The sequence below is a fragment of the Lactuca saligna genome, chromosome 2 (genome assembly GCF_052625555.1).
Source record: "Lactuca saligna cultivar CGN05327 chromosome 2, ASM5262555v1, whole genome shotgun sequence".
Taxonomy (NCBI): Eukaryota; Viridiplantae; Streptophyta; class Magnoliopsida; order Asterales; family Asteraceae; genus Lactuca; species Lactuca saligna.
Genome location: NC_136418.1, coordinates 148777401 through 148849489, shown reverse-complemented (window position 1 = coordinate 148849489; position 72089 = coordinate 148777401). Strand labels below are relative to the sequence as shown.

Genomic DNA, 72089 nt, shown 5'->3' with positions numbered 1-72089 from the left:
AAACCCTATTTTCACTAACGGAATGCGTCACTATATGTTATTTCTCGGTATTGTCTGGGTCGTCAATAAACAAATATCTAGTTAATTACATGTTCCGGTATTATCATAAGTAATTATAACTTGTAAATGTTAACACCGTTTAACTAAATAGAGTTATATTACTTTTCGACCATTTCACCCGGGTAAAAAGTTTTAACACCGTTGAACTTTAGCATCGGGTAGCCGTGTATCGGGTGCAATACCCGAGACATATAAAAACGATTGAACACTACAATTGAACTCTTTTACCACACTTTCACCTCTCTCTCACTACTTTCTCTCTCTAGACCCGAAATCGACCCCAAATCCGTGAATTTCCGACTTCCAAACGTAAGGATTCATTCCCTATCTTAATCTAAACATACTTTACTGCATTTAGAGTCCAAAATCATAGAAAACAAGGAACAAAATGGATTTTACGGCCTAAGAAGCCCCTTAGGCCGTAAACCCCCAAAATCATGCCAAAGACCTTGTTTTTCCTTCCTTTAAGCTTATGGACTAATTGAGGTATAAACCTTGGAGACTTTGGACACTAAAACACAAAGAATTGGAGCTTAAAAAGGAGTTTACGGCCCAAGCTTGTGCTTAGGCCGTAAACACCTCAAACACCCCAAAAACCCTTGTTTAAAGTCCCAAAAACTCATCTAGGGTGTTTGGTAAATTAGACTTGACAACAAGGAAGGCTTAAATGCATCAAACAACATCATTTGATGGCAAAAAGAGGATTTTACGGCCAAGGCTAAGCTTGGGCCGTAAACACCCATGTTTTTGTGTCAAACAAGTCCCAAAACCCCCAAATGCATGTAAGGAATTTAGCTAAGGCCTTTGGATGTGTGTTGTACCATTAAACTTCCCATTTTGAGGCAAAATGAAGAGTTTACGGCCAAGGATATTCTTGGGCCATAAACTCCCCAAATTTCATGCCAAATTGTCCCAAAACTCATTATAAGGCCTTCTAGGATTTACCTAAGGTGAATGAGAACATGCTGTACCATTTAAACATCCATCTTGAAGGATTTAATGGAGTTTACGGCCCAAGAACAAGTCTTGGCTATAAACTCCCCAAAATGTCACAAAACAAGAGTTTAATCCATCCATATTGGTCCAAGACACATACCATTAAAGTAAGGAAGTGAAATAAGGCCTTAAACAAGCAATTTGGAAGACCACATGAGCTTACGGCCAAACCTAGGGGGCTTACGGCCGTAAACTCCCAAGGAGTGGCCTTTAGGCCGTAAACTCCAAGGGAGTGAGCTCATGGACCCTTCCGTAAACCCTGCTTAGCCTTAAACCACTCCCGGGAACCCCTTCTAGGCCCTAAAACCCCGAATTGATGCTAGAATGCCTCAATACTTAAACGGAAAGCATAAAATGATTAATTTATTGTAAAACACATATTTTCATATGACATTAGGGTCCTAAAGGTGTACAAGTCATTATTTGGAACAAAACGCTCAACCGACATTTTTACCCGATTCACCCGATTTACGCGATTTCAGGTGAGTTCATACCCCTTTAATGAACCTTTCAAATGTTTTATATGTTTTAGGGGGGAGATACAAGTTGAATATACATGTTTATGGAAAGTTATACAAGACAATTTTTCAGATTACAGAATTAATCACATGTGATTCACAACCTGTAGTTCAAATCACATGTGATTTATCACTATGCTTTATAAATAAATCAATGGTTTTCAAAACTATCTTGGATAAACAAACAAGTTTTAAATGTTTCTTTCGTACAACACTTTTGTTTAATAAAACTCCTTATAAGAATGTAACCATACTAATATATTTATATAAGTAAGACTTGAAGGACTTAGGACCGATAGCTCGCCTTATTTCCTGTTTCTTGTTTGATTGTGGGCTTAGGGTAGTGGTTATCCGTCCGACTGTCATTGACTTCTTAGTTATATATCTCGTACATTAGTACGGGTTACGAGTACTTCTTATTTCATTAGATGCCTAAGTCACTAACCTAACTAGAACCATACACACTAATTTAACTATAATAGGTATAGTTAAGGACTCTATCCCTTGTTTTAACTACTACTCTACACTACTATAATTCTCTCTATTATGAAGCAATACACTAATAAGAGAATACAATACAAGTTATACAAAAGACTACTACACTATAATACAAGAGAATGTACTAATTATGAGAAAATTTATTAATCCACTACGGGATACTTCATACGCTACACACTACGCCCGGAGTTTTCCGGTAGGAAGACGACACTATATGTATAGATCTATACGGGGCAGACGCTATTACATCCCGACTGATAACTTCAGTCCGAGCCGCTCAGGTCCAGGGATGCCTTTACTCTACTACACTATGCATGACAGGGAAGGTCATGGTGGTCTGCTATTACTCACACTATTGGTAACATACAAGAAAGACACTATAACCGCACTAAAATACTAAAAGAAAGATGAAGTAATATCCCGAAGTAAATAAGTATCTAATACTAAAGGATGCTGCAACACCATTTTGTACTCCAAGAATAACTCACTATATTGCTCTACTTAATGGTGAGTCACTATTACACTTCTACGATAAATGGCTTTCAAAGATAGAATCAATATACTTCTTAAAGATTTTTATTTACTATACAGTTCTGGAAAATATAGGATTTTCTAGGTTTTATCACTGCTTATGACTTCAAACTTCAGTTTTCATACTAATAGTTCTAATGCTTTTTATACAAGTACTCACACTAGACTCGTATGAACTCACCAGCTTTATGCTGATATTCTTTTCAAAATAACTTGTATCTTCAGGTCAAAGATAGACAGGTACAGCTGCAGGATTTTTGGAGAAGATGGAGTATGCAAGACCCATCTCTTATTTTTGTTTACTTTTGGTGTTTGTCAAACATTACAAAACACACTTGTAAATACACTTACTATGTAAATGAAATGGTTGCATGTTTCTTGTTTTTACTATTATACAATTGTGATGATACTGTACACTACGTCATCCACCCCGAAACGTATTCCGCCGTTATCGGTTTTGGGGTGTGATAGTTTAACAGGTATTGCTCAATTTGTTCGGGTATTGAGGATCCTATGAGGACTTTAGCTTCAGGATCCTCGCTGTTCCTTCACATTTGCTCCTTCGTTTCTAGAACATGTCGTGCCCCTACCTTAATTGTTATGCTTGTTGGGGTATCGTCGTAGGCTTTATAGAGGTTTTATAACATTCCTTTGACTCTTTTTGATCTCCCATGATCTTCACTGTTCCCCACGGAGTAGGCGTCTTTACATACTGATGATATGTTGATGGAACCGATTTCATCTCGTGGATCCATGGTCTACCTAATATCATATTATAAGAAGATAAGGTGTCAATAGCACATAAATATTGTATAGAGTTTACCCCCTCTATGTATATTATTAGCTTTATCTCCCCGATGGTGTGTTTCATTTCTCCACTAAATCCTATGAGGATCAAGGATCTTTTGATTATCTCCGATTCTGGGATGTTCATCCTCTTCAGTGCATCCAAGAGTATGATATTGACCAAGGATCCTCCGTTAACAAGGATCCTTCTGACGAAGTGGTTGGCAATGTACAATGTTATCACGAGTTCGTCATGGTAAGGATCTTGGATCTCTTCCTTGTCCGTCTCGTCAAACGTGATTTCCTTTTCATTTCTAACCGAGGTATTCTTCCATGGTCTATCCTCCTTTTCTGTTTTAGAGACCTTGGCGTGTCTTTTAGCCTGAGAATAAGAAGTACCACAAATGTTAGATCCGCTTGAGATAACGTTAATTATCTTGGCGTTTGGGGTAGAGATCTTGGTTTCTCTGGGATCTTGTGACCATCCTGGCTGTTCTCTTTGGAATTTTCTTTCTTTATTTCAAGGATCTCTTTAAGATCCCCATTGCTAAGGAGGTAGTTGATCTCCTTTCTTAGGGCTATGCGATCCTCCGTCATGTGACCGAAATCTCTGTGGTAAACACACCATTTGGACTTGTCTTTCCAACTGATGGACTTGTTATCCTTATTTGGCCACTTTGCTTTGTCTCCGAGATCCTGCATAGCATAGATTAAACCTGAAACATCCACAGAAAAACAATAGTCATTGATTTTAGGAGGTTCCTCTTTCTCTCCTTCATCTTCAAGGGAATTAACCCTATAATGATCTGGTTTGGAATAGGGCTTCGATTTGTAGGATCTTGGAGCCGAGGATTCGGCCTTCCTATTGGGATTCTCGTATTGACTTGAATGGTTGCTCCTCTTCTGGACTTCTTTGTCCTCTTCAAGCCTTATGAACCTTAATGCTCGGCACCTAACTTCGTCTAATCTCTTGCATGGAGTCATCACGAGATCTTCATATAAGGGTGAATCCTTCCTTAGACCCATCTTGAAGGCCTCCACAGAAGTCGCCAAGTCAATATTTGGGATGCTCAGAGCTTCCCAGCCAAACCTGTTAACAAAATCCCTAAGTCGTTCCCTAGGATCTTGAACCACCCGATAGAGATCACTAGTGATCTTCTCGAAGGTTCTGCTACAAGAAAAATGGTTATTGAAAATATTGACTAAATGTGCAAATGAAGTAATAAAATAGGAAGGAACGTTTAGCAGCCATTTAAGAGTTGATACCATGAGGGTTGAACTAAAGCCTTTGCATAGGCAAGCTTCCTTCAAGTGTACTAGGATGTGAATGATCTCCATCCTTTCTCAATATTATGCTACATGCTCTACAGGATCCGTAGTTCCATCGTAAGGCTTCATGCTAGGAGTCTAGAAGCGCTTAGGAACTTCGGAATTGGCTATCGTAGGAGCAAATCTCGAGATCTTGTGACTTTTTGGAGATGCTTCTGGTATGGATTGAACTACCCCGTGTACGCTTGAGATCATCTGTCTCAACTGCTAAAGTTCCCTATCCATGTTTGGACTTATTCATGAATCAACATTCATAGAGTTAGTATTCATACTATTATTGTTTAAGAAGTTACTAGAATCAAGGCTTCTAGGAGTATTGAAAGGCTCACCGAGATCACTGATCATAGATGCTTTGATTATTCATAGTCGTCCCCCAGGGTGATGCACTATGTTCCCCTGTTGATTTCCTAAGGATCTTGCATTGTTAAAGTTCAGGATCCTTGGTTGTACAACTGTCGGCATCGTTTCTTGGGATCTTTAAAATTCCGTCTTCATCATCTCCACTTCTCCAAGTAGTGTTTAATTGTCGTCTTGTTGCTGAGTTATATGCTGCGTCATTTTCCTCATCATAGCAAATAGTTCACTAGTAATGACCGGAGCAGTCGAATCCTTGAGTTCTGAAGATCCCAAACTTCCTTGGTTAGTGACCGGACGGGTGTTTCTCTTGGAAGTATCACACGCTTTCCTTTAACCAGGGGTCCTCTCGGAGGACGTGGTAGGTTTTTGGTTGGAATGGAAAGAGTGGAGGAGGAAGAAAGGATCCATTGTGTAGACATGATATTTCGAGGATTTTGAACACCACGACCCCACAGTGGGTGCCGAATTGTTTTGTTCAAAAATTACACAAGTAAAATTCAACCAAATTGAATGGGAGGTTGTGATGTTCGAATTGTGCAATAGAGAAAGATAAATAGAATGACATGATTGTTTACAAGGAAAGCCCTTGATCCTTGCTAGGATCTCTGGCACAAAACAATGAGAGGTGATAATAATCACCTGCCTTGATGATTTTATTAATATAAAATGATGATTACAGAGAGTATTTCAGTAAGAACAAGTGAAAAAGTTCGTAGATTAAATTAAGAGTAGGTAGAGTGTGTCGTGTGCGAGATACATTTATCAATTTATAGTCTAAACTACCTAACAAGATGTCCGATATTATCCGGATCCTATATGACCAACTTTGTGAACGTTTTTTGACTTGGTATTCCGGGTCTTTAGCATATTTGAAACGACTCTTTGTTGAAAATAAGTTTTCTCTTTACTATTTCTGCACATATGTTAATTAAGAACAAAATATAACCATTATAAATGTTAGTAAATAATAATAACGACAATAATCGGGATTTTGAGATAATTGAGAATCCTGAATATTTGATGAGGTTTGAGGATCCTGACCCTAACACGTAGTTCATACTATTTTTTGAGTTCCTACTATATATATATATATATATATATATATATATATATATATATATATATATATATATATATATATATATATATATATATATATATATATATATATATAATTTCAACAATAACATCTTTTTTCTTTTAATCATGTTTCTTTTGTTAAAGGTGGTAAACTTATGCCGTAAAATGCATGAAATGGAAATTTTTGACAGTATCACACTACAAACCAATATAATTATATAATTCGACACCACAACAATAACAAAAGCTACAAAGTCGGATTATATGCATCCCTTTAAAACAATAACCAGTATATAAATACCTAAGACCTATTTTCATCATTAAAAAGCAAATACATTATATATATATATATATATATATATATATATATATATATATATATATATATATATATATATATATATATATATATATATATATTCCCAAATAAAAAGAGATGTATTGTTTTTTTTTTTTTTTAAATACGATGATGTAAACAAGAAAGAATAGTCAAAATAAATGACATATGCCATTGCTTTCATACAAAAAAGAACAAATTAATATTTCTGGCTGCGATTATTTAACCTAACAAGAAAATTATCATAGTTTTCCATCATATAATTTATTTCTAAATGGTCAACAGCTCATATTCATACCAATACTACGATTAATATCTAGAGGATAATGTGTATGTTTGCCTTACGATCTTTCCATAAAATGATAGAATAAAAAAATCAAATACCTTTCTATCTTTTTTCCTACTAATCACCTTAGTTAGTAGATTATAAGACAAGTGTCAATAAATGAGCTTAAGAAAGAAAATTGGTGGATTTCTTAAAGTTATTGTTTTATAGGAGTAGAAAGATAAATAAAAACAAAAAATAGATGAATATTTAATTTTTTTTTTTTTTTTTTTTTAAAATGGGGTTGTTCAATGACACACGATTAGAAGTTTATTTAAAATATATCTTTGAAGTTTATTCACTGAATTTCATATTTGGTTTCATAATTTTTTTTTATCAGCATATGTATTCTACTCTTAAACTATTCTTCTAAATCCATCTATGTAACTAATAGGACTTGAACCTTCGATCTTAAGGAAGAAGGACAACACCAAATATTGTTAGATCAGAAGCCTTTCGGTGTAAATTTACTTATCAATATGCATTTCTTGTCATTATTTTATTGAGAGATTCAAATATCTAAACATATTATTTATAGAACTAAGCCATCCTTTATGAGATCTAAAATGATAAAAAACATTCCTCTTAATTTCTCATTTCTACCTAAATAAGTAATTACAAAAACAGATTAACTTTATCTAATTAACTACCACAAAACATTGTCATACTTCAACAACTATGATTTTGATGGCAATGAATATGATATTCCCTCTACTTCATTGAAAACTAGCTAAAGTTTGAGGTGAACTTACAAGTGACATGAAATTCGTGTCAATCATAATATTATGAACTTACAATTGACGTGAGATTTGTTAGCATCTATATATAAGGACCATTATTCTTCCAATTCAATAAATGTATTCAAGTTTAGGAACAATCAAATTTTTTCAAAATTTTAAGCACCAATGTCAATCGGGATCTAGTTTTTTCTAATCATCAAATATTATAGAACGATATATAATACAACACTTTTAATAAGAACATTTGGGATGCCAATTATATTTATCATTATATATGTATAATGTGTGAGAATAAAATTACGTAGTAATATTGACAGATGTATTTTGTTAAACACAAATAAGTTGTTGTAATAAGATGTTATTGACATGTTGATTATGGATACAATCATATAAATCATATAAATATATTTATATATTTAAAACATATTTCCTGATATGACTCGGTTAGCAATCGAATCAAAAGCAATTTATAAAGGTCAATCATGACATAAGTTGAATGTAGTTATTCAAAGTATAAAACTCGTGATATTATAAAACTGATATTTGTCTAATATTTTTAAATATTATTAAAAGAGAACCCTTAATTCACCAATAAAACAATTAGGATCCTTGATTGCATTTCAATCTATGTATTCTACCATTAGATTAGATTATTAACATCATTTTCTTCAAATAAAATTCAAATGCAATTACATTTAATTATAGAATTTTTAAATTTAATAATTATATTATCAATTACACCATATCATTCTATTTATATACGAGATATTAGTTTTTATAATTAATATTGTTCCTAATTTAACTCCATTATTTATAGTTTTTGGCTTCAAAATTCAAACCCGTTAAGTTTTATTTAATTTTTTCAAAAAAAAAATCATTAAATAAGCATATCAATAATTTGGTCATTAACCTATAAAATCTAATATAATCCTATTAGATTAGCAAAATATTTAAGAGTAAAAAAAAATCAATATTATTTATAATTTATCTCCCGGTATATCCCACGTAAAATAAATCAATTTGAAATAATAGTTTTGAATTTAAAACTCATTAATTAAGTAAGTCAATTAATTTGAAATTTTGATTCAATATAAATGATATCATTTTTTTCCAGATAAATAACCGAAATCTCCAAGATAATATTTTAGAATCCAATTTTTTTGGAAGATAATGATTTCCTTATTGAAAAACAACATATATATATATATATATATATATATATATATATATATATATATATATATATATATATGAGAAAAGTGAATATACCCTTAAGGGTATATAAGCTTAGGTACCCAAACTCACCATAATACGTCATTTTGTTTGATATATTTATTATAATGTTCTTTAACTTCAATCCTTAACTTGATTTACTTTCAAGATTTTCAAATTTTCATTATTATTTTCCTTTTACATCATATCTTTTTGACGCCCATCAATTAGGCTATATATATTATAGTTGAAAATGAAAATTATGTAAGAGGAAAATAAATGTGAAATTTATAAAAATCTTTGAATGAAATCAAGTTAGAAGTTGAATTATAAGAACATTAAACAATTACAATGTATATATATATATGATACAAAACGACATACTATAGTGAGTTTAGGTACCTAAGCTTATATACCCTTAAGGGTATATTTACTTTCCCCTATATATATATATATATATATATATATATATATATATATATATATATATATATATATATATATATATATATATATATATATATATATATAGACACACACACGATTACATTGAAGTTGTAATTCTAACGATTTTGGATTGAGTCGTATGATTTACAGTGTTCTTCTTCAACGATCTTATTGTATAATTCTTTTTTCTAGGTTTTTTCTTAACCATGTTGTCATTCTTCTACAATTTCTTGTATTTACTTTCTTGTTATTCCTATTCTCCTTTTTCTTCTTCCACCTATTAATGCAATATGTATTTAATTTATGTTCATCGTGTTTAACGTGGGTCGTTATCTAGTTCACTAATATTTCACTAATTGTAATTTAAAGTTTGAATTTTCTTATGACTTACTCATCCAACATATTTGTTTTTTGGTAAATAGCTAAACGGTATTGGTGGCAAGATTTGTCCATCTTCCTTTTTATATGTAAACTTTTTTTTTTTTTTTTACTTCTATCTCCCTTTCAACTCCTTCTCAATATGGCATATTTGAAAACCCCAAGTTTCAAAAATAATTCATCCCATGTCGCATCATCTGGAAACAAATCCAATAGCTATTCTCTATAAATTCAAGAGAACCTTCTTCACATGTTAAAAAAAAAAAAATCAATGGCTTTCTTCCTTATGTTTGACTACAATTAGGAAAGATATTCAGTATCTCTTCTTTATAAATGCAAGGGTCGAAGTGGAACTCTGCAAAACAAATTATGCTTGATTTAAAGAACATGGTTATTTTTGTCTTTATGCAAGTTGGTGTGTACTTGTTGAACAATATGAAGTATGTGTTGAAAATTTGGTGCGAACCAATTTATAAAAAAAAAAATGGTTTTTTTCCCATTTTTTAACACATCTAAAATGGATTTATATGAATGACAAAATAATCCTTAAAGTAACGGTGTTTGAAGAAATAAATAAAAGAGTTTAATGGTTGGGAGAATTAAAGAAAAGTTTAGGTACCTTTCTTACAATTTTTTTTCCTTTGTAACTGAAATTGTAATTAATATTACAATTTAATTACATATTAACACATATTAATTTTGTGATTAGTATAGGTGTTTAAATGGGAGGTTATAGAATGTGTAGTATAAATACTAATACTATACAACCATTTGAGGACACCAATAAGAATACAAAAACTCTTTTCTTCTCCATTTCATTTTCTTAGTTTTCTAATTTTCTTATTGTATTAAAGGTAAAATCTAGGCCAAATGAGGGTCCGGGTGGTCTAGAAGAACCACTTCTAGTTATTGTATCCTGGGAAACAAACACCCGATAGCGAGCGAAATTGTTTTAAGGATAATATGTTAAACACATGCCTAAACTTTTTCCTATTTCTTGTTTGTTTTCGTATATTACCGGGATATTATTCCTACAATCTTAAAACAAATTCGTTTGTATGAAACGAACTACAAATTGGAAACAATTTTACTTGCATTTTTTTTTGTATTGTACGATTTTCATAAGGATAAAAAGAGGATTGTTTTGTGATTTTGAAGCACATTTGGTCATTAAGTCATTAAGGCGTTTATTTGTAATTAATTATCTAATTTATTGAGTACTTAATGAGTTAAGAAGCTAGCTTAACTCAATAACACAATTTACGTGTTGTTGTGAAATGCTCTAATCTGTTCTAATTTTTGAAAAATCATAACTTTGTCATGGATACTCATTTTTTGTTGAAACAAATTCTCAAAGTTTTGTATATGAGTCTACTTCATTTCATTACTTTTGGCCGAAAGCTGGAAACAAATCTAACTATGGTGAAAAATACGATTTTCACTGACTGGTTAAATTTTAACAGCTATGATACACAATTTTGTAAATTTCATAATAAATTGTAGAAAAATCGTATGAACTTATGAAAGTAATCACTGGAAAGCTAAGAGATAGTACTATTGGATTATGAACTTAGATTTCACTTTTGAGAAGTTTAAGTGGGGATAAAGCAGTCTTGAACAGACTGCATTGTTTTGTTAAAAACTAAAAGGCTTTGTTTAGTCAAAAACGACTTCAATTTTATATAAAACAGCTTTGGAAATCAGAAACAACTTGGTTTTACTTAAAAAATAACATTTTAAATAGTTATGTTGAAAGAAAACATCAGATTTTCTAATATCATAATTTAGGCATCAGTTTTTTACATGAGAAATCAAATTTTAGAATTTTTGCATTAGAAGTCAAGTTTCATATTTGTTCAAATATAAATCATTAATTATGTTGAGTTTTGTCCAAGCAAGAGGAAAACATATTTTCTGAAAATTAGAATTCTAAACATTTATATTTAGGGTATAAATGATTTAAGAAATGTCACAATCCAAAGTGGAACGATCATCGAAGTAAACTCTATGGATGCTAACTCCATTGTGTGATGGATTGATATGGGTGTTACACGCCATGTGTGCTCAAAGAGGGAGTGACTCAAGAATTATAAGGTTGTCCAAGTTGAGGAAAAAAATATTCTTGAAATTGTGGTTCTAAACACTTAAATTTGGTGTTTAAAACATTCCAGAAATGGTATAACATAGAAAAGAGCTAACACTTAATGATGTGTTGTATGTTCCATAGAAGAACTTAGTGTTTGGATGGTTTTTGAACAAACATGAATTTTTTTCATGTTTGAGTCCGATAAGTTTGTACTAACCTAAAAAAAGTATGTTTGTAGGCAAGCTCAAGAGGATGATGGAATGTTTAAATTCCATATATTGGCTAATGATCCTAATATTAATGAGTTGGATAACTTTTCCGCTTACTTGCTTAAATTTCTAATGTGTGACATGCTAGATTTGGACATGTTAATATTGACACGTTAAGAAGGTTAATCAAACTTGAACCCATACCTCATTTTCGTATAAGTCAAAATATAGATGCAACACTTGTGTTGAGTTATAGTTCAAGTTCGTTGAAAGGACAACTAAACCCCTTGGATTAATTCACACGAGTGTGTGTGATATGAAGTCGAATCCATATAATGGTGATATAAGTACTTTATCACTTTTATTAACGTTTGCATTAAACTTTGTTAAGTTAATTTACTTAAAAGTAAAGATGTACAAGTTTAAATTGTTCAAAAGTGAGGTTGAGAATCATCTCAACAAAAAGAGTAAATGTGGAGGTGAATATGCATCACCATTTGAGGAAGTTTTTGCAAGTCATGGTATTAAACATGAGCTTAAGGCACCTTATTCACCATAACAAATGGAATCACCGAATGGAAACATCATATCTTAAATGAAATGATGAATGTCATGTTGTTGCTTATGTTTGGGTTGCCACACTCAATGTGGGGGAAGTTATGTTGTCAACTAATTACCTTTTAAATAAGGTACTCTAAAAGAAAATGGGAAAAATACCATCTAAGTTAGGTTCAGGTATACAATCTTCTTACAGATACATTTGAATGTGGGGGTGTAAAGGGTGTGATACCTAACCCAAGGGTTGTAAGGATTGTACACTAGATTGTTGTGTAACGCCCGTAGATCCGGACTAGTCAATTTAGAGATAATAGGGGTCGAAAATGACTTTTCGACAAAAGATTACTTAGAATAAATAATCTTAACCAAGTTGTAGAATATGTCTCAAGGGTTCCGTACATATAAAGAGCGCCAAAATCCGAGTTATAACGAAGAAGTTATGACCCGTCGAAGTTTATCGACGGAACCGGCACGGCACCGCGAAGACGTAAATAGTGAATTTATGATAGAGCTTCTTTTAGCCTTATTAGTTTAAATGAAAGTCATAGAATATGTTAACCTAAGAGCTTCCATAAAAAGAACGCCCAAATCTGACTTCTTATGAGGAAGTTATGATTTTTCGAAGTTCCGGCTTAGCGGTGTACAGCCCGAATTTCGAGTATTAGATCGAGCGGTTTTTAGCCGACACAACCTAAATGAGAATCAAAGATATCATTATTAGTAGCATAACGATAAAAAGACAGACTATAATGGACATCGGATGAAGAAGTTATGAGATTTTAACGGACTAATCCTATCCTGGTCTGTTAAAAATATAACTTTAAAAATAAAGTGAAAATTAGCCGACGGAGTCTAAACGAAATTTGTAGAGTACGTCTCCACCTACGCGTGGATATAAAGAATGTAAAAAACGGAGTTCGTATGAACGAGTTACAAATTATAATAGCATATTTACGTATTAAAATAAAGTATAAATCATATATACGTACACACACACACACACATATATATATATATACACACACACACACATATGTATATATCATTAGAAAGCTATCGACGATGCGGTCATTATAAGACTAATGTTGAGTTCTTTCGACATTAGTTTAGTAAAAATATCATTAAATCCATTTAAAATAGTATTATAGAGGGGTGTTTAGTTGTTTATATAACTAAAATGTCATTAAGTAATTATGGATGGTAGTTTTTGAAAATTCAATTAGTATAAATAAGAGCATTGGGCTCTCATATTTCTTGCACCATTTTATTGATTCAAGAGTCTTTCTCTCCTTATCCCCCGAGCATTTCGGTCCCTCGTGATTCGACTTCTCTTTCTGTATTTTTTAGTATAGTAAGGTGAGCGCTGAAGCGTTGCACGAATATTTTTTAGAAAGATTCAACGACGAAGTTCTGCCCCTGCAGAGCCGAATCCTAGTTAAAATCCCTTTGTAAGTAAGTTATGCTTACCCTATTTTAATATAGCTTATATTTAAAATTAATATTGTTATTATGAACTTATAATAAATATTTGAGCTATTATTATGACTTATATAAGTGTCGCTATAATATCTTTTTAACTACTCGCGGTACGGGGAATCTAGTTTAAAGGGCCGCATAGGGTTGTTGAATTTCAGAAGTGCTATACCCCAAAATGGTCATGCCCTCCGGTGGTTTATGTCTGACCCCTGTCTGTACATAATGGTTGGAAAGTATTGTTTAAACGCTTATATAATAATAATAATAATAATAATAATAATAATAATAATAATAATAATAATAAGACTAATAATTATTCACGGTAAATATTAGACTAAAATCTAATGGTAATAATACTTGGTTTCGTCAAAGGAAATTATTTTAAAGTAAACGAAGCGTTGTTCGAGTACCGAGTCACCACCTTCTCGGGTAAGTACATAGTTACTTTCACCTTACACATAGATATGAAGTATATAATATAAATTATGTGTTGTGAGTGCATAGTTACTTTCATCTTACACATAGATAATGTTGGGGTAAAACATGGATAGATGTAATATATGGAATAAGAGTTTGATGATGAGTAGAGAGGTGTTATAGACCACGAGGTGAGGGTGAGAGGTGGAAAATGTGAGAAGCCTTTTCCCAAACAATGGCCCCTTCATTCAGCAGAGTATGGATGACAACCATGGACTATTCTAGACAGTCCAGTGGAACACTGGCAGGCTCGCAACCTGTTGGTGTTGTGAACGATGCGTTCGCCCGGTGTACTCTAAACCTTGGCGACCATGCAGACTTGGTGTCTAAACCTTGGCAATCATGCAGACTTGATGCCTAAACCTTGGCGACTATGTAGACTTAGTTCCCGTTGTGTAAACCTTGGCGATCATGCAGACTTGATGCCTAACCCCTGGCGACTATGCAGACTTAGTGTCTGTTGTGTAAACCGTGGCAACGATGGACTTCGTGTCGATTCCTTAGGAATAAATGAACGAGGAATAGCTGATTCTTAGGGTAGATCCTTAAGAATAAAGAAGATAATGTGGATAGATAATTGGGTTGATTGCTTAATTGTTTAAACATAATAATTATATTATTGTGGGTTGAAAACCCTATGTACTCACCAGGTTTCCCAACCTGATCCACTCAGTTTATTTATATCACAGGTGTTGTTATGAAGTCGCATTACACTGAGAGATTAAGGAGATATAAATCACTAGTGATAATGAATGTAAGTTTTGTTTATGCTTATGTTTCCGTATTGACGATGACATCCCAAATGTTTTAAAATGAAAAAAAATACTTTTCTTCGGAAATGCTTTGATAATGTATTTATCATGTTTTACTGGGAACAAATTCCGCAACATTTTTATTAAAAGAGGTACTCTGATTTTCATAAAGCATAAACAAAATCGGTCTTTTCTAGCCGTGAAAATGGCGATGTCACATGTTGATTGCATCTTTATTGGTTATACACAAAACAATAGTATTTAGTGTTTTCTTGTACACTAATGGAATCAAAAAATGCATCATACTTTGAAAAGTGTTTCCATGTCTTGATAAATAAAAGACAAGTGCTCCAAAACAATGGGGCACAATGAATCCTCTCATGAAGAAGAAATGGAGGAATAAATAGATCATAATGGAGTAAAAGGGGACAAGTGAGAAATCATTTGGAGATGATTTAAGTATGTATATGGTCAAAAGAGAGCCTCAAACTTTCAAAAAGGAATTCACTTCCTTTGACATATCTCAATGAAAGGAAACAATTAAGAGTAAAATGGGTTCTATCTTGCCAAATCACACATGAGAGCTTGTGGATATACCTCTAGTATGTAAACCACTAGGAAGAAAATGAAAGCAGATATATCCAAAGAATATGAGAATTGGTTATAATGGTATATGATTTCAATAGAAATATGTACTGATGACTTGTTTGGAATTTTAGAATCAAATGTTACTCGAAGAAGATATTTCCATTAAATCGACTAATATTGGTTGGAATTCATCAAAACAAGATAAAGGTTTTGGTGAATATTAAAATATTCAATATGAAGTTGAAAGGACTATGAATGGAAATATAAGTATTCAAAATTTAGAATTATATGATCGTTTCTTAGAAGATCATATTGGATTAAGTTGTAAAAACTATTAGTGGTTCTACCGTTTGAACTATTGAGTTTGAGAAATCACTGTGGTTTAGTGGGTTTCCAAATGGGAAATAAGACCACATGACATATATGTTTGGATTACAAACATAAGAATGTCTTGATTAATTTCATTTGTATGCTCTTATAATTATATGTGGTTGTAACTTCTCGAAATTTGGAAGTATATCATTCTGATATGAATCTAAAACTTGTAAACATAGTTTTAGAAGTATAAATCAACATGGAACAGCCAAGCAGTTCTGTTACCCGAGTGAAAGCAACAAAATGTGTGAGTAGTAAAGTCATTATATGACTTAAAGCTAGTTTTGGAACAATAGTATCAAAATTTTGACTATGTTATTTCAACCTTAATGAATGTGTTGAAATCGATCCATTTAAATGACACTTCAAAATGTTGTTCCATTTTGTGACATATCCAGGATCCTTGAGATAGGATGCCTTAAGAATTTTACATTTAGATGGTTAAAGCAAGAAATTGCATTGAAAAATACGATATTTTCAAGGAGACTCATGTATGGTATATTCATAATTACATCTGGCCAATGTTATTGTGAATTCAAATATACATATAGTACATATGCTTATCGTATTATGTTGACACAATTATGCATATTCAATTGTAGTAACTATGGTGTATTAATAATCATATTGATAATGGTCAACATTTGTTGGAAAATATAGGAAAAAAAGGTTTGCAAGTTTATCCAAGGTTAGACAATAAACTAAAGGTCTTTGTAAGTTCTTGGGAAACGTCTCATCATAAGCCTATCTCCTATATGTGTACATAGTGAGTCTAGACATATTTTTCAAAGACATAACAGCTAGGGGTGAGCATTTGGACCGGTGGACCAAATCGGACCGGTGAACCGGACCGGACTGTTTTTTTGGACCCCCGGACCGGTTCTCGGTTCTAAGATTTCTCGCCGGTCCGGTCCGGTTTTTTTCCCGGTCCGGTCCAGTTTTTACCGGGTTTAGAACCGGTTGGACATGATTAAGATTTTTGTGACGTTTTTTAAACACACATAACTCATTCGTTTTAAGTCGGATTGACCTGCGGTTTTTTCCAACATTTAGTTTACAGTTTATAGATGAATTTAGATTATAAATTTGTTTATTTTGGTATTATATTTACCGTGTTACAATCCTTCAAAGTAGAGCTATCAAAGCTGAAAAAATTCAGCTTTTCAGCAACATTTTGTAAGTTGTGACGTTTTTAAACACCCATAACTCATTCGTTTTAAGTCGGATTGACCTCCTATTTTTTCCAACATTTAGTTTACAGTTTGTAGACGAGTTTAGACTATAATTTTGTTTATTTTGGTATTATATTCACTGAGTTACAATCCTTCAAAGTAGAGCTATCAAAGTTGAAAAAATTCAGCTTTTTAGCAAGATTTTATTATACTATGACGTTTTTTAAACACCCATAACTCATTCGTTTTAAGTCGGATTGACCTACGGTTTTTCCAACATTTAGTTTACAATTTGTAGATGAATTTAGAATATAATTTTGTTTATTTTGGTATTATATTCATTGAGTTACAATCCTTCAATGTAGAGCTATCAAAGCTAAAATATTTCAGCTTTTTAGTATTATTTTATACTATAATTCCGAGTCCGCGTTTAGCACTTGTGGTAGAGTTGTAAGTGAGTATCATACTAGTTTATCAACATTGATAGTTGAAGCTTTGTTATGTACCCAAGATTGGGTGATAATGTTAACAAATCTGATAGTTGACAACGTTGATGACATCTTGAACGATGATGATATAGCTTTGGGTAAAAAAAATTACAATCTTTATTCTTTTTTTATACAATTATTCCTTTTTATTAAATACTAACAACATTTTCATTTGTGTTTATGTAGAGATTGCACAAGCTTTAAATATGTTACATATGGATGACAATGATATGGGGAAGAGGCCAACGGAAGATTAGATTATGGGTTTATAAAATTTGTTAGTTTGATTATTTTAAAGTTTAAACTATGATTTTTGTTGTTACGGTAATACTTTTGTATGTTTGTCTTAAAATTGTTTAACTTTTGTTGGTGAACTTGATTTATATGTTAGTTGCTTTTATTTGGAAAATTAATTTTTGCAAATTGCAAGTTATAATATTATACATCAATGTAGATTAGTTAGGCGTGAAACGGAAACATATTAATTTTGCAAGTTATAATATTATACATCAATGTAGATTACTTATTATACTCTAAGCAATTAAAGTTGTACCGGTCCAAACGGGTCCAAAAACCGGAAAACCCGGACCTGGACCCGGACACGGACACGACTCATCCGGTCCGGTCCATGGTCCACAAAGTTCTCCATAACCGGTCCGGTCTAAGAGCCGGTTCGGTCCGGGCCGATCCAAATGCTCACCCCTAATAACAGCATCCAACAATGACTCTCAAGATTAATTATCTTTAATGACTACATAAAGTCAAAATAAGATTGCCGATCCATTTACGAAATGCTTGGAATGAGAGGTCGTTATGAGGAATGGGACTAAAACCCATAGATCCAACCTAGTTGACTGGAGATCCCCAAGATCTAGGTTCAATGGGACAACCTACTTGCATATAAGATTTGTGAATCACTGTGGGGGTTAACCCCAACCTATTCCTAAAAAAATAGTGATGCAGATTAAGCTTATAGCCGAAGATGATAAGTTGCAAATCATCGTGCATTAGCTTTGAATGATTATGATGGAATCACCTATGTGAGAGAGAAGTGGGGTCGCTTCAAATGGAATTGTATGGACACATTCCTAAGAGCTCTTACAGAACCAGACAAGTGTCCATGACCATAACGGACACATCAATGAGAACCAAACTAGGTTAGGAAGAATCATGTGAGATACATATAGATTATTTACACAAACGGCAGAAAATTTCAAGGACATCGAGTCTACTGGTTCGCTAGTAAAATAAATATGTATCTTAAGGGAAGGTTCAAAGGATAACACCTACCTATCCTATGCATGATTGAACTGTTGGATTTTATCTCGGTAGCTTGAAAATGTTTGATCAATTTTCATTCATGTGGGGGATTGTTGGAAAATTGGTGCTAACCAATTTATAAAAAATGGAGTTTTCCTATTTTTTAACACATCCAAAATAGATTTATATGAATGAGAAATGAATCCTTAAAGTAAGGGTGTTTGAAGAAGTAGATAAAAGAGTTTAATGGTTGGGAGAAACAAAAGAAAAGTTCAGGGACCTTTCTTCCAAATATTTCTTTCCTTTGTAACTGAAATTGTAATTAATATTACAATTTAATTACATATTAACACACATTAATTTTGTGATTAATAGAGGTGTTTAAATGGGAGGCTATAGAATGTGTAGTATAAATAGTAATACTATACAACCATTTAAGGACACCAATAAAAATACAAAAACTCTTTTCTTCTCCTTTTCATTTTATTAGTTTTCTTGTTGAATTAAAGGTAAAATCTAGGCCTAATGAGGGTTCGGGTGGTTTAGAAGAACCACTCTAGTTGTTGTATCCTAGGAAACAAACACCCGATAGCTGATGAATTTGTTTTAAGGACAATGTATTAAACACATACCTCAACTTTTTCCTATTTCTTGTTTGTTTTCGTACATTACCGGGATATTATTCCTACAGTATGTTCATGTTGGTATTTTTTTTAAGAAACTACCAGGTGTATTGCGTTTGGTTTGTTGGTATTTTGATTTGCAAAACTAGTGATGATATCTTTTTTTTTGTTAAAAATTTAATAAAATAACCTCTATTTGCAATGTTATTCATTTTGATATGTATTTGATATTAGTATTGTAAAAAAAGGGTAAAGTGCATGAGTGGCTCATATGAACTCGTACCATGGCCTAATTGGAAGAAAACTAACAATATTTTAAAACTGTCAGGCTTTGGACACTGGATTTGTAGTGTGGAATTCCACTCTTCAAACCACTAATCATTATATTTGGAAAACCTATATGTTAATTTCATGGAACTACTTAAACCTTTTGTTTGAACTTGTAAATAATACACAAAGAACATAAAATATTGTGAATCTTGATAATTCATTTTATTTATAAAAAAAAAAAAAAGTATAGACAACTACAAATTGACTGTTACATAAACATACATGTCATCTTTGCTATCAAAAACTTAAAAGGAAAATAGAATCCCAACAAAAATCATTCAATTAGACCAATATTATATAGCCCCCGGTAGAACTACCATTAATTTCAATCTAATGACAAAAGTAAAAAATAAAACGCAATTTACTATAAGAACAATTTCAAAAAAAAAAAAAAAAAACAACAACTTCAACTTTCTAGCTTGACATTTGTTTTGCTCCATTAGTGCTTTCATGGGTTGTTAATTGCTTTTCAATAAACTAGTATGATGTCCATGTAACTAGCACACACAAACATATCAACTCATCCTATAATCAAAAGGTCTTAGACTTAGCGGTAAGGAGTGACTCTTTCAAATGAGAGGTCATGGGTTCAAATTTCATTAAGAGACATAGGTAGTGTTTAGGATTAGATTAGGACTAAGATGGTTTGTCGTTCAAAAAAAAAAAAAAAACTCATCCTATAAAGTGACACATTGAGTCCATCAAATGGAAGAACCATGGTTAGGTTCAGAATAAGAAGAAGATGTGCATAATCTATAGAATAAACTGAAATGACCTTAAATGGACAGGAAAAGAAGTGTCTACTTATATTGTGTGAGGTCCCTAATGTACATACTACTACTAATATTCCATATAAGCACAAGGCCATTATTAGGTCTTCAGATGGGTTGAAGAGTAAGACATTATCATTATCAAAGGCGGCAAAGTTAGAGATAATAATAATAATAATAATAATAATAATAATAATAATAATAATAATAATAATAATAAAACAAGGTTGTTAATATAAAGTAGGAGAGAGATGATAACAGAAAAAAACAAATTTCACCTCATGTGAACCATAATTGTAAGGATGTTTTTTTGCAAAAAAAGAAATGTTAAAATACTCTTTTTTTGCTCATTAGATAGGATACATGTATTAGATGCAGATGCGTTAGTTTAATCACACCACTCAAAATTGAATCATGATCCGAAACTGAATTGACTTCTAAATTGATCTGCCGGTTAGGCAGAAACAGGTTTGTAAAACCGGTTTGAATCGTTTTTTTCAGGAATAAAAACTAGTAGTTTTTTTTGGAGGTTGGTGGCTTAAAAATGGTTATATCGTCATTTTTTCATTAAAATACACTTTTGTTGCTCATTGTATATACATGTATTAGATGTGTTGGTTTGATCACATAACTCAAACATGCTCTTCAAACTCAAAAAATGTTCTCAAGCAATGATATCGAAATGTGGACAATCACAATGTTCCACTGGTGTTGGAAATTCATCAAGTAATATTACAGTCGTTGCAATCAAATCGACAAAAAGAAATCCAACAATTTGGGATAGTTATGATTTGTGTGTACTGTCGTCAAACGGTCAAATGAAAGCGTAATGCAAGAAATGTGAGCTTTTTGTAAGGAAGACGGAAATACAGCTTCGAAAAATCATTCAAATTTGTATTACAAAGCAGTGAAATTTAATGTACGGCATGATCAAGCAACAATGGTAAATGATACTATTTTATTGCATTACGATGCAAATTTGGTTTGGGAAAGGATTGTGAAGTTCAATATTTGAGAAAGTTTGTTTTTTGATCACTTCGAAAATCTACAATTTACAAAACTCATTTAAAAAGATCTTCAACCGTGTTATTATCATATAAATCGTTTGACTCTTAGCTACAATTGTATAAGTATGAGAAAATGGCAAAAAAGAAAATGATTTTAAGATTTCAAAAGCTAGTAACATGTATAAATTTTACTTGTAATGTTTGGATGGGCTCCAAAAGTTCACCATATTTGTTCCTTATTGAGCAGGTTTGAATTGTTTGGACATCTACCTACCACATATAATTTATATAAAATGTATGTGATCAAAACTTATAAGCCAAAAGACAAGTTTATTATGTATCATCAAGCATTAAATAATAGTGCCACGGTTGGACAATTAAAATTAAATATAAACTGAGTTGCAATGGCGTTTTTCCCATAATCGATGTGTTGAACACATCATTAACTTTGTTGTGCAAGATCGATTAAAATATATTGACTGTATAAATGAAATTTTTAAAGAAATGGTACGTGATATTTATAGTTATGGTAATGGTTAGTATCATAAACATATGAAGTTTTGTGTTGATGCAAATGATATTTTGTTCGATAATTGAGATGCACCTACTCAATGTAATTTGACTTTGTAATATGTTTAAAAGCGCTTTACAAAAAAAAAATAAAAAAAAAAATAAATAAATAAATAAAACTTTACAAATGTTTTATGATCACCTTAGTGAATGTAATAGGGTTACACGAGTTGATTAACTATCAAACTTATAACCAAAATGCTTGAAGTTTTCTTTTCTAAAGAAACTATTTTTTTATCCAAAGTTTATTACCCTACAAGTGGTTTTGTTTTAAACTAATACTTTTTAATGTTTTCAAATTTAAATAAGATTAAAGTGATAGACAAAATGGTTGAACAATGATAAGGCCATCAAATCTAAATTTATAAAATATTTTAATGGATAATGAGGAAACTATTGAAATTTCAAATTTGTTTAAAAAAACATCATTCAAGTATTATATGTTCAAAATTAAAAACATTATCAAACTAAGATATATGTTCAAAAAACACCAACGAAATATATATTTTGTTTAAAAAACATTATCTATATGGTTTTGGGTAACTTACATGTTTAGCCCCTAACTTTTTTTCTTAACTCGGACAGTCCCTAACGTTTATATTTATTTTGCCTTCAGACCATGATCGAGCTAAAAGACTAATATTTTCTTATCAGTCTTCTTTAACGTTTATTTTTATTACTTGTTAATTATTTATACAATTGATATATTTATAATAATTAATAACATTGATTATATAAATAATTAATAAATAATAAAAATAATGTTAAATGAAAGTAGTAGGTGTATATTAGTCTTTTAACTCGATCTGAGTCCAAAGTCGAAGCAAATTTAAATTAAAGGGACCGTCCGAGTTAAGAAAAAAAGTTAGGGACTAAATATGTAAATTACCCCAAACTATAGAGATGATGTTTTTTGAACAGAACATATACTTTGTTTGTGTTTTTTTGAACATATGTCTTAGTTTGATAGTGTTTTTTAAACATGTAATACTTTAATGATTTTTTTGAACGAATTTGAAACTTCGATAGTCTCTTAAGTCATTTTCCCATATTTTAACCCATCTCTAAATTTTGGTGGGGATGAAACATTACTTCCAAATATTTCTTACAATTTAGGTTTATTAGACGGGGAAATAGATTTTGCAACAAAATAAATAGGTAGAATTAACAATGTTCTCACAAGTATGTTTCAAGTTTATTTAACAAAATATGAATTAACAAACATTCATGTCATGATATGAATTGTGGAGGTAGCTGGATCGAATTACGACAATAATAACGAAACAATCAACTATATAATACTTTTAGAAATGAAAATATCAAACGAACTTGGACTAGCATGCCTAATAGTGAGCTCATAAGGTACATTGGATTCGGTGTTTTAGAACATATAAGTTTACAAGAGTTTTAAAGTTTGGATATTTTGGCTTGGTGGAAAGAAAAAGAATCTCAATTTTTTATGTAGCCGCAATGTTCTGTGAATCCGTGTTCTAATAATCGTCCAAGCATCTATGATAACATTGAAATCCGCTTTTTTGTTACTGGCAGAGATATATCTCAAAGAAGAACAATACACACCTATTTGTCGATTGAAGTATGCATTTGCTTGAAATACTTTATGGATGATGTAAAACTAATACAAAATGTTTCACAACTTGAATGTGAAATTGACCAAATGACATTTGGTCTAATAGTATCAGTAATTGACAGATAGATGTTCCTCAACCAAATGTTGAAAGTTCAAGTTCAGTTGTTGACGAAATGGCTAGATTTAAGAGTAGAGTAATTAGTGTGTGTGTATGTGCGTGTCTAAACCGTTCTAAAAAACTTGAAGGAGAAATTGTGAGGTTGAACAAGAAATACATAAACAAGAAATGGCAATGGGATTGTCGATACTACTTACTACACAAGAGCTTGCTTATGAAGAAAAACTACGATGCATGACGGACGGCGACTAAATCCAAACAACGGTCGGTTAATAAACGACCACTACATATGATAAAATTAACAACGCAGACAACAACAATGCTTATTTTTTATTACAAATGTTATGTTTCATGTTTTAAGATGCACTTGTTTCCTATTTTATGTATTTTTCGGAACAAAAATATATAGAGATTCGAATATTTATGTTTCTGTTTGGGTTTTTTCATTAATCGGTTTTGACCAATTCTGGTCGGTTCTTATTTGTATATCTTCGGATAATTTTAAATATAACTGGTTTAAATCTTATGCAGTTTCTATCCAATTCAGTTTTGACCAAATTGACCTAATCAGAACCGGTTTCAAAACTGATCCGATCTTAGGAAAAAGAAAAACCAATTTGTACACCTTTATATATGGGGGTATTTTATCGGACTATCAATATTCGTTGTTAAAATGTCAAAAGAGGAAAAAATAAATCGTGATTGCTAGTTTGCTAGTGGCTATTATGATCCATTAAGTCCAGTGCTTTTAGCCTCTTTGTTTGGCCTAGTTTTCTGCTAATTTATTATTCTACCCGGTCTTTTCCTAAATATAAAGCCGTTGAGGCTCGATGGACCAAAAGGTCCAAAACCAGTATAAACTCTAAACATGATTTTAGTTTTTAAAATTCATTCATTAGATTATTATATAACACTAGTTTATAACCCATGAAAACTATGGGTATAAAATTAATTAAATTTTTATAGTAAAATCGTAAAATTATTAATTAATTGTTTTAAATAAATTATTAATTACGATATATTTTTATTAGTTATGTGAAATTATAATCATTGATTCAAATAAATATATAAAATTAATTTTTATTATATATTAGACATCTTTTATTTGTGAATTAATGAAAACAATAATATAAAATTTAAAATGAAGAATAAATACATTGACAAATAACATCACATTAATTAAGAGGTCTAATAAATTTAAAATGAAGGACTAATAGATTGACAAGTGACATCATATTAATTAAGATGTCTAATATAGTGACACATGATAAAATGACTACTCTTTTATTAGTATAGAGATTTTGGTTTAAAAATATAATATAACATTGTTGTCACGATTGTTATAAAAATATCTCCAACACAAGTTGTTGTTGTTGTTTAAATTTTAACTACCGAACACATGTGACTTATAAATACATATGTTGATATAAATACTATGATCAATTTTTTAAATTCTCACAAATAATTGAGTGTGGATTTAAATTTTTGAGTAAGTAGATATCTCAAATTATTCAATTGGGCTTAGTGGTTGTTCATTCGGAATGAGGCCGAATTTTAAACGATCTTTGATGAGGGTTACCTTAGCACTTGTACATCGTTATTCGAAATTAGAATAATGCATTACAAAATAATCATCTTTTGGGAAAAAGAATAATGCGTCACAAAATAATCATCTTCTGGGAAAAAAAAAAGTTAGTGATATATACCAAAATGGACATATTTTTATATAGTCATGAAAATAATCAGATATTTTTATATTTATTGAGTGCTACAAGAATTGGTTTTTGGTATTTTTATAGAAAGTAGAGGAAACTTTAAATTCATCATAAATTGTCGGACAACCTTTTTTTGGATTGTATTATTGCATTTTCATCTATTTACATGTTGTATTTCCATCATAATTGTCGAACAACCCTTTTTTGGATTGTATTCTTTCAACCTCTCAATTTGCGTCTGTTTAAGCAAATCCAACAGTGGTGAAGTGATAATCATCCTCAAGCATAGGTCTCAGATAGGAGCACTAGTCGTCTTGCAACTCAAACCATCGTCCACTATATTGGCCTTCTTAGGATGATACAAAATCTCGCAATCATAGTCTTTCATCACATACATCCACCTGTGCTTCCTCATATTTAGGTTCGACTGATCCATCAAATATCTCAAACTCTTATGATCCTTATAAATGGTACATCGGAACCTATACAAGTAATGCTGCCAAATCTTAAGGGGGGGGGGGGGGGGGGGGGGACAACTCCCAACTCCAGATCATGAGTAGGATAATTCGCACATGAGGCTTCAATTCAATCGAAGCGTACGCGATCATATGACCCCTCTCATTAAGTATTGCACCAAAACCCATAATTGGCGTATCGCAATGAAACACAAAATCATCCACACCTTCGGGAAGGGTTAGTATCGGAGCCTCGCATATTTTTTTGTCTCAGGGTCTCAAATGTCGCCTGTTGCTTAGGTCCCCACAAAAAAGTGACATTCTTCTTCGTTAATTGGGTCAAAGGAACTGCGATCTTGGAGAATTCTTGAATGAATCTCCTATAATACCCTGCTAAGCTTAGTAAGCTCTGAATCTCATATGGAGACCTTGAAAACTCTCACTACATCACGGCTTCGATCTTGGCCGGTTCGACCAAAATATCATTTTGGATGACAAGGTGGCCCAAGAATTGCACCTCATGTAACCAAAAATCGCATTTGGAGAACGTTTCAAAAAGTATTTGTTGGGTTTTAGTTCAAAAATATTTTCATAAACTTGAAAAATATGGCAACGGAAGACTTTAATTTTTTTAATAACATAAACATTTTATACCCACCAAGGATCTTCATGAAAGTTATAGAAATATTGTAACACCTCGTTTGAATTGGAAATGATTTATGCATGGACTTGGCGAGTTAGGAGGTCAAATCGTTGCGTAGGGTCGTGAGATCATGAAACGCGGAATGGGACCGACTCGGCGAGTCCGAACTGTTTAAAGAAAACCCTAAATTTTAGGTTTTCCCCTATATAAACGTCATTGTCCCCCCCAGTAGCCTCCCTTAGCACCATAGAAGAACATTTACGGTCGCACACCCTCTTGTAAGTGAAGTATGACCCATTGGGAGCTTATCCTTGAAATTTTAGGGAGGATTCCAAGATTGAAGAAGAAGTATCAAGTGGAAAACACTAGATCTAGCATCTAGTTCGTCTTGGGCATTGATTTGAGGTATGAATCTGTTACCTTAAGAATAAATTGTATTTGAGAGTTGTGACCAACTTTGAGGAAATGGAAGCAAACTTAGATCTGGACCTATCACAAGGATATGTTTCCAGATCTGGACTTTTTTAGGCCCCGAGTATCATAAAGTTTCATATTTTATTGAGCTCATTCCCTCTCCATGCATAAGAACCTTATTTGAATGTTAGTTTTAGTGTTATTGCCATGTGATACTATGCATGCAAGTAAAGTTTGCAACTTTACGTGATATCCTCACTAGGAGAGTATGGATCTGAAGTTTGAAACCTTAAATGCCACTAGAAAGACTTTGACTTTAGACTTTGACTATATAGACTTTGACTTTAACCAGGGTTGATCCTGGGGGTATTCTTGGGATTATGTTGAGTTATTTATTCATCGAATATGGGCAGTTGAGAAGGAGTAGCATGTGGGATATATTTAACTTCAGCTTATCAGTTAAACTTTCGAGAGGTGAGTCTTCTCACCATACCAATGGCTCTAAGGCACTAAGGCCGACCCATTTTATGATGGTTGGTATACTTGTTATGTAGAGGTGTGTGATATATATGTATGCGTGATATGCGGTAGAGATAACCTTTGTGGCTAACGGTAGAGACAACCTTTATGGCTGATGGTAGAGATAGCTTTGTGGCTAATGGTAGAGACAGTCTTTATGGTTGATGGTAGAGATAGCCTTGTGGCTAATGGTAGAGATAGCCTTTGTGGCTAACGGTAGAGATAGCTTGTATAGCTAATTGATATGTGCCAATGGTAGAGATAGCTTTTATAGCTAAATTGACATCCGATATGTAGTAGAGGTAGCTTTATAGCTAATGTGATATGTGGTTTGTGTGGGGTATGCTCTTGGGGACTCACTAAGCTTTCAACTTACCGTTTGTGGATTTGTTTTAGGTACATTGGATCCCAAGGGTAAAGGCAAGGCATGATGATGCAGCGTGCACTCTATCTCTCTTTTCCAATATGTTTTGGGGGACACTCTAATGTTTTGAAAACAAAAATACTGTAATGTTGGCGGTTTGACAATAACTATTGAAATCTTCATGTTTTATGAAATATAGTTGACTATTTAAAAATGAAAATTTTATTTGTAAAAATTTTGGGTCGTTTCAAGTTGGTATCAGAGCCTTGATTTGAGAGATTTAGGCATACTCTCGAGTATGTCAGGACTCAAACTAAGGAAACGGTAAATTGTTTTCAAAATTACATAAAAAGCTTTTGAATGAAGGAAAAGATGAGAGTGCAACGCGCGTGATCAGCCGTGCCAAGTAAGTAGTTCCCCAAGGTGCTAGCCATGTTATTTTGACATTTGAATTTGGATGGTCGTATGGAATATGCTATGTGTATGCTTTTAAAATTATATACAGTTAGGATCTTATAGCCTTAGAATGATCGATTTGGCCTTATTTCCTGCTCCTTGTCGGGTCGTGCTCCTTGGGTAGAATATGTTATTCGAAAGTCTATTTGATCCTCTTCTGTGTATAATTTGCATGCATAAAGGCAACCTGGTATGATTTGTCTGTTTGATATGGGTAGAGAAAATCTTAGACCTGCCTAGGATTTGGGTTGTGCGGTGGTTTGTAGTACATGGCTTATTATGGGATGAATTAGGGTTGCCAGGTAGAACAGTGGGGAAAGGTACAGGTAGGTATGGAAGGTAGTATTGGGCCCGTACTACTGGAAGCACTTGACCTATACCCGAACCAATGTTAGATCTGACAACTTCAAGGAGGAATGGTGTAAGAAGATCCCTTGTGTGGAAATCTTGATTGTTATGATTTATGAATTTTCAGTTCAACATGGTGGTTACACGATTTGGAGCGGGGGGATCAGGATCGGGATCTGGATCCGGTGTAGGATCAGGCGACACTATTGATGTCATTGATGAGAGGCTACGTGAGCTCATTGAAGTTGAGGTTACAAAGGGAATCCTTGACGCTACCCTAGTTATCTTTAGGACTACCAAGGAAGGCATGATGGAGATTATGGAGGAGAGGCTCCGGGTATTCAGAGCTGAGATTGATGCGGGCCAGGTTGGGGCCTGAACTCCCTTGTTTCGAGAGTTCAAGGCGTGCGGAGCACCGCAGTTTTTCGGGATTAGGGACCCCATTGTTAGCCGATGCTGGATCGCGAACATCGAGAACGCCCAACGCACAAGTTCTTGTCTGGAGGCGTCAAAGGTGGGATTTTCTTCTAGTATGTTGAGAGATAGAGCCCGAGATTGGTGGGGTAAAGTTACTAGCCATGTGGGAGCAGTCGGTGTGGCTGAGATGTCATTGGCCGAATTCATGCGGCGATTTGATTTGGAGTTTGCACCAGCCATCGAGGTGCAGAGAATGGTGAGGGAGTTCCAGGAACTCCAGCAGACCACCAAGACTGTGGCAGAGATCACCGCCAAGTTTCAGGAACGAGCTTTGGTTATTCCCTAATACGCTACTGATGAGGAAATGAGGTGGACCCGATATCATTCCATGCTGAGGGATGATATTCGGGAGTTTGTGACCTTCACGGGGTGTAAGACCATGAATGAAATAGTGGAGAAGGCCCGGGAACAGGAAATGGAGCTGGAATCCCACACGAAGCGGAAGCTCGAGCAGGCTCAAGCAGCAGTAGGGTAGGCTAAGAAGCCTAAGACGTCAGACGCTTCCAGCAAGGGCCAGCAGGGTCGAGGCCGATGTGCCAAGTGTAGTCGGGTACATAATGGAGCTTGTCGTATCATAGGATCACGATGTTATCCATGTGCCCAACAAGGCCATATGAGCAGGGACTGCCCTACGAAAGGCTTAATCTGTTTTCACTATAACCAGACTGGCCACAAGCGGGTCAACTGCCCGTAGTTGCAGGAGGAGTAGGAGCAGTGGCGGCGCCTACACTCGCCACAATGAGTATTACCGATTTTCGCCCTGCTTAGGCGGAAGCTCCAACGGTGAAGAGTCGTGCATTCCAACTGACTACCAAAGAGGCACGCGCAGCGCCAGATGTCGTGGCTGGTACGTAATTACTCTTCCCTACTCTATGTATCTGATTTGCTTGTGCATATTATATGCTTGTATAGGGACCTTTTTGGTCAATGGTATGTCTGCTCATGTCTTGTTTGATTCGGGTGCAACCCAATTGTTCGTATCTCTTGTGCTTATCAAGAAGTTTCGGGAAGCGCCAGGAACTTTGGATTCCCCGCTTGAAGTGGAGATTGTGTATGATCGCACCGTTAGTGCTACGAGGGTGTATCGGGACTATGTATTGAATGTGCACGGTGAGAGATATCATGTCGATTTAGTCCCGATACGGTTGCGAGGGCTGAAAGTGATTATCAGAATGGACTGGTTGGGGGCCAACAGGGCCATGATTAACTGCAGGCATCAGTTGGTGAGGGTTCGAACCACAAGTGGGGGGAGAACTAGTGATACATGGTGATAGGGCATCGCAGGGGCCGACTCTCTGTTCGGCTGCGAGGGCTAGGAGGTTTCTGCAGCAGGGTTGTTTGGGATTTTTGGCTTGTATCTCGGATACAAGGGTAGAGATCACGAAGGATGTAGGTAATGTGCCGGTTGTTTGGGATTTTCAGGATGTTTTCCCCAAAGAGTTACCAGGAGTGCCTCTAGAAAGGCAGGTGGAGTTTCGCATTGACTTGGTGTCGGGCACCGCTCCGATAGTAAAGGCACCATACCGGTTAGCACCACCGGAGATGCAGAAACTCTCTACGCAGCTTCAGGAGCTGCTAGACCGAGGGCCAAAAACAGCCTATAAATAGCAAGCGAGACCCTTTCATTCCTTACACCAATTCTTTTCTTTCTCTCTCGTTTGTTGAGGCTGTTCCGCATCCCGAGCCCGACGATCACGAATCGCCAACCGTTTCTAGTTAGATTCTATCAACTCACGCTACTAATGTGAGTGTATATTATTTTCATCTTACACATAGATATGAAGTATTTTATATAAATTACGAGCTATGTGTGCATATTATCTGTATACTTGCTATCTATGATGAATGAACCATATTATACATGTTTTAATTGATTTAAACTATATATGTATTTTATATCTACAAATATGTTTGGTAAAACATGGGTAGATGAATTAGATGATGTGTGATGAAATAAAAATTGATGAGAGGTCTCGATGTTTAAGATGATCTAGTCATCTAGCAGAGTATAAACATAGTTATTAGTTATTGATACGGGAGTATGGATCATACATACCAGATCCGGGAGTATGGATCAGGTAGAGATGTTAGTTTTAGATCCGGGAGTATGGATTAGGTATTTTTGAACTATGTGTTCACCAGTTGTAATTTAAGAACCCTGGAAGCTATGGACTTAGTGCCTATTAGATAAATGTTGGCAACTATGGACTTAGTGCCTATTGTATAAACCCTGGAGACTATGCAGACTTGGTGCTTAAACCCTAGCGACTATGCAGACTTAGTGGCTAAACCCTGGCGACTATGCAGACTTAGTACCTAAACCCTGGTGACCATACAGACTTGGTGCCTAAACCCTGGTGACCATACATACTTGGTGCCTAAACCCTGGCGACTATGTGGATTTAGTGCTTGTTGTATAAACCTCGGGTTGCGATGGACTTCATGCCTATTCCTTATGTCAATCCTTAGGAATGAAGGATATATGATTCTTAGGGTAGAACCTTAAGATTAAAGAAGATAATGAGGATGGGGGTCAAGAAACTATGGGGTTTCGGAATCTCAAGAGTAGTATGTTGGTTTGGCACATAAAGGAAGTAATGTCTTGTTCAGCACTAGAAGGTTTATCTCCCAGTTTTTCTCACGTTGTTCATTATATTCATGGAATTGTTATCAACAGGATGAGTCTTCTCTTGAAAGAATATCTAATCCATTTGGTCAAGTGAAAAATTGTCGTCAACAATGTATGGTCTATGATTCTATTTTCAAGTGGGAACCTCAGATAAGTAGAAGTTAAATAGTCATTTAGAAGGCCAGTGGAATGGAATTAGCAATGGTTCAGTATGGGAGGTCTGTTGGGGATTCAAACCAATTCGAGGCTTCAAATTCTAGGTTAAGTAGAAGTGGTTTTTCCTGATTGGGATTGTTTTAGGATAGGGGTGTCAAAAAAACCCGAACCCGATTAACCCGACCCGACCCTTACCCGAATAAGGTAATTAGGGTCGGTTTCAATATGGTTAAAATTCTAAATCGGGTTATTCGGGATAACCCGACAAACCCGATTGTAGTTAGGGTCGGGTTGATTTTTACAAAAAAAAATAAAAAATAAAAAAAATCAGGTTTCGGGTCAACCCGAACAACCTGGTTGATTTTCACAACCTTTACATATTCCACTGCTCTCTACTTAAACATTACAAAAAGGTGGCAAACCCTTTAAAAATGTAAATTTTTGTAACTCTAGAAGCATACGAGGGTCAAGTAACTCCCATTTGTGAAGTTGAAGTCCAAAAAGATATAAAACCTCCACATCTCAAAAGTATTGGAGCGGCTGAGAAAGTAAAGATTTTATTTTGATAGTTATTTTTACTTTAAACTAACTATAAACATGAATAAACTACATGTTGTTGATCGTTCACTAGAGATTGAAAGTTCATCTATTTAATATTTATAATGGAAGAACTCTTTGAGCTATTGTTGTATGCATGCTTTCTCGTATGTTGTAATAACCATGAGGTCCATGATCTTTTCTTTTTAATTTATTTCAATTTGTATGCATTCTTGATGTTAAGAAAAGAGTAGAAAAATGGTTTGAGTTTTTATCAGATTGCATTCTTGAAAAAACCATATATATATTATGTTTAAATTAAGTGATTAGTTTATTAACCCGACCCTATTAACCCGAAACTCGATTAACCCGAACCTGACCAACACATACCTTAAAAGGGTCGGGTGTCGGGTTAAATTATTTTTTAAGAAAACCCGGCTAATCCGACCCATTTAACCTGAAACCCGATCGAGTTGACCCAATTAACAACCCTATTTTAGGATGAGAAAGGATTCGTTCATGTCCGGGTTTGGAGAGCCCTACTAGGGCTGGTTTCGGTTGCCTTATGTGATTTACTCTGATAATGATGATGTTTTGATAAAACGTTGATTACCCTGGTTTTATGAAAATGACATGAGTTACTCTTTTATTAATTTAAAAATGAAAATTTACGGGACTTATTTTTGGGATGTTACAACTTTCTTACACCACACAAGTCATATAAATCATTGTTTAATATACATGCATGTCTTTCCCAAGCTAGGTCATAAAGATGGAGAAAACGAGGTCAAAACCTTAAGCAAGGAATCAAAACTCTATATTACTTCAGATGTGGAACAATGAACTACAAATAGACCTCAAGGATTCATAAAGTTTTCAACTTTATGCAATCCGTCCACTCACACTCTCGTGGACGAGGAAAATACATAAAACCTAGATCTAGAAGCATGAAACATAAAGATTGGAACTTGAGGATTTACAATGGTCCAGAATATGTGTTACAAGGTGGTGGGGGAGCTTGCTTGTTGGATCTATGCACTAAGGATACCTTCTTCTTCTCCAAGACACCAAGAACACCACCAAAAGCCCACAAATGACAACAATGGAGGCTAGGGTTGTTGTAGTTTGAAAAGGATATATGTAGGTTGAGGGTGAGCAAACCCTAGCTATCAAATCCCTTATATAGGGCTTAAAACCCGGAAAATTAGGGTTTTTCATGCTGGTAGCTGCCATGTCATGGCCAATACCCTGCCATGTCGTGGTACCCTAAATGAAGGCGCGTTCCAATGGGTTCTGCCATGTCGTGGTGCTATCACCATAATGTCGTGGCCACCAAAAACTTTCATATTTAAAGTCTTAAATTCCCAAAACCACAAAAGTAATTTAAAGTCTCAAATATCCCTTACTCTCTAAGGTTTGGTTTAGTTTTTCCTTTGGGTTTGGATAGGTTTGATTTCTCTCTCTATCTATCCATTGATCTATCTATCTATATTTATCTATCTAGGATTTCATAGTTTTTCATGTGTCTAACCTCTCCACTTATTGAATCGAATCAAGATCATCTTTTTTAGTTTGAATATTGGATTTTTCTTGTTTGGTTTTCAAAAAAATTAGGTTTATATGTGTTTAATTCGTTGATAAATTGAATATGAGAATGAAGATCATGATGAGGTTAAACCTAATCGACGAATCAAATTTGTAATGAAGAACAAAACAAAAACTCATTTATAAATTCAAATTTGACTCACCAAAATAAAAACCATCATGAAAACCATGTTTAGATATATATATATATATATATATATATATATATATATATATATATATATATATATATATATATATATATATATATATATATATATAAAATAGAAAAGTTACTCTATGTCATTTTCTTTGTTTTCATGACACTTAGGTACTGATGTGTAAGGAGTGGTAATACTCCTAGCACCTTGTCACATCATTTTTTTGAGTGTCACATCATTTTTTTTGTTTGTCACCTCGATAACACCCAATTCTTAGCATTTCATAGGGAGTGGTGACACTCCATTTTTTTTCTTTTTCAAAAAATTATTTTTAAACACAAACACTTAATATTAAATATATTTTATTTTTTTAAACCACGAACAATTAATATCAAATAAATTATATTTTTTAAAACACAAACATTTCATATTAAATTAAATAAGTTATAATAAATTAAAACTTAAAATACTTAGAAACAGGTTAATAAATCAAACCACATACTTAATAACTAAAAACATGACTTAATACTTAGAAAACCACTTAATACATAAAAAAATACACTCCATAACTAAAACACACTTCATAAAAAATATACTAAAGCAACTCCAAAAACTAACATTCCAGTTTGTCTTCCGGAGGCATATTAAGATCAAGATTATTCATCATCCAAATATGATCGGTTAAATGGCGGCGAAGATCGGTATGGATTACTGCATTGTTCACAATCGTTATTCTTCATATCCATTATTGACCACCAAATTCAAGTGGTTATGTCTTGGGGATGACTTCATTCTCGTCGTAGACACATATCACATTTCCTTCATGTTCTAGTATCATATTATGCAATATGATACAAGTATACATCACCTATGTCATAGTAGAAACATCACGAAACAAAGATGCTTTGACAACTATCTGCCAACACTTTTTTAAGTGTTCACTTCATGATTGTTAAGATGTTGTTTTAGCATATTACGTATGAAGATAAATGATTGTATTATGCCATCAAAAACATTGTCTGATGATGATGATGATGATGATGATGATGATGATGATGATGATGATTTTTTTAATAACTGAAAGAGCCGATTTGTGAGAGAAAGAATGATAGTTTGTGTGTGTGGAATGTTAAGAATGTGGTGTTAATTTATAAAGGTTAGATTGAAATTTAAAAATTTAAAACCGGGTAAAAAAAATTAATTAAGAAATGTGAAATTTTGTTTGGAAAATGATGGATGTGGTCAAATTTTTTGTAACCAATCACCCTCAAGCAATTCTTTCTCTCTCATTTTGCCAAATCCATAGCGAGCATAGTGAGCCCCTAGCAAGCACTAAGGGGCGGTGTTCCTATTCTTTGGCGAATGTTAGCGAGCTTCCTTGGCAACTCGACTCTGTATAGTCTAAATATTGTTAAGCTTGTCACCCGTCAAAATAATACTTACGTAACATGGTAACCGGTTAAAAAATGATAATTCTGATAAATTATATTTATGAAAAAAAAAGCTTATAAAATCATGACATCTAAAAAAAATGATGTTATGATAAAATCATAATTTTTAGACAAAAAAAAAAAAGTTATTTTTTTGTTTCTTTTTAATAAAATAAAAAATATTTCTCTTTGTAGTTAATTATTAATTATAAATTATAAATTCTGTTTTTGTAAATGAAAATTCCTAAACGAAAGGTACGGACAGCTGGATTTACTCCACCTTCTGCTCAAAGAAGCTACACTGTGTCGGAATATGGAACGCCGATATCTGATGTTGTAAATCGGAAACCCTTTCTTCTTCGCCTGGAAAGAGAACGACTCAACGACCCCAGTTCGTTGGCCGACAATTCTTCCTCTCACTCCATACCTGCCGTTGAAATTCAGATATGAATTTATAATTCGTCAAAACCTATCAGATTGATCCTTAGATTCAAAGCATCTTATTTGATTTGTACAATTCAACAACCCTATACCAAGTTAGCTGAACCCACCTCCATCATTCCCTCAACATATCACCATCTTATGCAACAACAATCGGAATCATCTCTTCAAACTTCAACGATCCAAACCCATCTGCATCTCTTTCTCTAGCATTCATAGAGAGAGGGGGGAATCAATTGGAGTCAGATGAAGTTTCAGTTATTGCAGCAGAGCCACGCCAACCGTGGCCGGAGCAATAGCTTTAGAGGCGTATCGCCGTTAGATGCATCTGCTGATGGCGGCGGCGCTACGAAATCTCCGGCGGCTATTTTTTGGATAGTATTCCATTGTCTATGCTGCCTTATTTCTCTTGTCCTTGGATTCAGATTCTCTCGTCTTGTTTTCTTCCTCCTCTTCTCAAATTCATCCACTAACAATCTATACACCTCGAGATTAACTTCGCCGTTTGCCGCCGATATCGCCGAATCGCTCTCTTTCACTACTTCTCTCAGAAACATCTCACCACCGCTTCTCAATAAAACCGATGCTGTTACGAGTAGTAGCAGGGTGGTGGTTGGCCGGCACGGGATCCGGATCCGACCGTGGCCCCATCCCAACCCGGAGGAGGTAATGAAAGCTCATAGAATCATGGAAACTGTTCAGCGGGAACAGAAGGTTCAGTACGGGATTAAAAACCCTAGACCTTTGATTGTTGTCACTCCAACTTACGTTCGAACTTTTCAAGCCTTACATCTAACCGGATTGATGCACACATTGATGAATTTGCCCTACGAAGTCGTATGGATCGTGGTGGAAGCTGGTGGCGCCACCAATGAAACGGCAGCGTTGCTGGCAAAATCGAAACTTCAAATCAAGCATATTGGGTTCGAGAAGAAGATGCCCATTTTCTGGAACGCTCGTCACAAGCTGGAATCCGAGATGCGATTGCAAGCTTTAAGGTAATCATAACATATCCTATAATCCTATTTGAATTCAAAATTTAATAGATGTAATTCTTAATGATCCAGAGTTGTGAGAGAAGAGAAACTAGATGGAATTGTTATGTTTGCCGATGATAGCAACATGCATAGTTTAGAACTCTTCGATGAGATCCAAAAAGTGGAATGGATTGGCGCTGTTTCAGTAGGGATTCTTCTTCATTCCAGTCATTCTAACGAAGACCCTTTTGAGGTTCAAAAGAATTTAAACGAACCAGACAACAAGAAATCACCATTGCCAATCCAAGGTCCAGCTTGCAACTCCTCTGATCATTCAATCGGGTGGCACACGTTTAATTCTTCTGCATATGAACAAAAGAGTGCAAATTACATTGGTGATATGGCAATCGTGTTGCCCCAAAAACTGGAATGGTCTGGATTTGTAATGAACTCAAGATTAGTCTGGGAAGAATCTGAATTCAAACCTGAGTGGATCAAGGATTTGAACGAAGTTGATGAAATTGAAAATCCTCTTTCTTTGCTTAAAGACTCATCAATGGTGGAACCATTAGGAAATTGCGGGAAGAAAGTGATGATGTGGTGGCTTCGTGCAGAGGCTCGTGCAGATAGCAAATTTCCTTCTGGGTTAGTCTTCTTAGTTCTTACTTCTTCCTCAAGTTACAATTCAAGATTTTCTTTCTTGTGATTCTGGTGTTGAGATTTGTTTCTGATTTTGATGCAGGTGGATAATTGATCCTCCATTAGAGGTGACAGTTGCTGCAAAGAGAACACCATGGCCGGATGTAACTCTTGATCTTGCATCCAACAGTGAGAAAGTGGTGATGACTGGCAATGGCATTCAAGAAAACTCTCAGAAGAATCCAACAAAAACTCGAACACCAAAATCAAGAAGAAGTTCACGAGGGAAGAGAAAACATGAAGCTAAAAACACAAATGTCCATGAAAGAAGTGAGAAGTAGCTAGCCCTCTTGATTTGATGCAGAATATGCATGGCAACTATTTGAGATAACATGAATTCAAGATTCCAGAGTGAATTCAACTATTCTTTTTTTTAAGTTTACGATTTGATTCAATATAATTCAATTGGTTGTATTAGTTCTGGTTTTGGTGTTTGGTAAAGGAAAGCTTGTTATAGTCTTTTTTTCTTATTCTGAGGAACTTAAAAGTTAAAAAAGATTTGTATCCATAGATCACAGTTGAAAAAGTTTCAGGTGGTTATAGTTGAAAGATTCGAAAATACTATCTTGCATTCATGCCTCAAATTATCATACAACAAATATATTGAAATTCAATAAATATATGGGATGGATCTTACTTCTATCCAAGACTTTTTTCATAGGAGCATAACTCTAAACGAACTGATTGTTCTGTAAATCTGATACGAATCCAATAAGGGTCTATACCCGGAAAAAGAAACGTGATCCTTTATCAACTAATGAGGAACAAATCAATAATCTTTTTGGTTATTGGGTCAACCCACTGGGTCAAACAGGTCCCAAGGATATGGACTGGTGGAGAGCAATTTAGAGCAGTTGCTAATTTTACCTTGTTAGAACGCTTCGTTCTTTGTTTTTCATTAGTTCAGTTTTTAGTAATCTTGTTATGTATTGGAGACTTCACCCATCTCGAATTGGGACTTTTAGTTTGTTTAATCACAATTAGCCTGAGTGAATCCCTAATTCCTATCATTTGGTTCCATTGCCGGGAAACTATCGATGGCTCCTCAAACCCGGAGTAACCCAGATCCAAACACCAGTCAACCCGACACTATTAATGCTCAATTGGCGGCGATCGCATCTTCCATGGACCTTTTACAGAATGAGGTTGCTGCACTCAAAATGCAGAACCAGAAGAACGGAAAATCAAACAGTGGATTTCATCGACACGATGATGAAGATTCATCTGGAAGCAATAACCGACGCTATAGACCTTACAATAAAATCGATTTTCCCATTTTTAGTGAGGGAGATCCCCGTGGGTGGATTCTCAAAGCCGAGAAGTATTTTCGTTACTACAACATTCCAAAGGAAGAAAGAGTAGATGTTGCGTCCATGCACTTGGAAGACAATGCATTAGACCTTTATTCCTGGTTATCTGCAGATCAAACCATAGAGTTTTGGGAGGAACTAGTACAAGCTTTTCAAAAGAATTTTCATCCAACAGAGTTTCAGAACCCTGATGAATACTTATGCAGCATACACCAAATAGGTACGGTGCAAGAGTACAGGCAAGAATTCACAAAACGTTCCTCTCGAGTTACCAATTGGCCCGAACAATGTCTTTTAGGGGTGTTTTTAAACGGCCTCAAAGATGATCTCAAAACAGATGTAAGAATTCATAAACCAAGAACGGTTTATAAAGCCATGAGCATAGCTATTGAATTTGAATCCAAGACGAGCCATACTCGATCTGGAAAAACCTCAACTTGGACACCCCAATTCAAGACACATTTAAGGCGCTTGAAGTAGATGAAGAAGTTCATGAGCTCACTATAATTGAATCCGATAGCAACATGGAGATGCAAGAGGAGACTGTAGGAATATATACATATAATCAAAACTCGGGATGTCATGTTTCGATACAAACCATAAAGCATAAACGATAACATTACAAGTCATTCAACAAATATATACATATACAGACTTGTAAACAAAACAACTTGATGATTCATCCATCTTATGCCCTTGCGCCACTTCCTGTAATACAAATAAACTGAGTGGGTCAGGCTTAGGAGTCTGGTGAGCATACAGGGTTTTCAACCCACAATAAATAATTATATTTAATTCCACCAACCAACAATAACCCAATTACCCATTCCCATTATTATCACTTTACGTCCCTAAAGCAACTAACACAAGGGAACTAGTCTTAGAATATTTCATCGGGGCGACAAAACATGCATTCGGGGGTTTCCCGACAATATATGTCAAATAAGGCAACCATGAGGGGGATGGAGTACAACGAATGAACACCCAAGTTCATTAACACCTACAGGTTGCGAATCTGCTAGCGTTCCATATGACTGTCTAGAAAAGTATGTGGTCGTTATCTAAACTCCGCTAGATGACTGAATCAAAAACAACATCGAGGCCTCTCATCCGTTTATCACACAACTATCTACCCATGTTCTACCCGACATATTAGTAGATAAAAATATATGTTTTTATACATAGTTTAAAACCTTTATAGCATTCTCATTCAATACATATTCCAAACAACAGATGAGACACATACACATAACACGTATTTCATAGAGAATAAATCATATCTATGAGATAGAAGAAAGTGAATAAACATTCACACATATAACAACAAAATATACACATAACACGTATTTCGTATAAAATACTTCATAATTATGCGTTAGAAGAAAGTAACTACACACTCACTTGATCAGAAGATGATTGGACAACACTACTACTTGTAGAAGTAGTATTCTTCAGTAGACCTGGAAGATCTTCACAAAAACCGGACTCCTCGCGGGCAGAGCTTCGGCTCGGGAATTGCGCTTCTCGGGATCTTCGGGGCTTCGGGACTTGCTTCGGGGCTCGGGAATGATACCAGGGCTTCGGGATAATTCTTGCACGAAAAACGATGCAAAAACGCGAGAGAAAGAGAAGAAATGAGCAAAAGAATCGGTTGCCCTCGACATCCTTTTATAGGGGGCTGAAACCCGATTTACGTTGGGCGTAAATTGCATTACATTGGGCGTATTGTGGATCAACTCGCTGACTCCCCCCATGGATAATATCGGTTATTTTATATTTAAATTAAATATCGAAAATATTTAATAAACTTCAAAAATTCATATCTTCCTCATACGAACTCCATTTTCAACGTTCTTTATATCCCCGTGTAGGTGAGACTACGCTCTACAACTTTCGTTTAGACTCTGTTGGCTAATTTTGACTTTATTTTTATTATTTATTTTTAGTAGGCTGGAACAGGAAAACTCCGTTATAAATTCATAACTTCTTCATCCGACGTCCGTTTTCGCCTATCTTTTTATCGTTTCACTACTATTAACGAGATATTCGATACTCATTTATATTATTTTGGCTAAAAACCGCTCGGTCTCAAATCGAGTATTCGGGCTGCATACTGCTAAGTCGAAACTTAGAAAAATCATAACTTCCTCATACGAAGTCAGATTTGGACCTTCTTTTTATGCACGCTCTTGGTTTAATGAAATCTACGACTTTCGTTTAGATCACTAAGGCTAAATATCGCTCTAACGTAAATTTCACTTTTTACGTCATTCAGCGTTGCTAGTTCTGTCGCGAAACTTCGATAGGTCATAACTTCTTCGTTAGAACTCGGATTTCGGCATTCTTTATATCTTCGGAATCCTTGTTTTGACCACTACATCTTTATACAAAGTTATCGGGCTTATCCCACACTTCAAGTTTGACGTTTATTTTATTCTTAATTCATTAAATTATAATAATTAAGAAAATAAACACATAATTCATATAATACTCAAATATTTTATCATTAATACTCTAAAAAGAGTTACAAGGGTTAAACTAGACTATTACATCAATGATAATACCTAGCCTGGAAACGCGGGCGTTACATAAACTAATATGGATGATAGTTTTGATACCATTTTACTAATGTTCTCTATAAATGGACCATTTCTATAATTTTGCTATTACACTAAGATTACTATTGTAATTTTGTCTTATTTAGAGACTATTTTGTAATTTTGGCATTCCATAAAGGACTATTCCTGTAATCATGTTATTGAAGGGCCCATTTTTATAACTTTGTCTTAAAGATGGACCCTTAATATAATATCTTCTAACATGTGGACCACTTCTATAATTTTGCTATTATAAGGAACATTTATGTAAATTTTCTAAATATGGAGACCATTAAATAAAGACAAAATTTCATAATTGGTCCCTGTGGTTTATAAAATATCTCATTTTGATGATTTTCAAGAAAAACATCACGTCATTGGTCCCTATGGTTTGTAAAATTACATAAAAGATCCTCCTACCGTTAAATCTAACTTTCAAGTTGTTAGATTTTAATAATAAAAAAAACTATTTTACCCTTCAACCAATTTGCAATAGACTACAAACCTCAAGGACCATTTGTGTAATTTTGAAAATTTGAAATTTTGTATACATATAAATTATATATATATATATATATATATATATATATATATATATATATATATATATATATATATATATATATATATATATATATATATATATATATACACACACACACAACAATTTGATAACTTTTTTTTAAATCTTTTTGACATTTTTTTTCTATTTTTACTTTATAATTTTAGTTATTTATGGTTTTTTTAAGGTTTTTATTTATTTTGATCCAAGTAAATAAACTTAAATACGATAAACCATATCAAAACCATTTTTTCTGTAGTTTTTCTTATTCGTGAATTTAAGCGTTAATGTTTTTTTATGTCATTACAATTCATGTTTTTTACTTGGATGCTCTATAGTTAATATTGTTACGAACTTTATGTTTGCATTTATCATTATCATTATTTCACATTTTGTTTTCTCTCTCCATATATATATATATATATATATATATATATATATATATATATATATATTGTATAATTTTAGTTATTTATTACTCTACTATTGTTTTTATTTATTTTGATTCAACTAATGAAAAATAAAAAAACAAAAATCAAACACCAAAATTGTAGTATACTGTAATATATTAATACATTTTACACTTTTCATTTTTTTTGGTTTTTTTCTTTTTTCTTTTATTTTTTCGTATTGTTTTTTAATTTTTTTCGTAGTATTTTTTAATTTTTTCCTATTTAAATTTTTTTTCATTATTTCAATTTACTTTTCATCAATTTGATAACTTTTTGATCTTTACCAAAAAGTGTAAACCGTATAAATATATTAAAGTATATTACACTTTTGGTGTTTGAGTTTTTTTTTCTATTTTTTTATAATTTTGATTATTTATGGTTTTTGTAACAAATACGAAAAAAAGATAATAAGAAAAAATTTAAAAAATACTAAAAAAAACCCAAAAAAAGAAGAAAATTGTAAAATGTATTAATATATTAGACTATGTTACAATATTGGTGTTTGAGTTTTTGTTTTTTGTTTTTCTATTTTTTATTACTTGAATAAAAAAATCAAAAAAAAAAAAATAGAAGAAACATAAAACTATTAAGGATATTTGCTATGGAGTATCCAAGTAAAAATAACATAAAATGTAACGACAGAAACTTTTAAAAAAAAAATTTAAACGCTTCACATCATAAATAAGAAAAATTAAAGAAAATACGGTTTTAACATGGTTTATTGAATTTAAGTTTATTTGTTTGAATCAAAATAAATAAAAACATTAAAACCCCATAAATAACTAAAATTATAAAATAAAACATGAAAACCAAATGTCAAAAAGATTTAAAAAAAAATTAATTATTAAATTGTTGAAATATATATATATATATATATATATATATATATATATATATATATATATATATATATATATATATAACTTTTATATATATACAAATTTTATATTTATAATTTATATATATACAAAGTTTCAAAATGACACAAATGGTGTTTGAGGTTTGTAGTATATTGTAAATTTGATACATGGGTAAAATAATCTTTTTTTATTAAAATCGAACAGTTAAAAAGTTAGATTTAACAGTAGGAAAACCATTCATGTAATTTTGCAAACCATAGGGACCAGTGGCGTGATGTGTTCCTTGAAAGTCCTGAAAGTGAAATATTTTATAAACCATATAGACCAATTATAAAATTTTGTCTTAAATAAATTTATAGGGACTATTTCGGTCTAAGCATAAAAACCATTAAATAAAACATAATTTTTACATAAAAACAATTAGAAATTTTTGTACAAAACCATTTACATACACAAGACCATCAAATCATTTTGAACCATTTTTGTAATATATATGTTTCTTTTATATGGTGAATCTTTAACTTACTTAACCCATAATATTAGTTTTATATCAATTTTTTTTCATCTTTTCTAATCCACAAGATAGTAAAATAATATATTTTCCAAGTAACTTAACCAAAGTAATTTAGCCCAATTGCACATCATTATTTTTAATTTAATTTAATTAAATAATATAAAATAAAATAAAAAATAACACTATTTATTTAATTAAATTAGAAAATATAAAATAAAATAAAACATAAGAATTTTTTTATTCTTTCAAAATAACATTTAATTAAAAACCACACTATAATAACAATAATTGAATCCTAAAACAACAAACAAAATAACGAAAAAACCATACTAGAAACACGACAAATTTAAAGAAATACTTAAACTCAGAAAAAATTAAAAAATTTCATGCCGTCTCGTGACAAAAATCTTCCATTATTAGCGATTGTGATACTCATTTTTTGTTGCGTTTAAAACTTCTTCATCGGAAACTTCGGGTTCCGGATGTTTATCTTGTAGGTGAAAACAACATTAAACTTTTCCCCTTTTTGTTGTTTCTATTTGGAAGCAATTTGATGTGTCGAATGATCTGAATCCTTGAAGTTGTTGCTTCAAGTGATCGAGAACTAAACGTCATAAATATAAGGATATATGTTGAGTAAACTGCCTATTTCCAAAAGTGTCAATGTATGCTCGGACCAACGTTATTTCTTTGATTTCAAACCATTCTACAAATACATAGAATACATTGAATTGAAATGTAGAGATAATAAAGTAAAATGGAATGAAAGTGAAAGAAAGAAAAACATGGTTTTGAAATGGTAGAAGATATTTATAATAGACAATTAAAAAAATAGTTTAAAACATTAAATTTGAGCCGTTGGAAGATTCAAGAGTTTATTTATATTTAAATGAAATGTAAGAAAACTAAAATAATAAAAATTAATAAAAAGAATTCGTTTTACTCTAAAAATAATTATATCAATATGAATGATTATTTACAGTGAATACAAATTCACGAAATATGATATATTCGTGTTTTCTATATTACGGATGAGCTTGAGAATCGGATCGGTTCGGAACCGGAACCGATTTTCCTATATTATAAGAACCGGGAACCGGTCCGCCGGTTCCAGTTTCGGTCCTGATTTTTCGGTTACTTTTCAAACTAGAACCGGTTGAAATATTATAGATGATATGCTATCTTCCGAAACTTGTAAATAATTCAATATTTAACCAAATTAAGATTTTTTACATTCTAAATTGAAGCACAAATACTAAATTACATGATGAAAAAAGAATCAAGTATTTTTGACTTCATATGAATCAGTTATGCGCATTTTAAAAACGGAACAGATTCCAAAAAAAATTGAAACAAACATTACGCAGTATTGATATGTTGTCTTCCGGGGTATATAACTAATTCAATATCTAATCAAAATATGTGTTTTTATACTCTAAAATGAACTACAGACACCAAATTACATGATGAAAAAAAAAATTAAGTAATTTCGACGTCATATGAATGAGTTATGCTCATTTAAAAAAATGAAACAGATTCAAAAAAAAAAAAATACTGAAATAGAAAAAACGCAACATCAATATTCTTTCTTTCATGGCATGTATTAGATTCAATATGTAACTAAAACATATGTTTGTAAAGTCAAAAATGAATTACAAACTCCAAATTACATGTTGGAAAAAATCAAATAATTTTGACTTCATATTAATGAGATATGCGCATTTTAAAAAACAAAAGAAAAATGTCAACCGATTTTCATAAAAATAGAGAACCGGTAACCGGACCTTATTACCAATTCCGCTTCCGGTCTGGTTTCGGTTTGGTTCCGGTTCCGACGGTTCTAATGCTCATCCCTAAAAGAATATGTTTAGTGGTTGAGATTTATTTTTGTATTATTAATTTTTTTAATTCTCGTTTTAAACATTCCCCAATATGGCATGATAAAAAAAAATGTAATTATCAAGACACTATTATAAGAATATGAACACTCATAAATAATGTTTGCATATAGTAATTAAAGAAACACCATCTGAAGATATCACGAAGAGAAATAAAAAAAAATGTATCTATCACAACATTATATATATATTTATATATAATATGAACACAAATAAATAATGTTAGCGTAATAGTGATTAAAAGTCTTCGTTAAAATGATGTTTGCATAATAGTGATTAAGTCGTGGTCGGTTTTAGATTTGGGAAGTAATGTGTAAATAAAAGCATATCTTCTATTTTTTTTATTTAATTTCATATTATATTATATAATATATGTATATGTTTGACGAAACTAATTAGAACTGATTGTTGATTGCTACAACGTTTATTTGTGTAAATGTGTTCGAAAAAAGTTATATGATACATAAAATTAAAAGCTAAAAGGTCCCAAAAAATTAACTTGAAATGGTTTTTGGATTATAGATTTTTTGTTTAAAATAAAAACTAAAAATTAGTATGTCGAACACAACTTTTTATTTAATTCAATTTTTTTTTATAGTTAAAAGATAAAACATTCTAAAAGCTCGTTGGCGAACACATCGTATCTTTTAAATTTATACCAAGATCAAAGTCCACATCAATGTGATTTAAATACGAATAACAAATTCATAATCTAAACTTAAGTAAAAACAAAAGAAATCTATTAACATGTTAAAATAAGAACAAAAACACAAGCATGTTTTCATTTACGTAGAGAAAGTTAGAACCCAAAAGGTAGAAGTAAAGTAAAGAAAGAATCTCGATCGAGAAAACGATAATGTATTAACTGAAATGGAACAATGTGGAGGAAAGTCGCTATGTTGAGGAGGGAGTAAATAACGATTATGAATGTTTACTTGTTTCATTTTGTTTGGGTCTTTTCGGGAACAACGATTTGATTCCCTTTATATGATTTTGATTCCTGAATTTTTGTCTCCAAAATTGTTTTTCTAATTTCGTTCCCACCTCATATGCACAATGAGTATTAGTAGTAGTAGATAATAATACAAGTATGTTCCCTCAATCACTTTGAACTTGTCAATGGTCTGGATTAAGTCTTCCTTATGAGTGTGGGTACAATGACAATGTATGACCATGAGATGAACGTTGCATATTATGTGTGTTTGTTAGAACAAGAGTATGAAAGCATAAATGAAACAAAAGATAAAACCGGTTTAGTATTATGATGTAAAGCTCCAAAATTTAAAAGATTTCTCATTAATGCTAGGATTTAAGGCATTTCAACCTGCTAATGGAACACACTTATTTTGGTACTAAAAGAAAGTAACAATCAACATTCATAAGAAACATAACTCACAATGTATTACATCTCACTTACCTTTAGGACAAGTATGTGGTGTGAACGATCTCACTTTAGAAGCTTCATTAGACAATGACCCTTATTTATATATAAAATATCACGTGGCTTAATCATGCCAAAAGAATGTGGCACGTGAAATGAAATCATTTTCATAATCATAGAAGGTAATGGGGTGTTGGTGGAGGTTTGGCCGTTGTAGGGTCATGACCCACGACTCATGACGCTGGGTCGGGTCGGGTTATCCAGCTATTAAATTGACCATTGACACGATTAGGGTTATATGCAGAATGTTAACCATAAAACGTGCTTTAAGCACTTGAACAGTACAAGCAACTAAAGCAAACCTATTTCTATTAGATGAAGATATCATTAGAGTCAGAAAAGCATGTGGTTTTTAGAGTTGAATGCGAATTAATTAACTAATCCTTTTAATCCAAAAGTCAATTTTTGTTGCGTTTAAGCATTATATTGGATAAAATCAGATATAAATTATTGATATTATTTGAACAGTTGTAACGTCACTTTCTTGCCATCATTCTGTTTTCGCAAGTTACTTAGAAATATAATAAGAACAATCGAGGTTCCATTTTTTATTGAGAGCATTAGCATAATCTTTCTTCAACAGAAAAAATGGTGGCTGTGTTCAACAAGGAGCTTTTGAGCTGGTATCTAATTACTCTAAAGCTCAAAGAAACTGTCGACGCCGGAATCCCAACTACCAGCCGATCGATCAACTTTTCCGGCGAAGAGAATCAACAGTCATATGAACCACTGCAGATTGATATCAATGGTGGTTCTGAAACCATAAAGGAAGGTCCAAAATCGCCGGAATCGGAATGGATGATCACCGTTAGAGAAAGGCTTGAGGTTGCTCAGAAAGACGACGTCGCCGGAACTTGGGGAAAGCTCAGCATCTATAAAGTTCCTCAGTATTTACGCGATGGTGAAGATAAAGCTTATATTCCAAACATCGTCTCTTTAGGGCCTTACCACCATGGGAAAAAACGCCTGAGAAACATGGAACGCCATAAATGGCGGGCGTTTCACCAGATTCTGAAACGTGGTAATCAAGATGCTAAACTCTACATCGATTCCATTAAAGAACTCGAAGAAAGGGCAAGAGCTTGCTACGAAGGACAGATTACTATCAGCAGTAACGAATTCGTGGAAATGATGGTTCTCGATGGCTGTTTTGCACTCGAGCTTTTCCGGGGAGCTGCAGAAGGGTTCTCGGAACTCGGTTATTCCCGATGCGATCCAGTTTTTGCAATGCGAGGGTCGATGCATTCGATTCAAAGAGACATGATAATGCTCGAGAATCAGATTCCTTTGTTCATCCTTGACAGATTATTAGGGCTCCAATTCGGTCAACCGGATCAAAAAGGGTTAGTCGCGAAGCTGGCTCTACGGTTCTTCGACCCGTTAATGCCAACCGATGAACCGTTGACGAAAAGCCACCGGAGCAAAATGAAATCGTCTCGAGGGTACGACGTTTCCAGCGCGTTTGACCCGTTATCGGACCAGTCATATCTTCACTGCCTCCATGTTTTCCGGCAGAGTCTATTGAGTAGAGGACCACAGATGGAGCCAAGAAGATGGATCAAACGGTGGTCGCATAGTAACCGTGTCGCCGATAAACGTAGAACACAGCTCATCCACTGTGTAACCGAGCTTAAAGAAGCCGGAATGAAGTTCAAAAAACGAAAAACCGATCGTTTCTGGGATATTAAATTCGAAAACGGAGTTCTAAAGATCCCCCGGCTGTTAATCCACGATGGGACGAAATCTCTGTTTCTTAATCTGATAGCATTCGAGCAATCGCATTTGGACTGCGGGAATGAGATAACGTCGTATGTGATTTTTATGGATAATTTGATAAACTCGCCGGAGGACGTGGGGTACCTCCATTACAGTGGAATTTTTGAGCATTGGTTAGGGAGTGATGCAGATGTAGCGGATCTGTTCAATCGGTTATGTCAGGAGGTGGTTTTCGATATTAATAACAGTTATCTGTCGGAGTTATCGGAGAAGGTGAACCAGTTTTATAATCACCGGTGGAATTCATGGCGAGCGACGTTAATTCATAACTATTTCAGCAATCCTTGGGCTATTATTTCGTTTTTCGCCGCCGTGATTCTGCTTATCCTCACGGCAACACAGACGGTTTACGGTGTTTATGGGTATTACCAGCCACTGGCATCTTGATGGCTTACCGCCGGAGAAACTGATATATTTTCACATTAACTGGGTTTGAATTATTGAATTTTGCATTGATTTTACAAAAAAAAAAAAAAAAAAAAGAAAAGAAAAGAAAAAAAAAAAAAAAGTTGTCTTTAGGGAAGAAAATAAAAATGATTGTAATATTTATAGAAGGATTTTATACGAGTTTGAGTTCGATCTGGAACAGGATTAAAGGTTTTATCGTATTGGAATAACAAACAAAGATATATGATTATTTATTTATGAAATTAAACTGATTTTTTTTTTAAATATTACTACCTAACGACTAATGATCATGCAACATGAGGAAGAGGAAAATTGAAAGAATCGTTTCTTTTTATTTTTTCTTTCCAAGCTTGACTTTTCCATCTATAAACATATTTTACTGCAAAAATGGATGAAAACGTGTTGTTCATGAAACGAATTTCTATTTATAGAAGCCATATTATATTAGTTAAGTACCAGAGTATATTAGTTAAGAATTAACAAGATGACCAAAAGCAACAAACACAAATTTAAAACTTTAAGATTGTCGACGAATTAGCTGAAAAAAATATATGCTAAAACATAACAGTTGATAATTAGCTTATAAAGTAACTAAACATGTAAAATATTATGTTTTTTTATATCTAATAGAGCCATAGAGGGTACATTTGAAAAAATTAAATAAAAAAATATCAATAAAGTTTTTTTCAAAGTTTTCATGAATATAAACAATATAAAAATAGTTACCACCATTTGTTCTCTATTTCTTGAATTGTATAGAATGAGAGAAAGATTGTAATAGTATTTTTCAGTTTCCCCGTAATTCTCTCCCTAGATAGAACCAGGAAAATAGAATAAAAAAAGTACAAGAAAAAGAAAGAATAAAATATTATTTTAATTATGTTTTCAGTTTGAAAAAAAGTTTTTTTTTTTTTCTTTTCAAGTAAAGGGAAGGTAAAGTGATTAAAATTTTCTCTTTGTACATAAGAAACGATACATTTTCATTATTGTGAAATATTTCCTCTATTTCTTTCTAAATTCAATAAAATCTCTTTTCCCTTTCTCCTTTTTCATCAATTTCCATCCTAAAAGATACTTTATTTCCTTATCTTTTTTTCACAAAAGAAAAACTCATAAATAGACATAGTATAAAGACATGTTTGTCTCTTGGATTCCGACACATTCCAACAAATTACTATTCATGATTCTATTCCATCACTACTTGGTTACCAAGTCGACTAACTCAATTCCATAGCATTTTCTTAAGTGTTTAATCAATTTTTTAAAGAGTTATAAGTGTAAGGAACATTATTCGATGTACACATTTAGTCCTATCTTTTTGTATACATATCATCATTAAACTTGTTTACCATGTTAAAAAATATATCATTATGACCGACTACTGTAGGTGCCACAAGCAGCTCCAACAAATCTCCAGTCATCTTCTCTAGTAAAACATGAATATTCCGATTAGGGGTGTAAGTGATACAAGCCAACTAGCGAGAAACTTGAGACCGACTCGGAAAATACTCGAAATCGACTCGACCTTAATCGAGTCGAGCTCGAGTACAAAAATACTCAGCTCATAAGACTCACGAGCTTAGTGTAATTTACATATATGTCATTTCTTTATAATTGTTCATTTATAAGATATATGTCATTTCTTTATAATTATTCATTTATGATGTATACGATTTATGTTATATTGATATTCGGTGATTAATAGTGGTTTTTTTGGTAGTTTGGACATTTACATGTGGATTGTTTAATATTTCTTTCTCAATTTAGTGATTTTGTTTTTTTTTTTAAATATTAATCGAGCCGAGCTGAGTCGAGCTTGAGACTGTCGAGTATTTTACAAGCTCGAGCTCGAGCTTAAAATCAAGGCTCAAGTCGAGTTCAAGCCGAGTTTCTAGCTCGAGTATTTTAGTCGAGCCGAGCTTCGAGCTTGGTAGTATTCGGCTCGACTCGGCTCGTTTACACCCCTACTTCCGACAATTTTATTTGGATATGTAATTCTTGTGTTTTGTTCTATCAAAAACTCAAATCTGGATGAACACCCAACTATCAACTCAATGAACTCCATGGATGAACGTGAAAATCAGTTTCAGATTTATCATATAAGAGCTCCAAAAAAACCTAAATTTGCCATGGTTGAACTTGAAAAACGCTTATTCCCAACAAACCCAAAAAGAAACCCCATGGATGAACTCGAAATACCCACAATTTTCACGTGCAAGTACAAAACCATGTTCATCCCAAAAATAAACCCAAAAATCATGTTATCGGTTTGCAATGGATGTGTGTTTATCAGAATCATGACATGTATGTACCTTCAACAATTTCATATATGGATGTTTGTTTTCATGTTTAGCCGAAAACTCATTTGCCATGGATGTATGTGCCTTCAACAATATCATATCTGCCATGGATTGAAGTATGACTTGTAAGGGTGTGGCACGCGCTTGAGACAGATGACTAAAAAATTCATATTTTGCTAGAAACCTCCACTAACTCATATAACTGATAACTAGACAGACTCGACAAACTTTCTAAAACTATTTCATCTGATAAAAGATGAGGAATACATTTACACATGTTGCACATACAAGAGATTGAGAACAAGCCCATGTCCCACCTTACAATTTCCATCACATTGACATCACACCCAATGTTAGTCCAACGCACGTTTTTCAAACACAGTACAACTTGTTATGTCAAACAGGTATATTATCCCATAATGTCATTTGATCCTCAATTTCCCCACATGTTTAATAGATCCACAACTATGATAACTCTTTAAAAAGACTTAAGCTTCATTTGTCTATAACAATAAACTTACAACTACTAAAAACCTGTACGAAATGATCTCCTACATAAAACAAACCATTAAAAGTCAAGTCTAACTTCTTTCAGGGGTAGTACAGGAAACAAAATCTATAAAACTGTTTGAACATCTTTCAGTCTCTAGGAAGAAGACTTGTACTCTCGGTTGATGTTGCCCCCCGTTTGCCATTGTAAGTCTGTATAAAATAAGCTACTTAACAAATGGAACCAAAATGAATATAATTTGTAACTTTAATGTAAAATGGGGATAAAAAAGGGTACCTGTTTTCCAAACGAAAATGGGACGTATTTGTATTTGACCATATGCAGTATTTGTTTCTTCATGGTAAGAGCGAATAAGATGACCCAGTAAAAAAGGAGTATAGGCCAAAAAACAGGCACATCGAATGCACTGAAGAATGTCAAAACAAAAGCAATGCAGAAGGCTTTTGTTATCGAGTACCTGTCATCAATGAAAACAAGATTGACATCTGGTGATTTCATTGTTAAGGGTTAACAAAAGAGACTGGAATGTTGGGTAACAGGGTTAGCTTTTTAAGGAGAAGGTCATTTGTATCTGCATAATATTGGTGTGTTGTTGTATTCAGCAACTTCGATATGAAGAACTTACCAATTTGCTTGAAATGGATCCAGACAGATATTTTATCAAGTACAATTGAGTAATTGGAACAGTGTTATCAGCAGTAACAGAATTATTTAACTGGTGGCTTTGAAGAATGATGGTTAATTGGTTAGCAATTAACAGCATAAACATTCTGATTGCTAACCCTAGATTACGCTGCAAATCAACAGTCCAGTTCTTCTTGCTATCAATTTGCGTGTGTTGTTGGGTTGTTGATCGTTAGATTTGTTACGAGATCCTATTTGATCTAATATCTAAATCTAAAGTAACTAAATCAGTTGATCGCTGAGTTAATATTGCAATTGAAATCAGGAATTGGAAAATCGAATTTAGAGTAGAAACAGTAATTACCAAAACTTAAACTCGGGAAGACGACGAACAAAAGGGCGGAACTCATCGGAGCTTCGAGAGGGAAGAGTAGGACCATCGGAAAGGTCTTGGAATTCCGGATCAACCTGAGGAGATAGAAACCCTATGAGCAGATTAAGGATGTATATCCCGAGTGCGTAGGAGACCACGTAAAACCCTTGCACAAAAAACACGCGGACGCCATAGATGAGCGCTATGGCAAAGAAAACGATCCACCGGTAGAGCAAGAACGGCGTTGACTTGTCGAGCAAATGTTGGAAGCGTTGTGACACCACAAAACCCCACCGTTGCACGGCTGCTGCAGGTGTGTCCGTTGAATGCAGCGAACCGGCTGACGAGGGAGCATCGGTGCTGGGGGTTGCTGTGGTGGGGCCGGCTCCGGGATCCATCATCTTACCGTCGTCTCTCCTACGTAAAGAAACCGATTTGGGGATAGATTCAAGCAACCGAATATGCCTGTGATTTTGTAGGTTATAAATCTAAATTTTACAACATCTCCTTGCCTCCTAATAAATAAAGAAAGACAAAACTTAAAAAATATCCAATGTGATTTTCGAAAATATAGAGTTCGGCTCCTAATTTACAAAACTATGGTCATTTTCGCTAACTCCATTAGCTTTTGGTCGTTAAATGAAGGGAATTTCCGTTATTTCACAAAATATGGACCGTTTATAAAGTTTTTTTATTTAAAAAAAATAAAAAAATATATAATTATTTAATAAAGGGTCTCTCTCTCTCTCTCTCTCTCTCTCTCTCTCTCTCTCTCTCTCTCTCTCTCTCTCTCTCTCTCTCTCTCTCTCTCTCTCTCTCTCTCTCTCTCTCTCTCTCTCTCTCTCTCGGTTTAGCGACCCCAAAGTCGATGAGAAGGAAATCCCATGGTATTTTTCCCAATTTCACTTCACAAACGACTTCCCAACTCTAGTTTCGATGTGGTTTCACGATATCTTCTTCCTCATGAAACAAATGTCTTGATTCAAACCGTTGTCGTCGAAGAAAGAGACGGAGGACGCAAATAGTAATTGAAATAGAACTCTAAAGCATCAAGGATTTCGATAAGTTTTATTAAGTCATATGATTTGTTGGATCGAAATTCGTGTAGCCTCTTCCTGCTTCTTCTTCACGCTCTTTCTCTCTTCGTCCGGGTTTTTTGAAGCCATGTGATTTGCTGGATCAAAATATTAGGTTTTGATTTGCTAGTTCTTTTTCTCAATTTACTGCTTCTGGGGCTTCGATGTTGGGTTTCATTTTCTCAATTTACTTTACGTTCTGGAAAAAAGGTTCAATCTTGATTCTTTTATGTTCGATGCTTCAATCTTGATTCTTTTATGTTCTCTGGATTCTTTTAGAAAAGAAAAAAGGTTTCTGGTTTGATTTAATCTGAAACAATTAGGGAAAAACATCGATGAATCAAGTCAACAGGGACAAGATCGAAGTTCTTCTACTTCAATTCCAACTCTCCCCTTACATGGTGGTATGATTTTCTTTCTCAATACTGAATTATCGACCTTTTAGTTTTTAGTAATTTGAAATTTGAAGTTTTTTAATGTCGATTTTGATATAGGGTTGATAAGTTTATTTGATTTGCTCTTTTTTCTCTTAAATTTAACTTAGTTTATGTCAATTCCTCTTGTTCGTTGTTGCAATTGTACGATTTGGGAATATGTTGTTATCACGTACAAATTTAGCATGATTTAAGGTTTTTTTATTTGCGTGAATTGTGGTTGAGATTGATTTGGGTTAGTATTTCCAATTGTATGCATTCTGATTTTATGGTGTGTTTTAACATTCAATGTTCAAATGTGTAAGTGAAGTGGGGAAGAATATGGTGATGAGTTTTTTTGTTGATCGATGTGTAACGAGAAACAATTAAAACTTTTCAAAACAATCCATTTTAATAACGTTGTTACAAAAAGGTTTTCAATACATTATTTAACAGAGTGTTTTCCCAGGTCCATTTCATAAAACACCAACACGAGGAACGATACGATCACGCCTTTGCCTTGCCACAGACTCCTGAGAACCTGAAAACATAAAAAACCACAACTGTAAGCCCGAAGTCTTAGTAAGATACCCCCAAAATACCAACCACATATACGCCCTTCCAGGCCACAACCTTCCGGTCCAAAATATATCGCCTTCCGGCCCATGACACATTGCCTTCCGGTCCCTAACATATCGCCTTCCGGCCCGCAACATAAAAAGCATGCACATCATGACAGAATATAGAACAACCATGCATATAACATATAATCATATAACAGTTCACAGTTGGCAACTCGATCAACAGATCACCTAACATATCATTACCCTAACCAAGATACCAGCCTAGCCGATCACTAGCATAACATCACCCTACGACGCAGCCAACATAATAATTACGCACATACGCCTTTCCAGGCCATGACCTTCTGGTCCACAACGCATTGCCTTCCGGCCCACAACATGTAATGCCTTCCGGCCCATAACGTAACGCCTTCCGGCCCATATCCTGCAATATCATACAACAGATAATTACCCGGATTTCCATCCGATAAAAGGGTCGGCCTTGGTGCCTTAAACTCGATAGATATAGTGAGGATAACTCACCTCGAAACTGCCGACTGAACAAATAACCCAAGCTGCTCCGATCCCTGATACAATCTCCACCACCGGACAGCCACCAATGCACTGAACTCAAAACCATAATCAACAATTACCAAAATACCCCTGGAAACCACTGGTTAACCCTTGGTCAATTACTAGGTCAAAGTCAACCCCTGACTGACCCTACTCGCCGAGTCAACCCTATGACTCGCCGAGTTCCCATACTCAAAACTTCACTCAATCCGCGACCTAACTCGCCGAGTCACCCCGAGACTCGCCGAGTCCAACAACTCTGAGTCCACCCGCATACAACTCACCGAGTCATCCCTTGACTCACCAATTCTTCGACTCAACCAGAAAATATTGGGACTCTTCGACAAGACTCGTCGAGTCCAAGAACAGACTCGCCGAGTCTAAGGCTATCTTCAACCTACTCACCGAGTTGTTCATCCAACTCGTCGAGTTCCAGACCATCTTCATCCAACTCGCCGAGTTGTTTTTCCAACTCGTCGAGTCTCAGCTCGTCTTCAAGCAACTCGTCGAGTCCGCCCATGTGACTCGCCGAGTACCACTGGTCTAAAACCATACAGAAGCATCCCAGGCCATGCAATTGGTCCAAAACATAGATCTAGCCTCCTACAACTCATCCATCACGTAAAGTGGCAATCTTTACGTGAATCCAAAGAGATCTATGCATTTTGCACATTAGGGCTAAGGTTTGGGACAATATAGCTTCATCCAACACTCAACACAGGGACTTTCCTGCATTCCAACTCTCCTCCAATCCAGATCTGAGGTAGCAACCTCAGATCTAACCTCTAGATTCCAATATCACCCAAGATAAGCTTCCCTCAAACCCCAAAAATGAATAAACAAGATAACAACAGCCTAAGAACGAGATATTACCTCAAAAGAACACCCCAATCTGCAAGGAACTCGAATCCAAGCAAAGCCCCTTGCTCCATACCTTCAAACTTCCAAACTTTCTTCAACAAATACTTCTCCAAGCCCCAATCCACTCAACAATGGTGCTTCTCCACGATTTTAGGGTTTCAGGGACTCAAAGGGTGATAAAGGGGTTGGGGAGGAAACATAATGCTCTTTATATAGGGCTCACCCCGAGAATTAGGGTTATCTCCACTCAGCGCCTACTCGCCGAGTCCATCTCAATGACTCGCCGAGTCGGCTATTTAACACGCGACCAAGTCGCGACTCTACTCGCCGAGTCCATCCATGGACTCGCCGAGTCACTCTTTCCAAATTACACTTTTAGCCCTTCCACTTAACCCTTGCTATTTCGGGATGTTACACGATGTGTGTGTGTGTGTGAGATAAAGAGAGAGAGAGAGAGAGTGAGAGAGAGAGAGAGTGAGTGAGTGAGTGAGGGAGGGAGGGAGAGAGAGAGAGAGAGAGAGAGAGAGAGAGAGAGAGAGAGATAGAAAGAGAGAAAGAGGTGGGACCTCTTGCATATTAAATTTTATATATTTATTTATTTAAAAAAGTAATAGAAAACCTTATAAATGACCGCCTAGATAGTGAAATGACCAAAATGCCAATTACTTAACGGCCAAATGGTAACAGAGTGAGCCAGAAGGACCAAATGTTAAAAGTTTTGAAACCACATGAACGATTTGTAAGGTTTTTGTAAATTAGGGACCAAACTTTAGATTTTGTGAAACTACAGGGACCATTTTTGAAGTTTTGTCAATAATGAATTTTTTGCCACATGTTCTCTTCTCTTTTATTTGGACACTTGATATTTTCTAGAATTTTTAAATTATCTATTTTCCACTTGTCATTTTATTGTATTTTTCATTTTATTAAATTAAAATTTCACATTTAATATGTAAGTTAATATATATGTAAGATATTTATTAGAACAAATGGTTTATATATGTAATGTATTCAATACATTAAAGTCTCATTAATTTTAATAATTCCAAATTTTTTCTCATTTTTCTTATAAATTCAAACTTTTCAAATTGTTAAAATTTCATATATATATATATATATATATATATATATATATATATATAAAATCATGTAATACATGAATTTCACACCTAGTAGAAAATAAATGAGTTATTGTCATTATTTATTAGCCAACAAACTAATATGTTTGATTTCAAATTGTCCCTATGTTTTTAATGAATTGTAAACATGTAAATAAGTATTGTAAATGGTCCCTATGCATTTTTAAAAAAAATAGAAAATACATTAAAATGTCGACAATTAGAAAGTGATTAAATAGCAGCGAAGTACAAAAGTATGAGGGAAGTAAAAGTAAAAAGACTACAAAAATAAATGAAAAAAATAGTAAGCAAATCCGTTCAGCCAACAACCACAACCCTCTTTACTTTTATATTTACACAATGAGTATGAATTAACAAAATGACTATAAATTAACAATAATAGTGTCTACTACTTTTGTTGGAGGTACCCTGATATTCTTAAACATCTCGTCTAATGCTCACAAGATGTGACTAGATGAATAAAAAATAATAGGATAATTATTTGTCATGATGATAATAAATGTTTTTTTATTGAAGGTTATGTAGGATAAATAACCTAAACGAAAGTCGTAGTAGTCATAAAAGTGAACTCTGTATATAGAGAACATCGTAATCTGACTTTATATGAGGAAGTTATCATTTTTTGAAGTTTCAACTCAGTAGTGCGCGACATAAAAACTAAAATAGAAATCGGTTGATTGTTAGCTGAAACGATTTAAACGGAAGTTGAAGATCTCTAAGATACAATTTCGTCGATACAAAGGCAATTGAGAATGAATGTCATATGGAAGAGTTATGATTTTTATATGGGTTTTAACAGTCTAAGCTTTTTAAAAATATAACTTTAAAAATAAAGTGATAATTAGTCGATGAAGTCTAAATGAAAGTTGTAAATCTCGTCGATAGGTTCATATGGATATAAAGAATGTCGAAAACGGAGCTCGTATGAAGAAGTTACAGAATTTACAAAATTTATGTTTTATGTGACACATGTTTCTAGAATGTGGCATCTGACACATGGCACAAAACGGTTGGGGAGACATTACTTTAAGTGTTCGGCACGCACCTTGAAAAGTGCGACGCGTAAACTCTAATTCTGCCTATAAAAGGGGCATCAACCCCTTATTTGTCTGTACACCTTTCTCAACTTCCTTTAAACCTCTAAACCCGGTTTTTTGGGTTTTTCTTTGGAATTTTGGATTATTTTAGCTTAACAGGGCTCTGGGTAGTTATTCTTGACTAGTAGAAGCTCTTGGGTCGAAGTTCTACCAATGCAATCTCCTGGTTTTCACTAAAATTTTTGTAAGTTAAGCTACAATTATATCGCTTTCAATGTAACTTATATTTATAATCATAATCATTATTATGAACCTATAAATAAGATTTATCCGTGATTCCACGTCATTATACTGATTTATCTACTTACGAGAGTGATGTCTATGTTGGATTTAGTGAGGTGTTTAAAGTGAGATTTCCAAATAGCAAACTTTGTATACCAAATGGACCCTACCAACGATATGATCCTACTTGGTTATTCCTTACTTGATAGATCTTGATGTAGACATTGTGTAACATCCTAAAGTTATGTGACATCCCCAAAATCACGGCCAGAAAAGACCGATTTTGTTTATGCTTTATAAAAATCAGAGTACTTCGTTTTATAAAAAGGTTGCGGAATTTGTTCCCAGAAAAACATGGTAAATACGTTATTAAAACATTTTCGAAGAAACGTATTTATTTCATTTTAAAACGTTTGGGATGTCATCGTTAATACAGGAACATAAGCATAAACAGAACTTACAATTATTCACACTAGTGGTCTACATCTCTTTAAATCTCTCAGTGTAATGTCACTTCATATCAACACCTGTGATATAAATAAACTAAGTGGGTCAGGTTGGGAAACCTGGTGAGCACATAGGGATTTCAATCCCACAATGTTATACCATATATATAGTTTAAAATTCACAAAATATACAATTTCACCATACATATATATAAACAACTCTTATCCCACCCCGTCGATCCTCGCAACGAGGCTATCCATACTCTCGGACCTAAGATTAGTCGTTTTACCTACTCCATACTCTCAGATCATAAATGAACGAATTTACCAAATCCATACTCTCGGACTAGGGACGAATGACTAATCCATACTCTCGGATTAAAGATGAATGATTATGCCTAATCCATACTCTCGGACTAGGGACAATAGCTAATCCATACTCTCGGATTAACGACGAATGATTATGCCTAATCCATATTCTCGAACTAGGGACAATGATTATGTCTAATCCATACTCCCGGATAAGTGACATATACTAACTTCTATTCTCTGAGTTTAACTCACTTGTACTCGTAAGAATATACTACCCAATATTCCTCATATTTAATTTAGGTCTACTCTTTATCCTAAATTATCAAATATAATCAGGTATGTTCTTTAACACGAATTTCAAGCAACATCAATTAACTCGCACATAAACATATAATTAATACTTCAATCAATACTTGTATTAAAATCATGTTCATGAAAGGGACTATGCACTCACCTGAGAAGGTGGTGACTCGGTACTCGGACAGCGCTTCGTTTACTTTAAAATAATTTCCTTCGACGAAACCTAGTATTATCACCAATAGATTTTAGTCTATTATTCGCCGAGACTAATTAATAGTCTAGCTATTATTACTATTATATAAGCATTAAAAAAAATACTTATATAACCCATAATAATAGTCCAAGTATTTATTATATGTTCTTAATAACGTTAATATAATTAAATAAAAACTATATTAAAAATAGCGTAGGCATAGCTCACTTACAGCGGGTTTTATAGAAAACCAGGCTTTGCTTGGAGCAGCGTTTCCGAGCCGAAAAGCTCTTCTTCTCGGAGCCGTCAAGCACTCCGGGGCTTCCGCCTCGTGCTAGGGAGGTTCCCTAGGCTTTTCGGGGGATTTCGGGGCTAGAGAGAGGTTCTAGAGAGAGAGTAAAGAGAAGAAAGAATGGGAAAGGTGTGAAGAAAATGAGGGTGGGAGAGGTGGTATTTATAGGGTGAAAATGGCTGAACTTGGTGCCACATGTCACCATCTAGTGGCAAGACTTGGGGAGAAAGCAATGGCCAAAATTGTGCCACATCACCCATTTTCGCACAACACACTTCCGACTTCTAAAATCCGTAACTTTCACATACGACCTCCGTTTTTAACGTTCTTTATATCCACGCGTAGGTAAAAATAATATCTACAACTTTCATTTTGACTCCATTGGCTAATTCTCGACCGATCTTAAATTTAACAGTACGAGGCGTTTAGACTGTTAAATGACCGCGAAGAATTCGTAACTCCTTCATACGGACTCCGTTTTCGTCTGTCTTTTTACCGTTGAGTTCCTATTAATGAGATCTTCAACTCTCATTTATTTCACGTAAGCCAAAAACCGCTCGAACTAAAATTCGAGTTTCGGGCTGTACACTGCTAAGCCGAATCTTAGAAAAATCATAACTTCCTCATACGAAGTCAGATTTGGGCGTTCTTTTTATCGACGCTCTTAGTTTAACATATTCTACGACTTTTGTTTAGATTGCTAAGGCTAAAAAGTCTTTTATCGTAAATTCACTATTTACGTCTTCCGGTGTCGTGCCGGTTTTGCCGTAAAACTTCGGCGGGCCATAACTTCTTCGTTATAACTCGGATTTCGGCGTTCTTTATATGTACGGAAACCTCGTGACATATTCTAAAACTTGGTTAAGACTATTCATTCTAAATAATCTTTTGTTGAAAAGTCATTTTTGACCCCTATTGCCTCTAAATTGACTAGCCCGGATCTGCGGGCGTTACAATTATCTCCCCCTTGGGATGATTACGTCCCGGAATCATCAACGAAAAAAGGATCGTATAATGACTCCATACATCATCTCTTCATCCTCGGTAATAATTATAACTTCTTTATTCCTTCAAGTCTATCTCTTAGACTTATTGACTGTAAGCAGTACTTGATCGTGCACTTGCTCTCTACCTCATATTAGACTCCAAATTATGACCTATCATCATGTGATGTACGTTTAGACTCAGGTCTCTTAAATTCTAAAACAGACTAAGCCTTCCTTCATGTTCTAATGTGATATAATCATACTTTAACACGTAGCATTTCTAGCTACCAACGAGCGCGATACTTCTATTGATCGCTTTGATTTTTAATCGTTTGGTTTAAGTCGGATGCTATATCAAACTTGGTTCTCTGAACCACGTAACCTACTCATCGTAGTCGGACTCAAGGTGATATGACCACTAGGGTCGGGATAACAACAATCTTCTTAGTCATTACCGAAACAATGGTAACAACATACTTGAATAAAACGAAATCAATTACTGGCTTCTTGGTAACCTTGTGACTTTCCCTGATCCAAGTGTGAGTCCTGTGCTTCCGGTAGTATAGGCCTCTACTACCATTCACACCTACTCATACTCGTCCCAAGTATTGTCCCGCAGTTTTTTCCAAGTCACCATACAAGAAAACCATACAACAACTTAACACATCAGATAACAAAACAAAGGTTTTATATTATTTCTTGAAACTGTTACATAGGTGTTCAAGTTCACCCTAGACTATGCCTTTAACCGGCTACATCGTGAGGTACTATCTACACGATTACTCCATAACTCGATCCTCGGATGTCAGGCCTTCACTCTTGAATCCTTGCATTGTCATCTGCTTCGTCAAGGATCATTTGAAATGCTCTCGCCTTTGGCTTTGGTGGCACATTTGGCTTTGTAGCCCCTTCTCTCTTTGGGCAGTCTTGTTTGAAGTGTCCTTCTTCTCGACACTTAAAGCAGACTTCTCTCTTGGTTGTGCATTCGCTGGCGTAATGACCAGTCTTCCCGCATTTAAAGCATGTCGTATATTTAGAGCATTTCCCGATGTGCTTCTTTCTACACTTGTCACACCATTGCGTTCCTTCTTCAAACTTCGAGAATTTTCTCTTCTCGCTGGACCTTGAAGATCCTTCAAACTTTCTCTTCTCGCCAACCTCCATCTTGCTGGAGGCTCTTCCCTTGATCATATCTTCGACAGACTTGGCAGCCCAGATAGCTGCCTCTAGACTAGGTGCTTGACGCACTGGCACCGCGTACTCCCATGGAAGCTCTGTTGCGTACTTGTCGATTTTCGTCAGCTCATCTGGAACAAGACGCAAGTCGAACTCCATCTTCTCTGTGAAGTTGTTGGTGTATTCATCGATTGACATGCTTCCCTTCTTTAAGGTTAGAAACTGGTTCTCTAGCTCAAGCAGGTTTTGAGCTGAGCAGTACTTTCGTTTGAATTGCACCAGAAATTCTGCCCATGTCAGTTGCAGAGGCTCATTAGGGCTCAGAGTCTTCCCCAAGGTATTCCACCAACATACAGCGCCTCCTCGAAACTGACGCACTGCAAATGTGGTCTGTAGCTTCCCTCTACAACCGCATGTCATGAAGGCTAACTCCATCTCCGAGATCCAATCCATGACCCCGATCGGATCCTCCTTTCCAGTGAAAGTCGATGGCTTGCAAGTCAGAAAATCCTTGTACTTGCATCCATTCCTCTCGACCTCGTCATCTTGGTTGTTTTGTCGAACTATTGGTGGGTTGACTTGACCAACAGTCCCACTGTAGTTTCCTTCCTCAGTCTGCCCTTCGTTCAACCTGGGCTGTTCGATCTGAATAGTGGCTTCCTCACGATTTTGCTGGAGCAAACGTCTAGTTTCCTCCATTTGACGATCCAACATCGCTTGGATCATCGCTTGCACTCCGGCCATTGTGACTGGCTCAGCGGCAGCTTCCATCACCGGTATTTGCTCAATCACTGGGGGTTGGTTTCTATTCCCATTTGCATTCACGTTTCCGCTACGAGTTCTTGCCATCTTGATCTATACACCAAATAAGGTGAATCTAGATCTTTACTTAGGATTAACGGTTAAATCATCCTTATCACTCCGAAACGTTTATATGCTAGTTCTAATATCGTAGTCGTACGTTTAGAATCCTAAACACATAAGGTTTCCAGATCCGGTCGGCAACAGACCATAGATCCGAACAACTAACAGCATATCAGGCACAAGTATTTAGCACATAAAAGCATTTTAGGCATAATTCCTAAAATAAGCTAGTGCTCACACCTCACAATCATCGCTTAGCATTCTAAGTTTAAGTCTAGAAATAAATCCATATTCCTAGTTCGCTTAAACTAATGCTCTGATACCAACTGTGACATCCCCAAAATCACGGCCAGAAAAGACCGATTTTGTTTATGCTTTATAAAAATCAGAGTACTTCGTTTTATAAAAAGGTTGCGGAATTTGTTCCCAGAAAAACATGGTAAATACGTTATTAAAACATTTTCGAAGAAACGTATTTATTTCATTTTAAAACGTTTGGGATGTCATCGTTAATACAGGAACATAAGCATAAACAGAACTTACAATTATTCACACTAGTGGTCTACATCTCTTTAAATCTCTCAGTGTAATGTCACTTCATATCAACACCTGTGATATAAATAAACTAAGTGGGTCAGGTTGGGAAACCTGGTGAGCACATAGGGATTTCAATCCCACAATGTTATACCATATATATAGTTTAAAATTCACAAAATATACAATTTCACCATACATATATATAAACAACTCTTATCCCACCCCGTCGATCCTCGCAACGAGGCTATCCATACTCTCGGACCTAAGATTAGTCGTTTTACCTACTCCATACTCTCAGATCATAAATGAACGAATTTACCAAATCCATACTCTCGGACTAGGGACGAATGACTAATCCATACTCTCGGATTAAAGATGAATGATTATGCCTAATCCATACTCTCGGACTAGGGACAATAGCTAATCCATACTCTCGGATTAACGACGAATGATTATGCCTAATCCATATTCTCGAACTAGGGACAATGATTATGTCTAATCCATACTCCCGGATAAGTGACATATACTAACTTCTATTCTCTGAGTTTAACTCACTTGTACTCGTAAGAATATACTACCCAATATTCCTCATATTTAATTTAGGTCTACTCTTTATCCTAAATTATCAAATATAATCAGGTATGTTCTTTAACACGAATTTCAAGCAACATCAATTAACTCGCACATAAACATATAATTAATACTTCAATCAATACTTGTATTAAAATCATGTTCATGAAAGGGACTATGCACTCACCTGAGAAGGTGGTGACTCGGTACTCGGACAGCGCTTCGTTTACTTTAAAATAATTTCCTTCGACGAAACCTAGTATTATCACCAATAGATTTTAGTCTATTATTCGCCGAGACTAATTAATAGTCTAGCTATTATTACTATTATATAAGCATTAAAAAAAATACTTATATAACCCATAATAATAGTCCAAGTATTTATTATATGTTCTTAATAACGTTAATATAATTAAATAAAAACTATATTAAAAATAGCGTAGGCATAGCTCACTTACAGCGGGTTTTATAGAAAACCAGGCTTTGCTTGGAGCAGCGTTTCCGAGCCGAAAAGCTCTTCTTCTCGGAGCCGTCAAGCACTCCGGGGCTTCCGCCTCGTGCTAGGGAGGTTCCCTAGGCTTTTCGGGGGATTTCGGGGCTAGAGAGAGGTTCTAGAGAGAGAGTAAAGAGAAGAAAGAATGGGAAAGGTGTGAAGAAAATGAGGGTGGGAGAGGTGGTATTTATAGGGTGAAAATGGCTGAACTTGGTGCCACATGTCACCATCTAGTGGCAAGACTTGGGGAGAAAGCAATGGCCAAAATTGTGCCACATCACCCATTTTCGCACAACACACTTCCGACTTCTAAAATCCGTAACTTTCACATACGACCTCCGTTTTTAACGTTCTTTATATCCACGCGTAGGTAAAAATAATATCTACAACTTTCATTTTGACTCCATTGGCTAATTCTCGACCGATCTTAAATTTAACAGTACGAGGCGTTTAGACTGTTAAATGACCGCGAAGAATTCGTAACTCCTTCATACGGACTCCGTTTTCGTCTGTCTTTTTACCGTTGAGTTCCTATTAATGAGATCTTCAACTCTCATTTATTTCACGTAAGCCAAAAACCGCTCGAACTAAAATTCGAGTTTCGGGCTGTACACTGCTAAGCCGAATCTTAGAAAAATCATAACTTCCTCATACGAAGTCAGATTTGGGCGTTCTTTTTATCGACGCTCTTAGTTTAACATATTCTACGACTTTTGTTTAGATTGCTAAGGCTAAAAAGTCTTTTATCGTAAATTCACTATTTACGTCTTCCGGTGTCGTGCCGGTTTTGCCGTAAAACTTCGGCGGGCCATAACTTCTTCGTTATAACTCGGATTTCGGCGTTCTTTATATGGACGGAAACTTTGTGACATATTCTAAAACTTGGTTAAGACTATTCATTATAAATAATCTTTTGTTGAAAAGTCATTTTTGACCCCTATTGCCTCTAAATTGACTAGCCCGGATCTGCGGGCGTTACAAGTTATGAGGTAAAAAAATTATTTTTAATTCAACCATAAACACCATTTAACCTTTTTAATCACTCAAAAAAATGTCAAAGTAAAATAGTTATCAGAATACAATCCCAAAATCATAAGGTTACGGAAACCATAAACATAAACTGTAAGCACAAAGCTTAACGAGTTTCCCTAAAATACCTCATATCATACATATATAACAATAAAAAGATATTGGGTCTATTTCGCCCCCTTCAGTATCTTTCAACCGGTATCGAGTCTATTTCACCCCCTTTGGTATCTTTCAACCGGTATCGGATTTATTTCACCCCTTCAGCTAACACGTATAATCATAACAATATGAGTCACATAGATATCAAGCAGATACAGACATAACATGTAATTGTCATGAAGACAATCATAATACTACAAAACATAATCTAGTGGGCCAACATTGGTGCCTTTGAGCCACAGATATAGTAAAGGAAACTCACATCAATCTGTTAACACTTCAAGTACTGCTCGGGTTACTGGATAAGAGAATCCACGACCTAACCAGTCAACTACAAACATAATCAATAATTAGGTCACAAACCATAATCGGGACTTAATTCACTAATCCCGAATCATAGGGTAACATACTATTTTACCTTTCCCTTTAATTGGCCTGAGTCCATAAGACACACAAGGCCCAATATGGGCCCAATTCCATAAAGGCCCAAAGCCTACATTATCTATTATCAAATGGGTTTAAACCTTTCTTTCCCAAAGTCCAAAGCCTTCTGATATTTGATCCTTGGGTCACAGCCCGAATTATGAAATGACCCGAAACATGATGTTACACATTGGGATTAGTGAGGAATATATATTGTCATTAGTTACTAGGAATATTAGACTAAGACTCAATATGAATCGTACTTAGATCACATTAAATGAAAAGTCAAGGTATTAGGCAGAGCGCTGCCAAATTCTCTAGTCAACCACCTAAGTCAGGTGAGTGCATAGTCTCTTCCATGAAGGTGATTTTAATACAAGTATTAATTAAAGTACTAAATATATGTTAAAACGTTTATATGTGATCCATATGCATTTTGACTGAAATATGTGTAAGAAATGGTTTTGATGATATATTACATGCGAACTATATATGGTTCTATATGTATTAAGATATATATATATATATATATACACACACACACACACACATATATATATATATATATATTATTACGTGATAATAAATATAATAATATAAGTATTATTAAATAGAATGATAAAAGTATATTAATACCTAAATACTCTATGTTAAATATATATGCTAAATTAGGATAATGTTTTCTAAATAGAATTGGTATTGGGAGCCTAGTAATTTGCTTGTTAATGAGATAAGACATCTTATAGACACCTAGTTTAATATTGGATAGATTTGATATTGGGTAGTCTCATTTGGAGTATGTGGGTTAAGTTAGGAACAGATAGTAGGGTTCTGTTCCGTGACACTTTTAGGTGTTGATGGTACGAAAATACGTACCGGAGTACAAATCGTTTTCCTTTTTGGATGATCAGGAATGGTGGGTTGTCACACCCCCGAACCAGACGACGGAAACGTCCGAGAGCTCGCGTGACTTACATTGAAATATCATCACAATGAATATACATGAAACATAACATAAACATCACCATGCATTAATACATTACAAGTGACCTTATTCACATCAAGTACATTGTCTAAATATTACATATTCATGGCATAAATTGTTTGAGAGTCACAAAACATAACATCCTAACATACTTGGTAATTTTCTTTAGCTTATATGTTACCTGAGAATACAAGTTATTTTGAAAACGGTCAACATATATAATGTTAATGAGTTCATAAGTAGGTTTGATATGAGAATTTTTTGTAAAGTTTGTAAAATACAGAAAATCTAATATTTTCTGAAACGCCAATTGTTCACGAAATAGGTGTGATGATCCATAACTATATGCATGAATGATTTCAAAACGTGTAAAAGTGATATGTTTCTCATAATAAATTCTTGCATTATAGTTATTGAAAGTAAAAGTGAATAATGTTCTTCCCCCGAAAACCTGTTGTTTTCCGATATGAATAGTATGATCTTTTTTGTATTATTGTATCGTCATAATCGAATGAATATGATTCCCATGATTACTTAGATGGTATTGGATTTCTATGTGAGTCGTTATAACCATGCATAATAATGATTAATTCGTCTGTCTTGGCATTCTTGCGAATGCCGGTATTGAATTAAGATTTTGTCAGTAGCGAACAACTTAGGTGTGGGGGAGTCACCCACGTATAGATCTAGACACAAACTCTCGCTCTCACTCCAGCAGACTTTGATTATAACTACTTAGTCGATATCTATTATTCTAAGGATTAATCTTCTTAAATCTAATAGTTTGGAATTGTTGGGCGTGAACCATTAGAGGCAATCTATTTTGGTTACTCTTCCGAATTGGAACATTTCGATTTTTACATCAGAAGTTCTTCAAGCAAATTGGTTTAGTTTTTTTGCTTGTTTTAGATTAAAATACATGTTTTCCGTTGTATACCGATAATCTAGGTAATATATAGAAAACCTATCGGCGGTCACATCGTAAAAACTTTACCAAACTTAAATTATACAAGAAGCATTGCATTTTTCATGGTTGTGCTTCATTGTTGAAGTATATCGACCAACATATATGGAGATAATGAATCATGTTCCACATTTATGTGATTAGGAGATACCCAAAGATATGATAGCACCTGTGTATCATCATAATGATAGGCTCGAGGAGAGAAAACTTGTAGTCGATGCCACAAAAAAGTGTTTGAGTTACCGGTCTTAATTAATAATTGATGTTATTGCCTTGTTTATCAAGTAATGTTTTAGGTAGTAAATATCAGGTTATTGTGTTATGTTTGATTTAAATAAATAACCTCTAAAATGGAAATTATATTAGTTATTTGTAGTTTACCTTCAATATTAATAAATTGATGTTTACTAACATATAATGTCTTAACAAAAGATTTACTAAAAATGTTACACAATTTTAAAGTTAATGAGAACGATACAAGTATAATGCTTATGAAGTTTCGATCATATTAACCTCATCATGAAGATCAAACATTTCAACATGATTTCAGTTAATGTTACACAATTTATTTGTGTTATCGGTCAATGTAATTTGCACCTCAAATCGAGAAGGCGGCACTTGAAAAAATTCAATTATAACAAACGAATTAATTAACACTCTGATACTGCCAGACATGGTAATTAAGACCTATGACATACTCGTGATAAAAGAGTGTCAAAGGTTCATGTTTTTTAGGCAAGTAATGTAAAAGAAACAAAATAAGAAATGAGAAAAAAAAGTTTCATGTTTTTTAAAAGAGTGTCATAGGTCTTAATTACCATGTCTGATACAAAATAAGAGTGTTAATTATAACAAGTAATGTAAAAGAAACATACTCCTGCCATACATGGTAATTAAAGGAGTAATGTAAAAGAAACAAAATAAGAAATGAGGAAAAAAAGTTTAAAAAACATGAACCTTTAACACTCTGATACTGTCAGACATGGTAATTAAGACCTATGACATACTCTGATACGTCAAGACGATGCAAGGAGGAAGTACAAAACAAAATAAGAAATGAGAAAAAAAAAATAAGAGTGTTAATTACAAACAGAGAAACAGACCAAGATTCCAAACTCTCTAATCCATGTTTTTAAATGAACCTCTATGTTTACACCATACGAAAGTTATTGATTTTATCTTCTCCACTGTCTTCGCCGGCACGATGGGGATGTTTCTGAAAACTTTGTGGTTCGTGTCATTCCATATACACCATAATTCGTCATATAAGATCGTGTTCAACATGCTTCTTTTCATTTTGCATTTAGACCATCGAGATATGAATAGTAACATGTCTTTGACCGAATCAAATCCACCATGTGAAATTTCACACCAAGATAAGATCGAGTTCATGACAACCTTCGCCACAACGCATAAGAGAAGGATGTGATCATCGTCTCTTCATCCAAGTTGCATGACCCACAAATGGTCGATGACACTGGAACACCCTTACTTTTACCGAAACAGATAATGGAATTCTGCCTCTGCCAAGCTTTGCTCTCCAGATAACGCATAATATCTTATTCGGTATTACTTTGCACCATTCAAATTGACCGTTGCAGACAATGTGACTCGCCAATTCAATCCGTTCACGTAACAATCTTACTGAAAAATGGTTATCAACCTTAAAGTCAGAAGCCCAACAATCGTCATCTGGTTTCCAATATAAAATTTCTTTGGAATCAATGTTGAAATTTTTTAACGCGGTTATGATTTTGACTATATTTTTCCATACCCCCGATCTCGATATGTTGGCAAAAGAAGCACGATGTCTTCCATCCAGGTCGTGAATACAACGAATAACTTTCGCCCAAAGTGCCGCGTGTTAGTTTTTCAACCACAACATCCATTTAGCTAGTAGAGAAATGTTGAGACTTTTAATCGATCCAAGCCCTGTACAACCCACCTTTTGGGGGGCAATAAGTGTTTCCCATGCCACCCAACAGATGCTTTTCTTTTCCAGGTTGTTGCCCCATATGAATCTCCTCCGAATTTTCTCAAGGGTCTCAATAATAAATACTGTTTGGAACGGTAAAGATGGACATATAGTAGGTCGGGATGCTGCTAAGAACCGTTTTTGCTAGGGTTAATCTGCCTCCAAAGCTAAGTGTTTTTGCTTTCCACAATGAGAGTTTGGAATGAAACTTTTCGACAATTGGTCTCTAAGCATTCTTTTGGTTCATGTTTTTACCCAGGTTGAATGGTAGGGATGATGGTTCGTATCCAAGAGAAGCCGACCAGTTCGAGACTTCGCTAGGATATGAAGTCCAAGGTAGTTATGTCAAACTATAAAATAAATGTGATTGGTTCAGTAAAAAAAAACATCATATGCAACAACCCAAATTCATGAACATCTTCTTATAGAATAATTAGACTTAGTGGTGTCGTATAACACACAATCTTATACAACAAAAACATCTAAATCCCCCTTTTAACTCCATTAGACAACAAAAGGAGAAAGGCCATCTCCAACAAGTTGTCACTAATGACTAAACATTGTCTATATAATAAGCAAAACTAATCAAGAAAATAAAGAAGATAGTTTTCAACATAGAAAAAAAACTAGATAGATAATTAGCATCATCATCATCAATAAGTCATAAGAGGTGACCCACTGCAATGGACATCAGAAGCATCAGAAACCCTTTGTCTAGGAGACAACGTGTTACTTGCAGCAAGATCAACCTCAAGATTAATAATGCTTT

General features: G+C 34.3%; 5 protein-coding genes across 5 annotated transcripts in view; 2 read left to right on the top strand and 3 right to left on the bottom strand.

Moving 5' to 3' along the window:
• Positions 1-3821: 3821 nt before the first annotated feature.
• On the bottom strand, positions 3822-4727 carry LOC145030235 (uncharacterized). Its single transcript, XM_078978639.1, has one exon. It carries the CDS (start codon positions 4725-4727, stop codon positions 3822-3824), a length of 906 nt encoding a protein of 301 aa, XP_078834765.1.
• Positions 4728-36172: 31445 nt separating this feature from the next.
• LOC145032024 (beta-1,4-xylosyltransferase IRX14-like) lies at positions 36173-38630 on the top strand. Its single transcript, XM_078980689.1, has 3 exons — positions 36173-37368; positions 37438-37992; positions 38090-38630. Exons 1-3 carry the CDS (start codon positions 36617-36619, stop codon positions 38325-38327), a joined length of 1545 nt encoding a protein of 514 aa, XP_078836815.1. The 5' UTR covers positions 36173-36616; the 3' UTR covers positions 38328-38630.
• A 9587-nt stretch (positions 38631-48217) lies between these two features.
• LOC145032023 (UPF0481 protein At3g47200-like) lies at positions 48218-50017 on the top strand. The gene has a single exon (XM_078980688.1). The coding sequence runs from the start codon at positions 48269-48271 to the stop codon at positions 49841-49843; it is 1575 nt and encodes a 524-aa protein (XP_078836814.1). The 5' UTR covers positions 48218-48268; the 3' UTR covers positions 49844-50017.
• A 2596-nt stretch (positions 50018-52613) lies between these two features.
• On the bottom strand, positions 52614-54170 carry LOC145032022 (protein RER1A-like). The gene is made up of 3 exons (XM_078980686.1): positions 53664-54170; positions 52952-53132; positions 52614-52866 (listed from the first exon to the last, which is right to left on the bottom strand). Exons 1-3 carry the CDS (start codon positions 54071-54073, stop codon positions 52804-52806), a joined length of 654 nt encoding a protein of 217 aa, XP_078836812.1. The 5' UTR covers positions 54074-54170; the 3' UTR covers positions 52614-52803.
• A 17557-nt stretch (positions 54171-71727) lies between these two features.
• The window catches only part of LOC145032021 (microtubule-associated protein RP/EB family member 1C-like), a 1890-nt gene continuing 1528 nt past the window's right edge, over positions 71728-72089 (bottom strand). Inside the window, exon 6 of the mRNA XM_078980685.1 lies at positions 71728-72089. This exon is cut by the window's right edge and continues 169 nt beyond it. Coding sequence (XP_078836811.1) covers positions 71974-72089 — 116 coding nt within the window. The 3' untranslated portion in view covers positions 71728-71973.

Excerpts from the sequence above, each read along its gene's own strand:
- LOC145030235 (XM_078978639.1), bottom strand. The coding sequence starts at position 4,727 with ATGGAGATCATTCACATCCTAGTACACTTGAAGGAAGCTTGCCTATGC.
- LOC145032024 (XM_078980689.1), top strand. The coding sequence starts at position 36,617 with ATGAAGTTTCAGTTATTGCAGCAGAGCCACGCCAACCGTGGCCGGAGC. Across the intron at positions 37,369-37,437 it reads ATGCGATTGCAAGCTTTAAG|AGTTGTGAGAGAAGAGAAAC; the intron begins GTAATCATAACA and ends TTAATGATCCAG. Across the intron at positions 37,993-38,089 it reads GATAGCAAATTTCCTTCTGG|GTGGATAATTGATCCTCCAT; the intron begins GTTAGTCTTCTT and ends ATTTTGATGCAG.
- LOC145032023 (XM_078980688.1), top strand. The coding sequence starts at position 48,269 with ATGGTGGCTGTGTTCAACAAGGAGCTTTTGAGCTGGTATCTAATTACT.
- LOC145032022 (XM_078980686.1), bottom strand. The coding sequence starts at position 54,073 with ATGATGGATCCCGGAGCCGGCCCCACCACAGCAACCCCCAGCACCGAT. Across the intron at positions 53,133-53,663 it reads CTTCCCGAGTTTAAGTTTTG|GTACTCGATAACAAAAGCCT; the intron begins GTAATTACTGTT and ends CATTGATGACAG. Across the intron at positions 52,867-52,951 it reads CATTTTCGTTTGGAAAACAG|ACTTACAATGGCAAACGGGG; the intron begins GTACCCTTTTTT and ends TATTTTATACAG.